The following is a 60,948-nucleotide window of genomic DNA, read 5'->3' on the forward strand; positions in this document are numbered from 1 at the left end:
GATAGATCACATTTTTATGAACCTAATAAATTTTGTTTCACTATTTTTGGACACCTATAGAATTTACTATACTTTTTCAAAGATCAGCTCAAAACTAAATTAGAAAAACATTTGCTAATTCGCTGGAAAAAGGAAAACCGATACTCGTGCGGCCCATCTACGTAGCCCACACGCATGCAGCGCACATGCACGAGCGGCCCATAGGCGCGGCCCACGTGCGCAAATAGCCCACGACAGGGGAAGCCCGCGTGCGTCGGCATCTTCGCGAAAACACCCTTGAGCTACCGATGATTCAACCTGAGGTTCGCAACACTATTCCTATAAACTACTCCTATACAAATAAGCCCTTCCCCTTTCTCTCCTTTACAACAGCCTGGTCATCCAGCCACCCCCGCGCGCACCAGCGTGGCGACAATGGCATTGGACGGCCACGCCGGACAGCTGGGACACACGCTGGCTCCACTAATGGCAACCCCCATCTACAACCCTAGCGCCTACACTAGCCTAGGTTACAGGAGCAGCGGAGCTCACAGAAGTGGTGACCACGGCTGTGCGGCCATGCACAATAGTGGCGGGGCCATGCCAGTCACCCTAAGCCACCGCAGGGTGAACTAGCTAGTGAGTGAGCATTACCGGGCTACCGTGAGCCTAGCTACGGTGATCGTTGGTGAAGAGAGTGGCGGAGAGGAGCTGGTTACGTGCAGCCGAGCCATGCAGTGGCACACCATGGCAGCACGGTCGAGTCAGCAGTGGGGTGGAGCTAGTAGCGACTAAGCCGAGGCACGCATGATGAAGAGGAAGGCAAGGCACACCTATAGGCATGGGCAATTAGGCTCAGGTGGAGAGATGGGAGGTCTGCTATCGGTCATGGCCATGGCCTTAACAGCATACCGGTGGGAAGATGCCAAATTGGCGCCTGGCCAAGCCGTCATCAAGATAGTGAGGGGTCAGACGATGAGGAGACATGAGGGTGGATGTTTGGACAAGCTGAATTGAATAGAGGTGACCTATCTCTAGTGCACTCATGGGCGCAAAGCGATGGCGGCAGCAGAGAGAAATAGAGGGGGAAAGAGGAAAAGAGAGAGACGTCGCGGCAATGGGCTTGGCTCGTCTACACCTTGGAGGGACATGAGCGGTGGGGCCAAGAGGCCCACACACCAGCACTAGCCAATCAGCATGCATGCCTAACTGGCGTGGCCCGTGCGGACGTAGTGCCATTAATGGCATAGCAACGGCGGTGTGCCCACATGCTCATGGCAGGATGAAACGCACATGGCCGGCAATAGCACAGAGGTGCAGTAGATTAGCATGGACATGATGATGATGTAGCGTGAAATAGGGCAGCGCAATAGAGCGAACACGTGTGGCCCTAGTGGCACCAGCAGCGGCGCCTGCTACAGTGTGCAGCGCACGATGGGACTACGACAGCAGCAGTGTGACAATGAGGTGGGGCAACTGTGTGCCAGGGCTACCGACCATAGTGGCGAGCTGAACACGTCTAGGCACACGTATGCATAGCCAGCGCATCGACGGCATGGCTCAGGGGTGCGGTGACTGCGCCTAAGCGAGGAAACTGACCGAGTGCATGCCATGCATGCTTTTTAAAGCGCCCAAAACAACTAATCGGTTAGCCAAACACCCAAACCATCTTCACCATACCTTAGAGGGTACATTAGGCCACTATAACAACCCATAACACTACCCTACTTCTCAACCAGATTGCTATACAAAATTTACCAAACATCGCAATGTCTGACTCACCAAAAGCTCATGAAATCTTCTAAGTGTTGAATGCCTTTCTATTTCTAGTTGCATTTCCAAACCCTTTGAAATATAAGCTAGCAACATTATTTATCAACACCAAGTATTTCATTGTCATCTACAAAGTTTGTACTTTCAACTTTATTTAAATGTTGCATATATGTTCTATATTATTTTTGTTCCATAAAAATTGGTTTACAACCCTACTTGATAATTACGCGAATCATGGAATAACTTTTCCGATAAACATATCATTGATCCTTCTACGTTACGACACTTCATCTACTCATTTCACCACATGCATTAACACACAAATATGATGCTCATGGCATGTTTCAGTAAATGATTTACAGTGTAACACCAACTGTGTTACAAATCTACCCCCTTAAATAAAATCTCGCCCTGAGATTTCATGTGTATAGTGTGGGAAAAGAGATAAGAAATACATTTCAATCTAAACAACTACCTCAGTGAACTACAAAGAAGGTGGGGATAATGCTTCAAGATATAACTTTCTTGCTCCTATATTGCTTCATCCTCCGAGTGATTTTTTCACTGAACTTTGTAAAACTTCACCACACTATTTCTAGTCACTCTTTCTTTTTCGTCCAATATCTTGACAGGATGCTCAATATAAGACAAGTCAGGCTGGAGGGGAGGTCCTTCAATTTCCATAGCTTCATCAAGGACCACAAACATTTCTTTATCTAGGAAACATGGAAGATATTATGCACTACTGACAAAATATCTAGGAGTTGGAGATGATAAGCAACAGGACCACATCGCTCCAAAACCTTATAAGGCCCAACGTAACGAGGAACTAACTTCCCACAGACACTAAATCGATGCACCCCTCTCATTGGAGACACCTTGAGGTACACATGATCCCCAACTGCAAACTACAAAGTCCTTCTTCGCTTGTCAGCATAAGTTTTTTGTCAGCTCTGAGCTGCCTTCAAATGACTCTGAATAATACTGACTTGCTCTTGAGCTTCTTTGATAAAATTAGGCCTAAAATATCCATGGTCTCTCACTTCAACCTAGTTAAGTGGTGTCCTACATTTCTTTCCATACAGAGCTTCAAAGGGTGCCATACGAATGCTTTCTTGATAGCTATTGTTGTAAGAAAACTCAGCTAAGTTCAAGTATTCATCCCACTTCTCAGGAAAAGAAATGGCACAAGCACTCAACATATCCTTAAGTACCTGATTTACCCTCTCTATCTAACCGTCAGTTTGTGGATGATAAGCTGAACTTCTAAGGAGACTAGTACCCAGATATTCCTAGAGTTGCTCCCAAAAACAAGAGACAAAGACTGACCCTCTATCAGAGATGGTAGTAAGAGGAACTCCATGTAGGGTCACAATCCGGTCAAAATACAACTTGGCATACTTCTTGGCTAAATATCTGGTATCTACCAGGAGAAAATGAGAGGACTTAGTGAGATGGTCCACAATGACCCAAATAGAGTCATAGCCCTTGGTCGCGAGGGGTAAACCCACAACAAAGTCCATGGAAATATCCTCCCATTTCTAAACAGGGATAGGCAAGGGCTGCAAAAATCCCGGTATACCTTAACTCTACCACAAGTATCGCACTCCGTGACATACTTGGTGATATCCTGCTTCATATTAGACCACCAATACAAGTGGTGCAAATCATGGTATATCTTGTTACTTCCTGGATGGATGGACAACTTGGAGTTGTGGGCTTCATCCAAAATTTTTCTTCTAAGCTCCCCACTTAATGGAACAACCAATATGTTCTTGAACCTCACTACACCTTGATCATCAATACTAAAATGAGGACCACGCCCTTCAGCAATTAACTTCTTGATGTGAGGAATTTCTGAAGTGTCTTGCCTTTGCTCTATAATAATTTGCTCAAGTAAATCCGAGACTAGAGCAATGTGAGCTAGCACCTCAGCATGGTTGAGAGACAAAGGTGCTTCTTCAACCTGATAAAACTTCTGACTCAAAGCATCAGCTACCACATTAGCTTTCCAAGAATGGTATTGAACCTCTAAATTATAATCCTTGATTAACTCCAACCATCTCCATTGCCTCATGTTCAACTCGGACTGAGTGAAAATATATTTGAGGCTCTTGTGATCCGTAAAAATGTATACATTATTTCCCAACAAATAATGGCTCCAAATTTTTAGAGCATGCACCACAGCAGCCAACTATAAATGATGGGTGGGATAATTCACCTCATGCTTTTCAGCTAACGTGAAGCATAAGCTATCACACGCCCATCCTACACAAGCACACATCCCAACCCCACCTTTGAGGCATCACAATATACATCAAAGGGTCTATCAATATCCAGTTGAGCAAGAATAGGAGCTGTGGTAGGAAATTTCTTCAGGGCTTAGAAAGCTTCTTCACAAGCCGAACTCCATACAAACTTGATATCTTTCTGGAGTAGCTTGGTCATCGGCTTAGCTATTTTGGAGAAGTTAGGAATGAAATGCTGATAATAACCAGCAAGACCAAGGAACTGACGAATCTGATGCACTGACTTGGGAGATTTCCAATTTAACACATCCTGCACCTTGCTTGGGTCTACAAAGATACCTTCAAGTGTCAGAACATGTCCCAAAAACTGCACTAGATCTAACCAAAACTCACACTTGCTGAATTTGGCATGCAACTTGTGTTCCCTTAATCAAGTCAGTACTATCCAAAGATGTCGTACATGCTCTTCTTGGTTCTTGGAGTATATCAAAATATCATCAATGAATACCACTACAAACTTGTCCAACTCTAGCATAAAGACTGAATTCATGAGATACATGAAGAATGTAGGAGCATTGGTGAGACCAAAGGACATGACTAGGTACTCATACAGCCCATACCTAGTAGAGAAGGCTATCTTTGGTATATCTTGAGGCTAGATCTTGATTTGATGGTACCCCAAACAAAGATCAATCTTTGAAAACACCTTGGCACCAGCCAACTGATCAAACAAAGTATCAATATGAGGTAAAGGATACTTATTCTTAATGGTACCGCATTGAGAGGATAGTAATCCACGCACATCCGCAAGGTACCATCCTTCTTCATAAAAATAGCTGGACAACCCCATGGTGAAGAACTAGGATGGATAAATCCCTTCTCCAATAACTCCTCTAACTACTTCTTCATTTCTGCTAGTTCTTTAGGAGCCATGCAGTAAGGATGCCAAGAAATAGAAGCAGTGCTCGGTTCAAACTCAATGGAAAACTCTAGATCCCTATCTGGTGGCAACCCAGGTAGATCATCAGGAAAGGCATTTGGGAACTCACAGACCATAGGAATAGAGGCAAGATCAGGAGAAGCTTCAACATGAGCAGCAACTGGTAAGGCTGGATCTGAGGACATAAGAAGAGACATCTATCCACGGAAGAAGGAAGCCATAACTCAACAACTCTTGGCTTAAGATCCAAGACTACCCTATATACTCGCAACCAATTCATGCCTAGAATTGCTTCTATGCCTTGCCTAGGCAGCACCATGAACTGAAGGCGGTAAGTGTGAGTGGCTAGCACTAATCCAACTATGTATGTTCGAGTATTAACGCACAACTACGCACCTAGAGTACTGATTCTATAGGCAATAGGTATAGCCATAAGAGATATATTGTGCCTCTCTACAAACCCCATGCTCATGAATAAATGTGATGCACTAGAATCAAACAACACATATGCTGGGTGGGAATCAATGGTAAACATACCAGCCATCACCGGTTCATTCTACAAGATCTCCTCAGCCTTAGTGAAGTTGACTTGCCCAGAGCAGCTTACAAGCACCTTCTTCTTGATAATCATCCGCTTGAATAGACAGAAGTTGGCTTAAGGCTAGGAAGATTGCACAGGCTGGTTCTATGGATACTCCCGAGCATAGTAGCCTTCCTTGCCACACTTGAAACAAGCACCAGGCTTGTTCACCTACCCCTGATGAGGCAGAACCTACTATCCCTAAAGCTGTTGTTGCACCTGCTAAGTAGGTGCACGGTACTAAGTGGGAGGTGCTAGGTGGGTCTGCTAAGGTTGGTGGAACAACTACCCACCCGAAGACTGATAGGGCACCCACCTAACAACCTATACCTTCTGAGCCTAAGGGTGACTAGAAGACCTAGTAATCACCCGCTTGCACTTTCACTCAGCTTGAGAGTCACGCTGAAGTCCCTCCATGGCAATAGCAGCATTTATCATAGCACCAAAAGTCTGGTAGTTCCCTGTGTATAGCTCCTTTTATAGACTACAAGAGAGGCTATGATAGAAACGATCCCTCTTCTTCTCATCAGTATCAACATGGGTCCTAGCATACTGTGATAGATGGTTGAACTTGTCTATGTAATCCATCACAAACATGCTCCCTAGCTTCAGGCCCAAAAACTATGTCAACTTCATGTTCAACACACCAGCAGGAATGTACTACTCTTTGAAAGTAGCGGCAAACTCCCACCAAGTCACACGGTGATCCACCGACTACATGGCATTGAACGTGTCCCACCATGCACTGGCAGAACCCAACAGCTGCTGCGCTGCAAAGCGCACCTTCTGCTCCTTAGTTACACTGAGTAGCAGAAACTTCTGCTCCAAAATACGAAGCCAATGCTCTGCATCCAGACGCTCAACAGTCGGCGTGAATGTGGGTGGGTGCGTCTTCAAGAAATCCTAGTAAGAACAGGGTCCCTCGGGACTGTGGGCACCACCCCCGTTCCCGCCATTGCCCCTGTGGCCTCTAGGATGAAGCCACCAATGGCCTAGGCAAGCATCTCAAGGCACGAGCTGACTCGCACCAAGCAGCCAGCATCTCCACCATCATCTCAGCATGGGTCATCAGAGGTGGCGGTGGTGGAGGATGAGGAGCAAGAAGTGGGCCTCATGGCTCTCCCCATTTGTGTTGCCAATACCCTCACCACGACCGTTATCACCCGGGTCTACCCTAGCACTGGTACTCCCATGACCAGACCTCAGGTTCATCTATAAATAGATAGGAACCAACCATTAGGGACAACCCTCTAGATTAGGAACAAGAGATTGGAGAAATTATAAGACTTTAATTAAAGCATTCTTTTAGGTTATCCTATCAATTCACTAATCCAAATTATACGTGTAGGGGGAGCAAGATTCTCTTTTCAAGATGCATGCATCGACCTACCTATTCACTCAAGCCGGAATATAGCGGCATTCGCAAAAAAAAATCAGCACATCGCACACTCACTTTTCGTACACTAAATGATTTTTACGCATCGTAAGCTATTGTACCTGCAAAAACTTGATTAGATAAAAATAGTACTGCTATCCTAGATAGACCATATTACTAGGGCTTATACTTATTTACATAATTTTATCGCATCCTACTTTTAGCAAAACTTTTGTTGGTCAAATTTTAGGTTTTGAAAGGAGTTATGAAACTCGTAGGCTCATTATTGGCTCTGATACCACCTGTGGCTGAACCGCCCGAAATAGCACACTTTCGGAGGTGCTCGTCTTTTGCTAGACACTAAGCACCCCGAAAGTAGGCTACTTCGAGTAGTTCCATCGAGCACACCCCAAGGGAGAACTCGAATAATCCACATTTTTCCTTCAGGATCCAATAATGTGAATGAGTTTACAATACTTTGTCCATTTCCTACAACTAGAGTTCTTAGAAATACATTATTACAATACTAAGTTCAGAGTGCGGAACTTAAATAGCAGAATTAAAATAAACATCTAGAGATAAGATACAAGGATCCATCTGTGCCCACCAGAAGAATCCTCCACTCAAAAGCCATCCTTAAGCTGCACCTACAACAGGGGTAAATAAACCCTGAGTACACAATATACTTGCAAGACTTACCTGACTAGTGGGAATAGTTTCCTGACTCCAAGGAATATGATAGGCTTTATAGTTTGCTGGGTTTCCTTTTTGCAGAAAGCATTACTAATAGTAAATCCTTATGTATGTTTATTATTAGCAGTCATGATTAGTTCATTATCTAACCATTCTTTGTAAGCACCTGATCTACTCTCAAGCAAGAGTTGAGCAAACAGATCCATTTCACCATCTTTCATCTTCCAGTTCTTACTGCGGTGCTAGACTGTAGACAAGCCGTACTGGATTACCGATAATTTGTGAATCAATGTGCCCAGCTAGGTACCCCAAAACACATGCCCCACTTGTACCCCAGACACAAGCAGTACCAACCCACCACTCTCCTATCAAGGGGTCCAAGTCCCCATCCAAACTTGGACTCCAAGCCCCCACACCTGAGTCCTAGACTCACAGTGGTTCTTAGACCCCCACCATCCCTGCCTCCAATCAGTTAGTCTAGAAAGAGCTAGAACCCATGACAAGAGAGCAACGAGCCTTCCCTGCTCCCATAAACAAGTATGTGCTTAGGATAATAAGTCTATGACTTGCCTAGAACCCAATGCAATGGCCGGTCCTTAACCGGCATGGACAGGGAACATAGTGTAACCAAGCTATGCCCTATTGGTCGTGGGACATAGCCTCTTACACCCACCAATACCCATACCATATCCATGCCTAGTCTCCATTTCCTTTCACCATTTTATCATGAGAGTGATAATAATAATCACCTATTATGAGAAACGATAGGTTACTCACACTACCGAAAACCCTAAGCATGGCAGCTACTCGACCTAAGCTAGTAGGACTCATATGTAAGTATATCTATGCATGTAGTTTCAATATAACTCTTGTAACATAAATGCACATCGTATATATATTTTTAGTGATTATTCAAAATAAGGGTTATGCACCTAGACTTGCCTTGGGTAGGTGGGGAGTCATCTCTGTTAGTCAGTGGTGGCTACAGGACCTCCTCCTACACAAGAATCTCTTTCTCATACTCTTCAATCACCTCCTCGTACTCCTACTCGCCCACGGTCACGAACTCCACCAACTCTTTGTCTACATGCATGTAATGATGATGCAACACTCAATATTAAGGCAACAGGGGTTCTAAAAATAAGAATACATCTACTAAGCCACTAAGCTAGCTCTAATGACTAAGATATTGAGCTAATCATCATTCCCATCAAACCAGCAGGGTTTCGCCTACAAGTGCTACTTAGCAACTAAAATATTTTCTTAATCTTATTAACGATTTCCTATATACTACAACAAGGAGAACTTAGCTACCATATTTCTCAACATATTTTAAGGCTACAAAAATTACAGTGAATACATAATAATACATTGAACCTACTATAAAAATTTCATGGTCAAAGCTATTACCAATTTGCCACAAAAATTCCTACAAATATTAATCTAAATAATGCTAAACTTTCCTAAATAAATTAATGGACCTAACATACTCATAGATAAATGTAAACTAACTATATCAACAGATAGATCACATTTTTATGAACCTAACAAATTTTATTTCACTATTTTTGGACACCTACAGAATTTACTATAATTTTCCAAAGATCAGCTCAAAACTAAATTAAAAAACGTTTGCTAATTCGTTGGAAAAAGGAAAACTGATCCTCGTGCGGCCCATCCGTGTGACCCACACACACGTAGTGCATGTGCATGAGCAGCCGATAGGTGTGTCCCATGCGCGCAAATGGCCCACGATGGGGGAAGCCCACGCGCATCGGCGTCTTTGCAAAAACACCCTTGAGCTACCGGTGATTCAACCCGAGGTCCGCAACACTATTCCTATAGACTACTCCTTTGCAAATAAGCCCTTCCCCTTTCTCTCCTTTACAATGGCCCGGTCCTCCGGCCACCCCACATGCACCGGGGCGACGACGATGGCATTGGATGGCCATGCTGGCCAGCTAGGACCCGTGCTGGCTCTACTAACGGGTCAACCCCTGTCTACAACCCTAGAGCCTACACTTGCCTAGGTTATAGGAGCGGCAAAGCTTTTCAGAAGTGGTGACCATGGTACGCGGCCATGTGCGACAGCGATGTGGCCATGCCGGCTGCCCTAAGCCACCACGGGGTGAACTAGCTAGTGAGTGAGCATTACCTAGCTACCATAAGCCTAGCTACGGTGATCATTGGCGAAGAGAGTGGCAGAGAGGAGCTAGCCACATGCAGCCAAGCCGTGCGGCAACACACCATGGCAGCACGGTCAAGTTAGTGGCATGGTGGAGCTAGTAGTGACTAAGCCGAGGCACGCATGACGAAGAGGAAGGCAAGGCACACTTATAGGCTTGGGCAATTGGGCTTGAGTGGAGAGATGGGGGGTCTACCCTCGGTCATGGCCATGGCCTTAACGGCATACCAGTGGGAAGGCGCCAAATTGGTGCTTGGCCAGGACGTCATCAAGATGGTTAGGGGGCGGATGACGAGGAGACATGAGGATGAAGGTGCGGACGAGCCAAATTTAATAGAGGTGACCTATCTCTGGTGCACTCGTGGGCGCTAGGCGCAAGGCGATGGTGGCAGCAGAGAGAAATAGAGGAGGAAAGAGGAAAAGAGAGAGATAGCATGACAGTGGGCTCGGCTCATCCATGCCTTGGCGAGATGTGAGCGGTGGGGTCGGGAGGCCCACACATCGGCACTAGTCGATGGGTGTTCATGGCAACATGCTCACGGCAGGACAACACGCGCATGACCAGTGATAGTGCAGCAGTGTGGCAGATCAGCATGAACACGATGATGATGCAGCACAGAATAGGGCAGTGTAGTATAGCGAACGCATGTGGCCCAGTGGCACCGACAGCGACGCCAATGACACTGCACAGCGCGCGATGGGACTATGGCGGTGGCAGCGTGGTAGTGAGGTGGGGCAACTATGCGCTAGGGCTACCAACCACAATGGCCAGCTGAGCATGGCCAGGCGCATGCGCGGGCGATCGGCGCATCGATGTCATGGCTCAGGGGCACGGTGATTGCGCCTACGCGAGGAAACCGACCGAGTGCGTGCCATGCACGCTTTTTAAAGCACTCAAAAAAACTAATCGGTTGTCCAAACACCCAAACCATCTTCACCATCCCTTAGAGGGTACATTAGGCCACTAAAACAACTTGTAACACTACCCTACTTCTTAACTAGGTTATCGTATAAAATTTACCAAACATCGCAATGTCTAGCTCACCAAAACTTCATGAAATCTTCTAAGTGTTGAATGACTTTCTATTTCTAGTTGCATTTCCAAACCCTTAGAAATATAAGCTAGCAACATTATTTATCAACACCAAGTATTTCATTGTCATCTACAAAGTTTGTACTTTCAACTTTATTTAAGTTTTGCATATATGTTCTATATTATTTTTGTTCAATAAAAATTTATTTACAACCCTACTTGATAATTACGTGAATCATGGAATAACTTTTCTGATTAACATTCTATTGATCCTTCTACATTATGACACTTCATCTACTCATTTCACCACATGCATTAACACACAAATACGATGCTCATGGCATGTTTCAGTAAATGATTTACAGTGTAACACCGAGGGTGTTACACTATTGGGCCTGCTATCAACATGGGCAATGAAAACTTTGGGCTAAGGACTGGCCTCATCATGATAGTGTAGGCAAACCCATTCTGTGGTTTGCCAAGCGAGGACGCAAACGCACATCTCCAACACTTCCTTGAGCTATGCGACACCATCGTCTTCAAGGACATCGCACCGGAGAGCATTAGGCTCCGCTTGTTTCCCTTCTCCCAAGTGTTGAAGACAAAACAATTGTTCTACAAGGATAAGGAAGTTGTCAACATGTGGGAAAAGTGTTCCATGGCATTCCTCGCAAAATTCTTCCCCATGGGTAAAACCAATGCCCTACAGGGAAGAATTTCAAACTTACAGCAGAATGCAATGGAGTCCATCCCTGAGACATGGGAGAGGCTGCAAGAATACATCCTTTCCTGCCCACACCATGATATGGAGAATTGGCTCGTGCTCTAAAACTTCTATAATGGGTTAACCCCTATGTCAAGAGGGCACATCGATGCCGCTGCTAGAGGAGCTTTTCTCTCACTTACCATTAATGGAGCCATGGCTCTCATGAGAAGATGGTGTCAAATCAAGGGTGGAGCGACGAGAGGCTCCAAAATAAGCAACAAAAAGGCATGCATACCGTGAAGGAGACAGATATGCTTGCCACAAAAATAGATCTCTAGATGAAAAGACTTGACGAGCGTTGCCACAAAAAGGAGGCTATGTATGGCACCGTCCAGACCATCGACTCACATATGACATGTGAGGTCTGTGGAGAAAGTGGACACTCGGGGAATGACTGCCCCGAGACCCATGAGGATGCTGCCTACATCAATAACGGGTTCTGTCCACAAGGAGATAACAACAATTAGTCATGCTTCCAAGGAGATAATAATAATTATAATTCAAATTTCAATTAGAATTATAATTCAAACCAGCCCTCATTGAAAGAATTGGTCTTAGGACAAGCAAAAATTAATGAAAATCTTACCAAAAACTTGATGTTTAATGAAAAAATGCTAGAAAATATAAATACTAAAATTGAAAGTTTATCCTCCTCTGTGAAAAATAAACTTAGTATTAATAAAATGATAGAAACACAAATCGCTCAAATAACTGCTGCTAGTCCTGTCAATAACACGGGAAAAATCCCAGGGCAACACAAGAATTCCTCCGAGTTTGTTCATGCAGCTATAGATCAATGAAGGAGGAGAAGTCTTGCCCGATGGACTAAAAATGTTGAGCCATTGTCGAAGGTAAATCGGCAGTTATCTTAAAAATCTAAAAAATTCAAATAAAATATTTCCAAATTTTAAAATTTAAAATTTTACTTCAAAATAAATTATTTAGAAAAATAAAATAAAAATCATTTTCTAAATAATTAGAATTTTATATTATCATTTCTCATTTTTAAAATATTTATGAAAACATTAAAATGTAATAAAACTTTTGTGGAAAATAAAAAATGGAGCAAATTCATGTTTGAAAAATGCCAAACCCCAATGGCTAGCTCCCACGTAGCCATTGGGAGCAAACCGCCAAAGGGGGCAACAACGGGCCCACTGCAGGTGCGGGCGCACCAGTGGTGCGGCCGCACCCTGCTGGCTGCCGTGCATGCCGCCACTCCTCCAATGGCTCCTAGCCTTTGCCTCCTGTCCCCCAGGTCAGTTTGGTGCCCTCTATAAATAGAGAGGCCAGGGTTGAGCCCTCACTGACCCCACTCTCTACTCATTTCACTCCCTCACTCCCTTTTGCTCTCTCACTCTTGCAACATTTTTTGACAAAACCATTAGTACAAGGGCACTCTACATAATTTTCACAAGCTCTAGTCCACCAAACAAGGCACGTGGGTTGCTCAATTTATTGTTGCTAACCTTAACCCGCACTCAAGTTTTTGCTTGTTGTTTGTGTTGTTTTGCTACCATGGGCATGTTCGAGAAGAGGATTGTCGGTGCACTCAAAAAGATCACGAGGTCAAGCTCAAGTCACTCCCGTGGAAGCTCAAGCACGCACTTCACCAAGCTCGAAGAGAGCCTGATGCATGAAGACAAGGAAGTTTTGCCAACGGAGGAAGAACAGGAGCAAGAGCAGCCAGTGGAAGTGTAGGATGATGCTTCCTACCTCGGCTTGGAAGGAGATGAATTCATCCACATCAAGGACCACGAATTTGTCCACACGCCGACAAATGACCTAGACCTCCTCGAAAAGATAGGTTTGGATGTTGAATTCTCCAACATTTGGAAATCCATTTGATGGGAGGACATTTCTCCTGTTTGGGAGGAAGGTTCTCGCCTCCTGACTATCCAATTTTTATGCTCCTTGCAAGAAGTTGAGAATGGGATTACTTTTCGATTATTTGAAGAAGAATATTTTCTTACATGGAAAGATCTTAGTTCTCACTTAGCCTTTCAAAGAAAATGCTCAATTGACTTAGATCATTCTCTCAAAGGTTTTAATCGTCTTGAATTTTGGAGAGAAATTTCTGGTCAAAACGTAGTTCACAAATTTCAACCTCGAAATTGGAACATTCAACATCCTACTTTGAGGCTCATGCATCATTGGATTGCCATAACTTTGTTTCCTAGACAAGACATAAGATTTGTTCACAATGTTGAATTACAATTGCTCTATGCCATGATTAAAAAGATTAAAAATGCTCCCGTGAAAGATATGTTCAAACATTGGTTAGCCTTATTCAAGGCTTCTACATATATCTTGTGCACATCTCTTATTACACGTATTGCCACTAGTATTGTTGCGTTGGATGGTCAAGATATAGTTTACATTACTACTCCATGCATTATTATTAATGAGCATTACTTGTTGCTAGGACATCATTTGAAATATAATGAAATATGAAACCTTGTATTTTTTCTTCCCTGGATATACGAACAAAATCCTGTTACCTATCCTAGGGTTTCATTTGTATAAGTTTCAGGAGCTAACCTTTTCTCTTGAACCACAAGAGGAAGCACGCGGGAGTTTTGTGTCTGGCAGGTTAACAAGGAGCAAAGCTAGGAACGAGGCAGGTAGTTCACAGCAAACACAATTGTCACCCTCCTCAACTATGCCATAGGTGTACCATGCGGAGTGGTTCCCAGCTGGACAAGTGCCAGGGTTCACACTTGGGTCCATCTAGGCTGGGAACACACCCTGCAACCACACGAGGCTAGAGGGTCGGGATGGCCGGAGGCAGATGACATGGAGTGAGCAAGGCAATGGCGTCCCGCCCACTCCTCTGACTTCGAGGGGTTACCACCACCAGTCCAGCCACGATAGTCTGTTTTGGACCATCATGAGTGGGGTACAATCAACACCCAACTAGGAGGATTAGAGATCCGCATAAGTGAGATAGAAAATACTCTCAATACTCACGTGCAGGGTACAGTCCAATGGCAGCAACAATAGATGGCGCAAAAGAACACGTTGCTGAAGCAACAACACGATCAGTAGATGGCCTATTGGCGGTCAATGGGATACAATCCTAGACCATAGGCTTTGAGCTAGCCTTGGGGAGGAGCCTCGCAGAGGTAACTTGTATCTTTTATTTTTTGGATTTTATTTTCTTGCATTTATTTATTTATTAGCATTTAAAAAAAATCTAAAAATTTAAAAGACTAAAAAATAAAATATGATAAAAGCAACAAAAATATTCATTCCACTCCACATATGTGTATTAAGAATGTTTAGTTTCTCCTTTGTTGAAATGATGAATAGTAGCTCTGTTTTATAATTCATCTGAGCCTAGGCTATAACTTAGTATTCTCCAAGATTTATGTTTGTTGGCTAAAATGTCTTATCCTAAAAACTTGAAACTTGTGGGTTGCAAAGGCATGATCCTTTTCTAAGTTATTGTGAGTTATGATATGGTACAAATAGAATATGCTATGATTTTGTTCTAAGAGAAACTTGACATCCAGAGTTTTTAATTTTAAAAATGCTAAAATAAAAAGTTCCTCAATGGTTATCAATTCCTACCAAGGCCATATGACAATATGCAATGAATACAAACCTTAGTCATAGGCTGCTTGTTATTGCATTGAGCTTTATCAAATTGTTGTGACCCTTGTTGAGATTCTTGTCATGCACCCATGATCAAGATTCACGTACACCCACAAATACAATGCTGACTCTTACAATGAAAGTTACGCAAAAACATACTTTTTCATCCACCAAATAAATACTCCCTTCACATGTCATGAATCTCTCTCTCAAAAATTTTCATGTGCCAAAAGGAAGTATGGGCTATGCTAAAAAAAGAAAAAGAGAAAAATATCCATGCTAAAAAGCATGAGAGAAAAAAATGCATGCTAAAGAGCATGAGAAAAAGAAAAGAAAGAAAAAAATAGCCCATACTTTCAAAATAAAAGGCACACATCAAAAAGAGAGAGTCATGATCAAAAGAGTACAAAAATATTTAGAATTAGGAAGATGCGAAAAAAATTTCACACACTTGCACTTCTTGATCAAAGTGTATGACCTCCATCTTCTTGGATCTGGTTTTTGACTTAGCAAAATATGTGATGCAAGTTTGCCTCATTTTCATACCTACCTAAAACTCCACCAAAAAGCCTTTAGAGGTAGGATGAAAAAGAAGACAAAAATATTAGATGCCTTGGTGAGGTTTATACACCTTGAGCGATCGAGTGAATCATTTGAGGAACTCAGGCCATGGTAGTGGCTTTATACCTCGCTGACAATCATCGGTGGAATCTGTTTGTAGCCTATTATGTTCAAGGGAATGGTAGTGGCTTTATACCTCACTAACAATCATCGGTACCAACTGATGCTAGAGGGCATGCCTTCGTTGAATGATAATTTGTGCTTGAGTTTGTTAAGCAACTACAATATCCTGATAGCTACCGCCTAATGTTAACTAACATTCAGTAGTTCCAAAAGATTCTCAGTTTCATGCTCCTTGAAAACCTGTATTGTTAAAACCCAACAAGAGTTAGTAATAAAATTCATAAATTGTCAAACAGAATAAAGGGTGGATAAAAATGTTGTCTTATTTAAATTGCGGAAGAATACATTGTTATGCCACTTGTGAATTGTAATCAGCATAGTAGCAACTCCTGATCAACAACCAATGACTTAGCTGTTTGCTCAAGACGAGCAGAGGTTAATGTTAGATTATTTAGCTTCAACAATGCCTAGCAACGTGATCGTGTAGATAGATTCAGATGGTAGCACACGGGACACAAGGGTTTATACTGGTTCAGGGAATGGTAGCACGCTAAACCCTACTCTAGTGGTGTGGCTATTCTTCTTGTATTTGTATGCTTGGTTACAGGGGATGTTGCTCCTAGCTACGAGGTAGATTGGAACGGCGTATGGTGTCGTGGTGGACATGATGATCGCAGAGTCCTTACCCCTCCTTATATTGGCAGAGGGGTAGGGTTACAGCAAGGGTGATTGGCGCTACAGATTGGATTCCTAGTTTGTTACAATAGATCAATTCTATCCTACCATAGCTAAGATGGTGGCAGATATGCTTGATATGTCGTGATCTCCAAGTTGGTGGTTCCGCCTAGTCCTCACGGGCTTCTCCTTTGATCATCCTCGATGGGCCAGATATATGGTCGGTGAGAGTACTCTGGGCCCATATCTCTGATAGTAGCCCCCACAGGATTTAATGACGGGCTCATAGAGCTATACCATCCTTCGAGCATCACAAGTCCCTATAAGGTTCAAGTACCATAGGTCCCGATGAATATTTCTTGGGTACCGAGATGCTTGAATAAAGTCAGGAGGTCCCGAGTATCAGGACGACTATGTGCGCTGCACTGACTGGCAGTAATGCCTTCCTAAGTTTTGGGATTCCTTCGGGTGAACGCATCATCTGTGTGTCATTGAATCCTATAAAAGATAAGGATAGTGGTGCCTGGGAACTCAAACCCTTCAGTCTCCCATGCTCTTGCTTTGTGGAACCCTCTTGATGCCTAAGTGCATTTTTAATGCCAACCACCCACTCCATCACCATCCTCAGGGTGCTTATTTAAGCGGGGGGTAGGGAGGCTGGTGAGTCTCACCCCTTCTTTCTTCCCCAAATCCCCTAGCCTTAGACTGAGTGTGAGAGTGGTGATTCTGCTAGTGCGCCATGGTCCATGGCGTTCTTCAGCGGTTGCGCCATCGCTGGGAGAAGGCTTTTAAGATCAGGTTCCATGGTGGCCTGGCGATGTCCGTTCTCCTTAGGTGTTAGAGGAAGGTCTTTGAAGATGGGGAAGAATAATACCATTAGTGGCCCAAGTCGTCGAGGACATGGTGACTGAGCTCACTGATGGTCGGCGCGTGGTAGATCTCTAGGTCAGAATATTTGTAGGGAATCCTAGAGGGCAAAGGGCGTCCCGCTGCTGCCAAGAAAATTTTTGCCCCATAGATCTCCACCTGGGTGGTCTCGTGTATCGATTTAGAGGCTTGAGGCCATCAAATCGATGTCGTTCGCTCCTCCCTGACGCTGCAGAAGATGGTGCAGGCCATCCTCCTCTCGAGTCTCCTCCTCCTCTTGGATGCTAGAGGAAGCTACGTGAGGCAGAACTCCCCGAGGAGTCTTCTAGGTGTCATCCATACTCATGAAGGCTCGGAGGCGAGGTGAAGGTCATCGTGCATCTTCGTCCAACTTCTCTGCTTCATGAGGTGTCCATCTCTTGAGTGCGATAGTAGATCCTTCACTCACAAGGCTATCATAACCGTAGCAGTTTCTAATAGATTTGGGTTATTGTAAACCTGTTGATGTAAAATGTAGTAGAGTTTAATCAAAAAAGAATGACTTTTATTGATTTTGGACACTGCTACCTATGTCCCAATTTAATCGGGTAATTTGACGAATTTTGTTCAGTCGAACCAGCTTTGCATTTTTATGGGCCCCCTTCCCGACCCGATGGGTAGTTAGTACAACTATGGGTTATGTAGGTGATCCGAACTAAAAATTTACTCTGACCAAGTGTGGTCGTTCATGGCTCTAGAAGCCAGTGATCCCGAATGCTCAAGGATCACTTGGGCAAATAGTGAACACATGTAAACCTCTAGAGTTGTGGCGAATGCTATTCTATCGAGTTAATAATGGGTAGAACAGGTGATCATCCACTATCTAAAAGTAAAAGGACAAAGCCTGACCAGCTGGGGCATGTCATGAAACTCTTTTCCCAGATTCCAGGAGCTCGTACTTTGGTTGCAGCCAAGGGCTGACCAGTTTTCTGGTTTCCCACAAAGAGGCACACATCCGCTGAAACAAGGTACTTTGAGCCTGTTTGAACATTCGAGAGATTTACATAGCCTCGAGGCCAGAGGTTTTAGGATCGGCTGGTGACCCTCCCGAACATCCCCTTCACTCTAGAGATGGTAGGGTTTAGCTTTCACAGTTCTAGGCTAAAGCCACCGACTACACTTGTCGCTTTGGTGGACTACACTGGGCTATGGTGGGGCCCAAATGCTGGTCCACCCAATTTCACAAGCAATTTTGGGCCTTTGTCCTAGGGTACATAAGGGTTTTGACTAGAATTAGCCACCCTAATAGGTTAGCTGAGGGTGGAGACGGTCCGTCTCTTTGCGGCCACCAACAAAAGTAGTAGTACTCACTACTTGCTTACCATGACCTAGCAGACATTGTCACATCTAGATTATGCTTCTGGTAGTCATAGTGATGGCACCGAGAAAGACCCTGGCCAAGAAAACCAAAAACCATTAGTTTAGTAGGTGAAGAAGATATGAGATCGAAGAGCAAGCGGGGATGGAGTCCTGTCCCTAGTTCTCCGTGGGAAGTGTCGATGGCGATAGAGGAGGACATCAAGAATCTTGTGGTTGGGGGATTCCTAGGGTCAAGGGAACTTTCGGGTTACCGGTGTCCCTCAGCCAGGACATGCCCACCCTTGATTCTGGCGAGATCGGAGTCTTTGTCGACTTCTTTCACCATGGATTTGGGGTGCCCAACCACTAGTTCATCCAAGATCTCCTCTGATACCATGACACGTGGGTGCATCACCTGACCCTGAACGGGATCATGCTTCTAGCGATGTTCATTTCCTATTACGAGGACTTCGTAGGGGTCGAACCCCACTAGGCATTGTTCTATCGCTGCTTCGATGTTCTTCCTCAGTCAAACCGAAAGGTCACCGGCAACCTTTTGATCAAGGCAGCAGATAAATCTCCATTCTTTCACATCAATCTCCCTTCCAACGTCCCAAATTGGGCGAAGAAGTGGTTTTATGTTTACGATTGCTCGGCTCTGGCCTTTTTCCACAAGCTTCCACCCCCTCTGCTAATGGCAAAGAAAGATGAAGTCCCCGAGTCTGAGCTGGAAGAAGCAGACAAACTCAAGTGTGACCTATAGGATTATCACCAGAGGAGAGGGGTTACTGGTTAGGCTTGCCTGGTAGCTTTTTTTGGAGGTGGGTCTAGCCCTTGAGGGAATGTGCATCCCTGATGTGCGACACTCCTAACGCTGACTGCGCTTTAGTTGCTTGTTGTTACCGACAAGGTGTTGGGTCAAAAATCATAGCTCATAGGCAAAGACCGTGTTGGTATTTATTAACGCACACAGATAAATCTGCAAGTGCACAGATACCGATGTAGCTTTCACCCAGGAGTATTCTAGGGTATCGTATTTATCCATAGGGAAGCAATTGTAAAAGAAGTTGATAGCTAACCATCATGTATCTACTAACTTAGTATACCAACTAAACTAAAGTGGGGTAAGTGACATACAATAAAATAAGGTGACACATAAGAAATTCTACTCTAGAAAGGATAAAGTGAAAGCATAGCTAAATGGGGAGGACAACAAGTGAGGGAGTTTCCTAAGTTCTTATCTATATTCTAGAGCAGACTAGATGGGATAACTAGGAATGGGTAAGACATAGCTATCACACAATAACACTTTGGAGCATAGTACCTTTCCAACCCTCAAAAGAAGTGAGAAATAGTGGTCGAGGGAAGGCTGCCAAAAAGCTCTATGAAAACACCAATCCAAACATGGTGGATTGCAAAGGCCTTACAGAGCTGTCACCTCTAGGGCTACCACAACTATCCATGGGATTGGGCATAAACTTAGGTAAACACTAGCCTAGACACCATGTACATGCTAACGATTACTACTCTAGTCACGTACGATAACTTAAGCACTCGATGCGAGCGGAGATCCCATACTAAGGTGTGATACAACTATACAAACCATACTTAGCTAAACAACATGACATGAACTAGATAAACAATAAAGAAGATACTAATATATTGCATAGAAAGTAATATATTGAAATAAGGAAAGTACTACAAGAGAGATACAAAGCTATACTATTCTCCTGAAGATCGCTCTAGACTCTAGGAAGAGCTCCTCTTCACTCTAACTCACACTAAAGCTCACACTAAGACTACATCTTGAGAGTAGAGATAGTTTCTCTTGTGGTGTGTGTTACAAGTGAGGGGTGAGGGTCCTATTTAGAGCCTAAGGTGGAGTAGGGGCTACTCCAGCGCCATGTCAGTGATCCTTGTGATGTCCTCTCCTTGCCCTTGGATCAAACCGCTACTGAAACTGACTTAACCAACGCTTGGGATGGCTTCCACTTGTGCTTCTTTGCATGATATCCAAAGGAGAGGCGGTGGAGCCAAAGTGGGGCTCTGGGTAGCACCCTTGTAGGGCTGGTTGGCCCCCTATGATAGTTGGGGCCTCCCCCTTTCTTCTAGAAGCTTGGCCCACATGTGATGAGTGGGTTTGGGTGGCTAAAGATGTTTGTCATGTTGGTTATATTTCCATGACACGTCAATGATCCATGAGATGCTCCATTCGAGCCCTTGATGTTGAACCGACATTGAACCAACGCTTCTCAATGCTCTAGGCCACCTTCCCATGGATTAGTGATGTGGCAGGGCACTAGGTGGGGCTGGGTGGTGCCACCATGGCACCGGGCGGTGCCCCTTATGGGCCCTGCCTCTCCTGGACACATGGATGGCTTCTAGAAGGCTTGGTTTTGCTCCTCTTTGACTATTTTGTCCTTGCAAGCACAATTCTCCAAATACATGTGGAACCAAGTAAAATCTAAACATAAAATGTTGCTTCTTGCTTGATTTTATACATTTTATGACCAAGTGTTGATGTCAAAAGAGGGTGTTAAGAGCCATCAACCGACCATCTAGTGGAGCCCCCAAGCTTAAAGCCGAGAGGCGACGAGAACTCGGTAAGGTGTAAGTTGCTTGTTTGATCAGTTGATGACCCGTCCCGATTCCCTCGTGTAACTTGCTCTATTTTGTAGGATCATCGGAAGTATAGCTCTAGAGCCCCTTTGAACAAGGTTTGAGAGCAGACGACCGATGGTGCGGAGATGTCTACCAATAATGGTGAGATGTCTGCACTTCGAGAGGAGTTGAGTGCCATTGTCCCTACTCCTCGCCTGAGTCGTGCCTATCACAACGCGTCAGGTTTAGGCGTGTAGGGGAGGAGGCGTAGAGCTACAATAGAGTTTGGAAGCACCAATGAGGGTGATCGAGCCCCGAAGAGGAAGAAGAAGAGGCAACACTGAGCACAAGCATCAGTGGTGCCAGGTGCATTGGTTATATTTGGCTAGCTGTGGCCTCGGTGTATGTCGATTTTGCTTATCGTGAGATGTTCGTAGTGCCGAGGGCTCTGGGGTCACCCAAGCTTGCTGATGATAAGCCATCAGCCGGGACGGTCTCACTCGTCAGCAACTTTGGCCCGAAGGTAGACTATGTCCCCTTTAAGCAAAGTTCTGGAACCTCACGTAGGCGAGTGAAGAAGCCTGCATTGTTGGATGTTCCTAGTGATGAGAACATGTAAGTTCAATTCCTTCACCTTATTGTTTTGATCGAGCGATGAGCTCCTGATGCTTGTTTTTAGGCACAACTCCCAATCAAAGATCTCGTTGATCGAGGAGTTGCCTGAGGCGATTGATTTAGTCGGTGCTAATGAAATCATAAGTCTAGAAGTTTGCCCAAACGAGAGTGAGGATTTGAGCATTTTAGAGATGATTTGGGTTGCTGATACCCTTACTGACATCGCGACTGGTATCAACACAAGCGCACCGCCTTTAGAAGATACTCGGGAAGATGTTTCTCCGGTTATCCAGGCGGGGCCTGTGCAGGGTGAACCTACTTGGGCTCTCAGTGTGGATGCCCGAGGGAAAGAGCCTATCATTGAGCCAGTCCATGGGCTTCACCCATCAGGGTTGTCCCTAGAGGTTCTTCTAGAGGAGGGCCTCAAGAGGGTGTTGCTATGGGTCAACTCTCCTCCATAGGTGGACGATGTTCGCCTGGTCCCTCTCGGATGTTAGATCAACCAAGGAGGGTGAGGTCCATCGTTGCAAGCTTTCAACGCTGAAGGCAGGAGCTTGTTCAATGATGTCGAGAAGCAATGTCATCTTCTCTCTAGCTTCAGAGAGCTAGACGAGATGGCGAAGCATGCGGATAGTCTATCTGCTGTGCTATAAGCCCTTACTGATGTTATCAAGACCAAGAGCCTCTCGGCTGTGGATTCCCTTAGCGCTACCCTAGAGGTATGATCCATGTTGGGAGCTCCAGCCCCTGAGCATTCGCCTGGTTGTCGCACTAGGGGAACGTTGCCCTTGAGCTACACTCAGGGCCACACAATGGACCTGATGGGTCTAGCCCCTGAGTCTTTGGTTGATTCATTTTGAATGAAGTTAAGACTTATGTTGTCTCAAGCTTGTAGTATCTTCAAAAGAGTTCTTCGGCCAAGTTCACGTTCATCTGAGAGAGGTTCTCTCAGCTAGGCGATGAAGCAAAGGCACGGATAGCTAAGCTGGAGAAGGAGGTCATGGCCCTAAAGCGTCATCAGGATGAGACCCAAGGTAGGGTTTCCGCTAAGACCTTTCTCCTTTAGCAGAAGTGGGTGCTTGCTCAAGAGGAGACAGAGAAGCTTCGGAAGTAGATCCAAGGTGTGTGTTATTTCTAGCAATGAATCATGTTATGATTGTATGTGGGTTTTTGACTGACACTTCTGTTAACAGCAGAGTCAGCTAAGGTGAGGCGCCTTAAGAACAAGCTTACTGAGTGTAAGTTTGATTACACAAACCTAGATGTTGTGGCTACTGAGGCTGAGCTGCTGCACGCAGGGATCCTTTCAGCCATGGAAGCGAAGTACATGTATCAAGTGACGTCCCTTGAAGACGAGCTCCGGAGTGTAGTCGCAGCGGGCCATGCTACCTACCAGGTGGCCTATGCTCTACTGGGTGGGCTTGCCTCTTCGTTAGAGGTGGCTTCCTAGCTGAGGGGGATCCCAAGGCACCTAAAGGAAGTTGCCTAGTATGGCATATCCACCAGGGCACACATGGCGCTAGTGTCCATCGGGACAATCTACACTGACCTGAACATCGGCTTCATTAGGGGCAAACCGGTTGAAATGGATCCCTTGCTGTATAGTTGGATTCAACAACAGGCCATAGAGCACTCCGAGGCCATAATTCATGATGTAGATCTCTCCGTGATAGTATAGGGCAGTGTGCCTAACTCATCAGAAGATTCAGGCGGCGCTTGGGGCTGTATTGTAATGTGCTACACCTAACTTTTCATACTCTATCTTTTGTTGTCTTTAGTAGTTGATGCTGGTTAAGCTTTAGACTAACTACCTAGGGATTATTTGACCAAAATGAAATACTTTGATCAAGTCCACGCAAGGTCTTGTTAAGTCACTTATACCATTTCAAGGCCTATGAGACATTGATCGATTCGAGAGAAAGCATGAGTGGGCGGCATGCATGGTTATCATTGTAGCCCCTAAGCACGTTGATAAGTTAGTATAACATGTGAACATGCTAAATAGGAACATGACAGCTACAAAGCTTATCCCACGAGCCACTTAGAGAGGTTCTTCATAAGGTACTCAAGAGATCACAATTTATTCATGTAACAAATAAATGCTCTTTGCAAGATGTAAATGATAACTGAAATTTAGGAAAATAAAAAGGCTGACATAACCATGGGTCATCGACTGCCTTCTCAAGGTCCAATAGCGAGGGCCATAGGGGGTCAAAGCTGGCAGCGGGGTCAAGGACGATGGGTCGATGATGGTGATAGGCTGTTGCCTCAGAATCATCGATAAGAGCTTCTTTCCTGGCCTCGAGCAGGCGAGACTTAGAGCCCTTGAGTCCAGGTTGTTAGCCTCCTCATACTCGATAGCGTCTCTCTCTCATTGATAGGCGCTCTGCAAGTTTTCCAACACCGTGATTATGTCGCACGGTCCTGGCATCTTCAGCTTGAGGTAGGCGTAGTTCAAGACTGCCATGAACTTGGCGTAACATGGCTTCCCAGATATGGCGTTGTATGGTCCCTGGAAGTCAACGACTTCGAAGGAGAGTGTCTCCTTTCAGTAGTGTACCGCATCATTGAATGTCACATAGAGGTCTATCATGCTCAGGGGCATGACGTGTTGCCTAGGAATGATGCCGTGGAAGGGGGACTGCGATGCGTGCAGCTTCCTTATGTCCATGTTTAGTTTGTCGAAGGCATCCTTGTAAAGGATGTTGATGTCGTTGACTCCTTCCAAGAGGATCTTCATCACCCTCACATTCTCAATGACTATAGTCACCACCAGAGGGAATCAGCCCACCTCAACCACATGGTCTGGATGATTAGTTTGATCATAGGTAATTGGCTATTCTGACTAGCGTAGGTATAGCGGGGTAGCTGGTGCGGTCACGTAGATCTATATGTGGGTTAGCTTTTGTAGCCTTCGATCTTGGTAGGCCTAAGGGCCATCAAAGATGAGCATGGAGTGCCTAGCAGCTACATCAAGATCTTAGTCATCATCATGGTCTTTGGAGTACCCATCTCGTTCTGTCCGCTTTTCAGCTTCTAGGATGACACGCTTATGATAAATGAGGCAATCCTTGGCGAGGTGGGTTATGATGAAGCCATGATTCTAACATGGGTTGTACATGATCCTTCTGAACATGTCTCAATAGGCCTGCCTCTTGTGAGGGATCAAGTCCGTTCTTAGGATGGTGTACTCGAGTTTGATCGGCGGTGGAACCTGCTTCCTAGGAGTTGTTGAGTGCTAGGCAATGCCATGAGTATCGTGTTCCTACTTTCACGCGTTGATCAACAGACGCGCATCTTTTCCATTCCTTGATCGACCATAGATCAAGTTGGGGGGGCAATATGCTCCATGTCCTCCCATTGGTTGGCCCTTGGTTCCTAGAAGGAGTTGCCGGCAATCGCGCAGGGTAGGCCTGTGGCATACCTCGAGAGTCTCCCTATTGAACCGCAACTTTTGAGTTATTGGGTGCGTCATCTGCTCAACTCTAGCGGTCGACTGAAGCAACCTGACAGTCTCATAGGGACGGTCAACTAGGTTCTAGCCACCCATTGGGTGAGTGTTCAAGGGATAGATCTCCTAAGTATTAAGAGACTTGTCGAGCTGTTGACGGAGGTGGTTGTTTTCTGCTTGGACATCGTCATTCTGGCGAAGAAGGCAGAGGCGTGCTTCATTGCTAGTCTCGTATGTGGCCTTAGGGATGGTAACATCTCCTAACGAAGGAGTAGCGCTATCAAGCATGAGCTTCTCGAGTGCTTCCCGAGGTGGCTTGGGACCTTATAGATTCATGTAACAGTCGGGTTGCTCTATGGACTTAGTGCCTTTCTCTTTGGGCAACTCCTCCTCTAGATTAGGATTTTCGAGGAGGAATTGATTGTACTCTTCGAGATCAATGTCAAGCTTAGGCCCCTCATCCTCTGCCTGTTCCCAATCTTCTGGCAAATCAGCCATGTTTTCATTGCCATTGGCGATCATCCTGACAAACTGGGTAACCAGATTGTTGAAGCGCTCAGGGCAATGGGAACCGTATATAGAGTGATTCTCAATGCGAGGTATGGCGGGTTCTGCCAGGGCTTATCAAAGCTAGCTTGAGTAGGTTGATGTCGCTTTCCTTAATCCAACCGGAAAGCTAGAAAGGAAGTGATCAGGAGGCAACAGTAGATCCGATCGGGGGCTCTAGTTTGGATCTTCCTAGAGTCGGAGGGTGGCCTCAAGATTGCTCTCTTGGTCAAGCTTTGTGAAGACATCGCGTCTGTAGTGGTTCAGGTGTTGGGCAAGAGTGCGGGGCCCAACATCCACAGCTTCCTCCAATACGGCAAAGAATTCACAGATCAGGGGAGGTTGTTTCTGCTCCTCCATAGATGATTTGGGTCCTTGCAGATGGAAGTCCCCAAACTAGTTAGCGATGAAGTATAGGCTGCCAAAGGTGATCTTCTCGCCTGGATGCATCTTCTCCACAGCGACATCGATATTGATGATGATTCCCATCTGAAACACAATATTAATTTGAACACGAAAGGCCCCTACCTGGCACACCAACTATCAAATTATTTAACTTCGACAATGCATAGCAATGTGATCATGTAGATAGATCCAGATGGTAGCACACAAGACACAATGGTTTATACTAGTTTGGGGCATGTTAGCATGCCAAACCCTACTTCAGTGGTGTGGCTATTCTTCTTGTATTCGTATGCTCAGTTACAGGGGTTGTTGATCCTAGCTATGAGGTAGATTGGAATGGCGTATGGTGCCATGGTGGACGTGACGATCATAGAGTCCTTACCCCTCCTTAAATAGGCCGAGGGGTAGGGTTATAGTGAGGGCGATCGATGCTACAGATTGGATTCCTAGTTTGTTACAACACATCAATTCTATCCTACCATAGCTAGGATGGTGGTAGATAACCTCGATACGTCGTGATCTCTGTTGATATTTCCTAGCGTCGCTACCAGGTTTTGTAATCCACAGCAACGACGCCAGAAATGCTTGTTGACATTTCTTAGCATCGCTACCAGGTTTTGTAATCCCCAGCAATGGTGCCAAAAATGCTTATTGATATTTCTTATGCTCAAGTAGATAATTATGCAAGCGCACAGAATATCATTGTAGCATTTCACCAGGGAGTATTCCAGGTATCATTATTTATATTTTATCATAGGGAAGCAAGGGTTAAAGATAGTGATAGTTAAACATCATGTATCTACTAACTAATATACTGACTAGATTAAAGTGGGGGTAAGTGATATACACTAAAATGGGTGACACACATTGGTCCAATCATGGAAAGGTAAATTGGAAACATAACTAAATAGTAGGATAATAATAAAGAGAACACTAGAATCCTAAATTACTTCTATTCAAGCACTACTCTAGCTAGTGACTATGGCCATAATGACAAACCAAGATAGTGCAAGGTAGGATGCAATAGCACTTGAGGCGTACCTGCCCCAAACTCACCTAGAGGGTTGATTGGGCACAAAGCACCACGAGCCCTATGATTTAACAACTAGACATATCATGGGGGAATAGATAGGATGGATAGGGCTATCAGTACCTACCAACTACCCTGATCTATCCAGAGGCCTAGCCACATTGCAAGGTGCCCCATAGTATAAGCACAACACTTACACTATTTGATACTACCCTAGCCTCACGTTAAGACTAAAGCATCAACTAGTGACAAACAACTCATGCTATTGAGAGCCCACTTAGGATAGGAATATAAGCATAACTAAAGCATAACTAGAGCACAAGACTAATACTTAAAGTAAAAGACTTGAAATAATACTTGCATAGAAAGTAACACACTAAAATAAATAAAAGTACTTACAAAAGAAAGATAGAGCTATACCAGACTCCTGAAGACTGCTCTAGAGCTCCCACCAAGACTAGCACTACTACTAGAGCTACATCTCTTATGAGTGAAGGTGCCAGTTACAAGTGAGGGAGAGGGGTTCTATTTATAGCCTAAGGTGGAGAAGGGGCTACTCCATCGCCACATCAACGATCCACGTGATGTTCTCTCCTTGCCCATGGATCAAACCACCAATGAACTACCTTAAACTGACGCATAGGATTGCTCCAAAGTGTGTTTCCTTGCATGTGTCTGAAGGAGAGGCGGTGGAGTGGAAGTGGGGCGTCGGGCGTCGTAGGTAGGGCATTGGCTGACCCTTGATTTCTCTGCCTTTCGATCGTAGGGCCTTGGTTGGCTCCCAAAGGTGGTTGTGAAGGCAGCACATGTGAAGATTTGGTCGGTAAGGCGGTTCCAAGGTCGGTTGGAGGGCTCCAAGTCCATGATAGTGGACCCATGGATCCAAGACCACTCCATTGTGACCATTGATGCAAACCGACTTAAATCAACACTTGGGACAGCTTGTGGAGCAGCTCCCACGGATCAGTGACATGGACAGTGCCAAGGTGGCACATGGGGGGCTAGGCGATGCCCTAGTGGGGCCAGCCGATGGGCCCAAGTGGCCCCAAGGCTTTCTGCCACATCCACTTGTCTCCATGTGTCCATATTTGTCACCTTTTTGCTTATTTTTTGCTCAAATTTCCTACATACAAATAAATCTCCATGTACAAGTGGAAATAGATGAATTATAAACATAAATCACTACCTATGTTGTTGTTTACACCCATTTTTTGTGCAATGTTTATGGTCAAAATAGGCATTTAGTGACCGTCAACAAGCTCCCCCACACTAAACCTTTGTTCGTCCCGAGCAAAGCGGGAAAACAAAGATTTAAGTGTATCTTGATATGAAACAAGACTTCAAAAGATATGATGCTAACATAAAAGATATACCAAGTCATACCTCGTACCTTGTGGATTTTGATGTGTCTACCATGTCACCTTGAGCGGTTGAAAAGTGGAATAGCTTTGACACTAAGTCATCACTATCCCCTATTTAGCGTACTTGAAGTTTTTATAACTTTTGCAATTGAAAACTTAGCTCATACTTCTCCTCAAATGGTACTCTCAAGTCACTCAATGGTGTATGTATCCTCACCAAGGCAATGATATTTGCCTTCCTTCCTACTTCTAATAGGCTTATGTAGAGTTTGGGTAGGATAAAAGTAAAGCACACTTGCATTGCATATATTGCTAAGTCAAACAATGGATCCATGGAGAAAAATATTATACACTCGGATCAAGGAGTGCATGTGTGTGGAAATAAGATAATGATTATGATTACTCCATAGCAATGATTCTTTCTCCATCCTTTATATGAGAACAGGGCTAGTTTTTTTTCTCGACTATGGACTAAAATGTGTCCTCACATTTTTTTTCATAGACCTTCATGTGTCCACATTTTTTTTATTTTTTTTCTCGATACTATAGCCCATGCCTCATTTATGATGCTGATGGAGAAAAATCATGCTAGCAAACATGGAGTATTTATTTGGTGGAAATGTAAAGGCATGTTTTTGCTTACTTCTAGTGTAGAAGCATAGCATATATTTTGTGGAGTGTATGTGACCTTGATCTTAAGAGCATGATAAAATTCTCAACATATGTCAACAAAATTTGACAAAGCTCAATACAAACACAAGCAGTATGATGAGTACAGGCCCGATCTTCCGAGAGGTAGCCGGTAAGTTCGATTTGTGGAGATCTCGACGTTGGCGATCCGGCTTCAAATCAGACACGATTCGAACCCTGCAACCATTACACCACCGCTCCGTTGGTTATCAACCAAGCACAACTTGATTGACCTCGCCAAGAAGGCTTTTCCTGCAAGCGAATCGAAGCGCACAAGCAAGAAGGTAAAACACGCAATCTGAAATTGCAAATATGAATGACGCGAATATCAATAGAGGGTTCAAGAACTCGGTTCCAAAGGACTAATCGACACAGTGGAGGAGATCAAGAACGGGGGCCCTGGATCACTGTAAAAGGATTTGTCACCACAGTTACAATGAACGATTCAGTTTCTCGATGGAAAACTAAACTCTAAACAAAACCCAATTGTGTAGCGGCGGCGGCGGCTGTGTTTATAGTCTAAGACTTGACCTAGGGTTGGGGACGGCCAGGGGTTGGGCGCCCACAACTTGGGCTTAAGGCCCGACACGATACATGGCCAAGTTGGCCCAAATAGGTGACGCAGCACCTTGCCATGGTCACACAGAATGATCCACGGACCTTCTGGAGCTGGGACCAGATCCAAAACGACGGCATCGTCGTCCCCTTTCCAACGCATCCAAGAACGGCCCGTTTCGATGTCGTATGAGGAAGTTATGACCGAAACAGTGACGACGTGTCTACTGAATCCGAGGACGACGTGGCAGCTGAGTTGGAAACGAATTGCAACTTGGGGAAGACCATGGCGTCGGTGTGTCCAGCGTGGCGATGTCCTCATCATCCTCCCCTTCTCAAATTGGAGTCGTCCTCGACTCCATCTTGGCGATGTCCTCATTATCCCCTCCTTGTAGAATTGGAGTCGTCCTCGACTCCATCCCATCATCAGCGAACTCCTGCAAAAGGTTAGTGACAGCAGGCAATGCACCAAACATAAAAGGTTGACAAAACATAGTATAACATGGTGCATCAGGATTATCACATAACTCAGCAGTAGCAGGAGTTGTAGCAAGAAAAGCACCTCCTTTTAACTTAATCCCATTATGTTTAGCAATGTCTGTTGGAGGTTTATTTTTTATCTCATTAGCATGTTTAATAATGTCCGTAGGAGACAAAGGCAGCAATGTAATTTTCTTGTCCTTATTTATGATAGTGTATGTATTAGTTCTACCATGGTGTAAAGCATCATTATCAAATTCCCATGGGCGACCTAATAAAATGGAACAAGCTTGCATAGGGACAACATCAAAATTAGCAGTATCATGATAAGAACCTGTGAAAAAGCTAATGCGTGCTGATTTAGTTACCTTAGTCTTACCACTATTATTGAACCATTGAAGTTTATATGGATACGAATGTTGTCGTGTGGTCAAGCCAAGCTTGTCAACCAAATCTGAACTCACCAAGTTGTTGTAACTCCCGCTATCAATGATAGTGAGAACACGACAACCCTGCACAATGAGATACATGTGGAACAAATTGTGGCGTTGGATCTTCATCTCTTCTTCATGACCCACACGTGTACTCAACACACGCTGCACAAGAAGGCTAGGGTAGTCCGCGGCAGCAGCCACAGAGTCAATAGTGATGGCCTCCTTGTCATGATCGCCCTCGGTGGGATCTGCATCAATGTTAGCAGCAAGGGCTAAATCATCATCAACATCACTAGCACTTACATATCCATCCTCGGTAGCAATAAAAGCGCGACGACTGGGGCATTCCTTCATGACATGTCCCATGCCTTTGCATCGGTGGCAAATGATTTTAGAGCTGGACGAGGAGGAGCTAGTAGAAGCACCCGGAGTGCCACCTTTCTTCAGCTGTGGAAACTGCACATTAGACAATTTACTTACCCCGGAAGAAAATGGAGGTGTAGATGGCTGTGGTGCAACAGGAAGCTTGGGCGTCTCCGGCTCGGAACGCTGCTGAAAATTCCTCCCATTGTTAGACCTGAGAGGCTGGTGTTGTTTGCGTCCCTGTACTTCTCGTTCGGCCTTAATAGCAAGATGATACAATTGGGAAAAATTGCGCCATTCTTTGTAATCAAGTATGTTCTGTATATCATGGTTTAAACCACCAAAAAAATCTAGCACTAGCATCATCATCATCTTCATTTATACCACAACGTGCTAAACCAATAAGCAATTCTTGATAGTATGCTTCTACTCCTTTATCACCTTGTTTTAAAGTTTGTAGTTTCAAACGTAAATCACGTTGGTAATAAGGAGGAACAAAACGAGATTTCATACGTTGCTTTAAAACATTCCAAGTTTGAGGCACAGCAGCAGCATTATTGGCATTGCAAAGATCACTCCACCAGAACAAAGCAAAATTAGTAAACTCACTGGTAGCAAGTCTAACTCTATGCTCAGCAGGAACATTATGAGAATCAAATTTTTGTTGAACAGCAAGCTCCCAATCTAAATATGCCTCTGGATCAACATTACCAGCAAAAGGTGGTAGACTAAATTTAATTTTAGCAAAAGGATCATTATTACCATGATTATTACCTGCCATACCGCGACGATTGAAGTTGAGGCAGCGACGGGCACCACCGTCAGCATACGCATCTTCATCACCAGCATCTTCATCATCAGCACAATAAGGTGGAGGGCGTTGCTCAAGCTGTTCAATGCGGGTGACCAGATTGTTCACGTTGCGCATCAGCTCGGTCATAAGATTGCGTTGTTCAGTCATGAACGTTGCAAGCTCGCCCTTGGACACGCACTCATTGAAGTCCGTCGGAGTTCCTGCCATGGTTAGAAGATAGAAAAAGACAACACCAAAGTATTATCCCTATCAACTAAAAGGAAACAAGTGGTGGTGGTGAAAGTGGAATGCAAAATCACAAGCGGCTTACCACCGTCTTGCCTGTATTCTTACCAACGCCAAACAGGAGCTAAACCAAAGTGGCGAAGCAATATGTTGTTGAGCGTGGGTAACAGTTGCAAGATGAACCTGTGCTGATAGAAGAATATGTGGAGCTATGGGTAGGCACACAATATGACAGCAAGGATTAGCAATTAACGAGTGCAGAGTAGCGATTGTTCAATCTGGATCCAAAGTACAAATCACAGGTGCTGGCTAAGACGTGTCGAGACGTAGCGCAACAAGGTGAAAACAAAGGACGATCGAAAGAACTCACAGAACAAGCAAATAACCCGGATTTCTCCTTTTTCCTAAATTTTTCCCGGATTTTCCCAAAAGGCACTAGTAGGAAACAAACTTTTTTTTTACTAATTTTTTTTATACTTTTCTCTGAACAAGGATCACAAAAGATGCAACCACAAAAATTGGCACCTACAACTGACGTGGGATGTGGTCTACAGAAATTCAGCACGTTCTCTGAAAAGCGTGCAAAAACTTTGACAATTTTTTTTTCTATATTTTCCCGAATTTTTTTGGCAATTCTGATGAAACCAAACAGGGCGAAGCCAAGTTTGGGTCGGGTCCAAATGGTGTCAAGAAGCTGCACAAAAAATTTCAGATTTTTCTAATAAACGAGCGAAAAGTTATGCCTATTTTACCGAAGGTATCTCAAGGTATGTTTTCTGGGAGGCACAACATGGCGGCGGCAGTTAGGGCAAAGCGTCTCTAAACTCTAACACCAATCACAGCAGCAGGTATTCGCCTGATGATGTAAGGAGGGCTGCGATGCAGGCAAAATAAGAGCGGCTGGCAACCTATCTAGGGTTTGCGCGGCGGCGAGAAGTTACACAAGGCGGCTAGCGGGGCAAGTCGAGTAATGTGGTGGCTTCGACTTGTTGTTTGGGAACGGTGGATGGGATAGCGGCGGAAAACAAAATCACAGCAACGGGCGATTGAACTACGACCACGAACACAATCCTAAACCAGCAACAAGACTCGACCACGGACACAAACTCAACAACACGAATCTGAAACGAAATTGCAAAGGCACAAAGGGCGATAGGACAGCGGAAATTGAAATATTTTTGGGCTTTTTGTGGACTCTAGGTAATGAACAAATATGAATCTAAGGCAAACGAGATTATACCTCGCGGTAAACCTGAAATATCTGATACCAATTGATGAGTACAGGCCCGATCTTCCGAGAGGTAGCCGGTAAGTTCGATTTGTGGAGATCTCGACGTTGGCGATCCGGCTTCAAATCAGACACGATTCGAACCCTGCAACCGTTACACCACCGCTCCGTTGGTTATCAACCAAGCACAACTTGATTGACCTCGCCAAGAAGGCTTTTCCTGCAAGCGAATCGAAGCGCACAAGCAAGAAGGTAAAACACGCAATCTGAAATTGCAAATATGAATGACGCGAATATCAATAGAGGGTTCAAGAACTCGGTTCCAAAGGACTAATCGACACAGTGGAGGAGATCAAGAACGGGGGCCCTGGATCACTGTAAAAGGATTTGTCACCACAGTTACAATGAACGATTCAGTTTCTCGATGGAAAACTAAACTCTAAACAAAACCCAATTGTGTAGCGGCGGCGGCGGCTGTGTTTATAGTCTAAGACTCGACCTAGGGTTGGGGACGGCCAGGGGTTGGGCGCCCACAACTTGGGCTTAAGGCCCGACATGATACATGGCCAAGTTGGCCCAAATAGGTGACGCGGCACCTTGCCAGTGGTCACACAGAATGATCCACGGACCTTCTGGAGCTGGGACCAGATCCAAAACGACGGCATCGTCGTCCCCTTTCCAACGCATCCAAGAACGGCCCGTTTCGATATCGTATGAGGAAGTTATGACCGAAACAGTGATGACGTGTCTGCTGAATCCGAGGACGACGTGGCAGCTGAGTTGGAAACGAATTGCAACTTGGGGAAGACCATGGCGTCGGTGTGTCCAGCGTGGCGATGTCCTCATCACAGTATATGTGGAAGGTTTTCAACATGTAACATGATATTTGGCTTTGGTAGGAAATATCACCATTGAGGAGAAGTGAGGCTATTAATTGTGATGTTTTATCAAAACAAGAAATCTCCAAGAGCTTATATAGGAAGATAGGATTTCTTTAGTCTCTACCATATCTCACTTCACAACAACTTAGTTGACATGTTTTCCTAATATAGATGTGTCAACAAGTAATAAGTATACGAACTAGGAATAAAGTTTATGTTGACCAATCTTTATAAAGTCATATTCATAGTTTGGCATGATTCACATTTTAAGTTTGATTTTAGTATATAGCATTTTTCAACACATCAAACATATAGGAACAAAGCAAGAGTGGGTAGAGGGAGTGCAAACCAACGTGCCAAAGTGGCAGAGGCCTGAGAGGTGGTAGAGAAGAATCGATAGCCTCCCCCACACTAGGGCTTTTATGTCACTTGACAATAAAAGCCTAGTGTTGATGCTGGGGCATCCCTTAGAGTGTACTCCAATGTTGAATGTCAATTTGCTCAAGTTGTTGCCACCTTGTTGTTTTGACCCTCCATCCTTTTTGTGTTCAACCTGAAAGGTTTAGCAACAAATACCCAAAGGATACAAGTTCTACAAGATGCTTTTATTCTCACTTTACAAAGTTACTTCATTTTTTTAGGTGAGAACAAAGAGAAGAGACTAAACATTTTTTTAGAGTTCTTGGACATGTTCTCTCCTCATTCTTTTTAATCTTAAAACAATTAGTGAACAAAGATCCCAAAAAGAGTTTGTCCCAGAAGCATGTTTTCCCCTCATTGCTTTTTTAGAAAGGCTTTATTCAAGGAGTGGTTACAAGCTTATTATGCAAAGAGATAATGCAAGTAAGATAATGCAAGTAAGTCTTTATTTATTGTTTATTTTTATTTTAACCTAAGACAAGACTATTCTAATTTATTATGCATGAAATAAAAGGAAATGTAAAAAGTGAAAATTAAATACAGGATACACATTGATTTACCTGTCAGCGAGGACTTGTTTTGTCGAGTCAATTGATGACTTCCCCATTGAATTTAGTTTGAATTTCTTATTTCCGCCACACCATCTTGCTTCTTATTGAGTTCTATTTCCCACAAAGGTTAGTGGACAACATATACCCGAACGAATTCTCGAAGAAACAAGGGTGGCTATGACGACAAGTTGGCACTCCTATTTTGTTAGCATGGATAGTTTTTCCCATGTTCTTAGCTATTGTTTATTGTCCACCAAGTTCTTGCAAAAACTTTCACAAATAAAGCACAACATGACAAAAGAGAGATTAAAGTATTTACAACACACCCTTCAAAGATGAGAGGTGGCTCTTTTTCATGATGTGCAAAATTTTGTTGAAGCCTTTATCTCCATATTTGAATATATCTCAACAACTTACTCATTCATATTTACAATTTTACATGCGACCACTATCTACAAGAGTAGTTTTAGTTCAATAACTAAACCAGACTCCATGTCTAACTTAATTAAGGAAGGCTATTTAACCTAAGCACCATGCTTAATTTAAAAAGCCTATGGAAATATGATCAGTTCATCCAAACCTTAAACTAGGCACCAAGCTTAATTTAAAGGCTATAGATGTATGATCAACACTTCCAAACTAAAACATACTAGCATAAATGGAAGGAAGCATGAAAGCATATTAAGATTGATTCAAGTAGGGATGAGAATATTAATGGTGAACCAATTAAACAAGCATGCTATAGAAAGGAAAGCTAACTAAATGAATGCTATGATTTTGAAACAAGAAATCTAACTAAATGAATGCTTAAGCATAAATGTCTAGGCCTTAGCTTTTTCCCGTAGCGTGAACCATCAGCCGATATCATACCGAATATCATATTTAGCAAACATATGAATCTGTTGGTCCCTTTTAACTTACGTCTACTATGAAGCTAGAATAAGAACCCGAATAGATAGATAACAAAGGAAATTTGTCATCTACCTAGACTAGGAACAGTACTCAACTACAGTTCAGAGACTAGGAGCTACCCAAAGAAAGCACTAAGCATTTGCGATTCAAGCAAACATGGAATGGTGAGAATAAAATGAAAAGATAGGTTCTCACATAACTTGATTGATTTCGCTATCACCCAAAACTTGAGATGAAGTTGTGAGTGATGCAACGCCTTTGTTCCATCACATATGATGATTTCTTCTTTTGACAGTGACCTTTTCTCCATTTGCACATTGTTAGAAATGTATATATATACATACTTATGAGATGGCAAGGTGAAGGTGTTGATGATCCATGAATGACCAGACGCCCTAGGCTCTTGATGGTTTTCTTGTAGAAATAAGCCAGAAGGTCTAATGGTTGATTTTGCCCTGTTTATTCCACACTCAATAGGACAAGAATAATCCCACAAAAGCTAGTGGTAAACTAGATTAGCAGACATCAAGGTAACTATCAAAATCTTTATGCCAATTGCTTCCCCGGCAATGATGTCAGAAATGCTTGTTGACATCTCTTAGCGTCGCTACTAGGTTTTGTAATCCCCAGCAACCGCGCTAGAAATGCTTGTTGACATTTCTTAGTGTCGCTACCAGGTTTTGTAATCCGCGACAACGGCTCTAGAAATGCTTATTTATATTTCTTATGCTCCAGTAGATAATTCCGCAAGCGCATAGAATATCATTGTAGCATTTCACCCGGGAGTATTCCAGGTATCGTTATTTATATTTTACCATAGGGAAGCAAGGGTTAAAGATAGTGATAGTTAAACATCATGTATCTACTAACTAACATAACGACTAGATTAAAGTGGGAGTAAGTGATATACACTAAAATGGGTGACACACATTGATCCAATCATGGAATGGTAAATTGGAAACATAACTAAATAGCACGACAATAATAAAAAGAACACTAGAATCCTAAATTACTTCTATTCAAGCACTACTCTAGCTAGTGATTGTGGTTATACTAACAAACCAAGATAGTGCAAGGTAGGATGCAATAGCACTTGAGGCGTACCTGCCCCAAACTCACCCAGAGGGTTGATTGGGCACAAAGCACCATTAGCCCTATGATTTAACAACTAGACCTATCATGGGGGAATACATAGGATGGACAGGGCTATCACCACCTGCCAACTACCCCGATCTATCCGGAGGCCTAGCCACATTGCAAGGTACCCCACAGTATAAGCACCACGCTTACACAATTTCATACTACCCTAGCCTCATGTTAAGACTAAAGCATCAACTAGTGATGAACAACCATGCTAGTGAGAGCCCACTTATCATAGGAATCTAAGCATAACTAGTGCACAAGACTAATACTTAAAGTAGAAGACTTGAAATAATACTTGCATAGAAAGTAACACACTAAAATAAATAAAGTACTTACAAAAAAAAGATAGAGCTATACCAGACTCCTAAAGACTGCTCTAGAGCTCCCACCAAGACTAGCACTACTACTAGAGCTACATCTTGAGAGAGTAGAGAGAGCTACATCTCTTATGAGTGAAGGTGCCAATTACAAGTGAGGGAGAGGGGTTCTATTTATATAGCCTAAGGTCGAGTAGGGGCTACTCCATCCTTTTTGAGGGTCACTAACATCAATTATACACCATCAACATAACCTGCATTTATATTTAATTCCATCACCAAATAGAGGTATAGGGGTTTAAACTAATGAATTCCATGAGCTTTGGTAAATATTTGTATGTAGGAGGATTTATCCAGAAAACAGCTCTCGGGACCACTGCCATACACTCCAAACAAGCAAACCAACGACAAGTGATTCAACCCGTGAAAACTGCGAAAGACAACTCTAGAGGGTTCCAGAAGACACCATGCCAAAGCTTGGGCCAAACGGCCATGAAAGTGGGCCAGCCGGCCTAGCCCATTCATTGGTCAGCCTGTCATAGAGCTGGCTCGCCCTCGGCCACCTCGTACTCTTTCCTATGATCTACACCATTGATTTTAAGGCGGTGGTCGAGGGAGTTAACGCGGATCAATGATGTGGCGATTCCTTGCCCCCTACTCTACCTCGATTCCTTGCCCCCTAACCACCTTGGCCTATATATAGCAGCCTGTCGAGGACCAATACTAGGGTACCCGAAGAGGAGGGGCTAATGGTCATCAACATTAATTCATCCAAGCAGTCAAGAGCGTGACTATGGCTCTAATCGGCCCCTAGGTGCACGGGCTCCGCCTCAACCAACCTCTAGGGAGCCTCTAGGGGCGGGCTCTACCTCGCCCGACCCCAAGGTCGTGAGCTCTGCCTCGCCTAACCTTTGGGGTGGGCTCCACCTCGCCTAACCCTGAGGTCGTGGGCTCCGCCTAGCCCGACCCTAAGACCATGGTCCCCGCCTCGCCTGACCTCTAGGGGGCAGGCTCCACCTCACCCAACCCTAAGGTCGTGGGCTCTGCCTCGACCGACCTTTAGGGGCAGGCTCGGCCTTGCTCGACCCCTCGGGTGTAGGCTCTGTCTCACCTGATGGGGTCCCATACCGCTGCCAACCACTCGAGGTCCAGGCGTATGGGCCTATATCAAAGCTCTAACACCAGGGAAGAGACCGGCACACCCCGATGTAACCCATGGCCATGATAGGCCATACCTAAGGATTCACATTAAGAACAGCGTCGGGCATACCGATGTTATTCTGCCTAACCCTCGATGAACACTAACAGGCGCATTAGTTCACCACGACGTCCGCTAGGATGAAGTGGAGCGCCATGATCGGTAGATGACGCCTGCGCATGGAGATAGTGATGGACAGGGCCACGACATGGCACCGTCCTTGTTTGTATCTATAGGGTCGGCGGGACTCGCACGAAGGAGAAGGACCCAGTGATCCTAAAGGCCTTTAGCTCTCTCTCATTCTTCTCTTTCCCTCCACTGTAACCTATGCTTTCTCTTGGCCTATAAAAGGGAAAGCAGGGCAAGCCATGAAGGGGATTGATCGATCAGACCAAACGAACCCATCGAATCAAACCGCAGACCGATCGGATTAACCCATCAAGGACTGATCAAGCCGAACCACGAGATAGCAAACACATGAGCACACGATTGACCAGCAACCAAGCTCTCAACACCCATTCACTCATTTCACTAGAGACTTGGGACCTGTCCCTCTCTTGCCCATTTGTAACCCCTACTACAAACTTTCAGTGCTAGTAACATGAGCAATAGTAACAAACTAGACGTAGGGACATTCTGCCTAAACTAGTATAAACCTCATGTCCTCTAAGCACACCATCCGAGCCAGACGCGCAATACTATAAATTTACTCGTTGGTGGTAATTCGAAACACCGATAGTTGGCACGCTAGGTAGGGGCCTTTTGGGCATCTCGACATCCACACCAGGCCTCGTATGGCTAGTCACAACGTCAGCTGGGTCCCGGACGTGCATGCGCGCTTCGGGGACCTAGACTTTGTCGTCACGACGGAGGGAGAGTTGGAACAGGATCCAACCACCATCCAACCTCTCCACTTCACCAGTCTCGATGCGATCGCCGAGGCGCTTGAGGAGCTGCAGCTGCACGCACCGGAGGCCCACACCCTCAGGAGCGACTAGCTCCTCGGCTTTGACTACGGGAGGTTAGAGCGCCAGCACGGCGCCTTCCTAGGACCCCGACCATCCTAGGATGACCTATGCCACCTCACCTTCTCATTCGCCAATGTCATGGCATAGCTTGCCGGAGGCGAGTCGCTCTCTCCGGAATACCTCATCTAGAGCGCCCCGATGGCACTCCCGCTCGGTCTGTGCAATGCCACAAAGACCGTTGGCCACCTTGTTGCACAACGCACTCCTCCATTCCCTAAGAACGACGAGTTTGTGGGGATGGCCGAATATGTCACGGAGTCTTTCCATGACCTCCTCATAGAAGAATTGGAGTCGTGCTCCAGCTCTGACTCTAGCAGGGGGAGCCATCACCCCTCTCGGGAGTGTTTCGTGACAGATACCCCCAAGGGACACGTCGAAAGCATCCACGAGGGAGAGGCTACCCCAACAAACGACCTCGATGACAAGGTTGAGGGGGATGCAGGGGCCCAACCTCGCCTGCGGATAGAGCAGCTGAAGGCCCGGCACCAAGAGCTCAAGGAAGCGTGACTCTAGCTCGAGCAGGAACACGTGGAGCTCGATTGAGACATCAAGCACCATGGAGACGGTTGGCGCGCGTGTCATGGCCTATGACAAGAACCGGATGATCATCAAGGACGATGAAGCCCTCCCACACTTCACCCGGGCGAGCCAGAACATCGTCGCTGTGGTGGCCTTGCTCTGGGGGCTTCTGGGGCTGCGACGCTCGAGGACCGTTAGGCCCACCATGAGATTCGCATGCTACTCGAGTGTGCGGCAGCGCAGTAGGCCAATAGATCGATGTCCCGATGACGCAAGCTCGATGCCAGCCAGCGAACGCCCTCAGAGCGACCCAACAAGAACGTGTCAGTCCACCAGGCGCCGTAAGGCAGCGAGCTGCGCACCATGGTCTCGCTGCAATAGTGTCTCAGCCACCACCGTGACGCACGCGACACCCTCGATGTCCACAGGCATGCTCACGGTGATGCGAGGGAGGGGGGTAGCCATGGCTACCACCTTGTCATGGTGGACGCTACAACAGCGGTGAGGATAGAAGCCCGAGCCCCCACTTGCTAGGACCTTAGGCCTTCGGCCGACACATCCTCAACGTCGTCATCCCACCATGGTACCGACCACCAACTAATATCCTAAAATACTCTAGGTTAACGAACCCCAGACTATGGCTTGAGAATTAGCGGCTTGCTTGCCAATCTAGTGGAACGGATAATAACAATTTCATTATCCACAACCTTCCATTGTTTCTGGCCAATTTGGCACGGACATGGTTGGAACACCTTCTGCCCAACAGAATCCAAAGTTGGGTAGACCTGAAAGAGATCTTCATGGGAAACTTTCAGGGCACATACAAGCATCCTCGGAACCCATGGGATCTCAAAAACTACTAACAGAAGGCCAGGGAAACCCTTCGTGGGTACATCCGGTGCTTCTCCCGGTAGTGCAATGAGCTGCCTAATGTCGTCGACACCGACATCATAGGAGCTTTCCTATCTGGGACCACCTATGAGTCCTTGGTCCATAAGCTAGGACATAAGGGCCCACAAACCACCAAGGAGCTCCTCGACGTCATCACTAGCCATGCCTTGGGCGAGGAGGTTCGACTGCCTCAAGGGCAAGGTGAAGTGGGACAAGGACGCCGGCGAAGGCACCTCCAACCATCCTAGCAAGAAGAAGAGCAAGTAGCGACGTGAGGGCTCGCTCATGGCCACCGCCGACCGCAAGGGGGTCGGAAGCCCGCATAGGGTACCCTGAACCACTTTGAGAAGCTACTCGAAGGGCCATGCCTAAACCATGCCTTCCCTGTCAAGTATCTATATAAGGACTGTGGCCTCATGAAGTGGTTCTTGTCCAGATGGTCCAACAAGGGGGAGCACAGGGGGGACCCCAACCCGGCCATAGACGATGCCGAAGAGAAGGACGGTGGCTTTCCAACACTAGATGTCTGCCTCATGATCTTCGGAGGGTCAGTGGCCTATGACTCCAAGCACCGCCAGAAGCTTGCACGCCGTGAGGTCTATACGGTCGAGCTAGCCGCGCCTTCCTCCGATGGTCGGAGTCTGCCATAACCTTTGATCGGACCAACCACCTAGAAAGCATCCCGCAATCGGGATGATATCTGATCGTGGTCGACCCGATCATCGGCACGAAGTGGCTCACCAAGGTACTGATGGATGGAGGCAGTGGCCTCAACATCATGTATGCTAAGACGCTCGACGCCATGGGCATCAACCAAGTGTGCATCATGCCTGAAAAGCAGGCCATGACACTCGGGCAGATCAATCTAACCGTCACCTTTGGGGATCTATCCAATTATAGTACAGAGACCCTCACCTTCAAGGTGGTCACGTTCCATGGAACCTACCACACCATCTAGGGATGTCCATGCTATGCAAAGTTCATGGCCGTCCCCAACTACACCTATCTGAAGTTGAAGATGTTGGGACCTTGTGGGGTCATTACCATTGGCACCTCCTTCAAGCGCGCCTACGAGTGCGAGGTCGAGTGCTGTGAACACACTGCAGCAAGCGTCGCCTTCAAAGAGCTCGCAGCCATCAGGAAGGAGGTCACCAAAGAAGCACCTAACCCCAAGCGGTCGACTAGGTCTTTTGAGCCTGTAGAGGGCGCCAATGAGGTCCTCATAGACCCTAGTGGCTCCAAGGGCAAAGCGGTGCGCATTGGCACCACGCTTTCCTCAAAATAGGAAACCACGCTCGTCAACTTCCTTCATGCCAACAGAGACATCTTTACATGGAAATCCTTAGACATGCCAAGCATTCCAAGAGAAGTCACCAAGCACGCCTTGAAGATCAGGCCAGGCTTCAAGCCAGTGAAGCAACGCCTACGTCGCTTCGACAAGGGGAAGCACAGGGCCATCGGCAAGGAGATTGCGAAGCTTTTGGCAGCCGGGTTCATCAAGGAAGTATACCACCCCAAGTGGTTAGCCAATCCTGTTCTTGTATGAAAGAATAGTGGGAAATGGAGAATATGTGTTGACTACATGGGTCTCAACAAAGCATGTCCAAAGGATCCATTTCCTTTGCCATGCATTGACCAAGTAGTCGACTCGACCTTAGGGTGCGAAACTCTTTGCTTCCTTGATGCGTACTCTAGGTACCATTAGATCATGATGAAAGAGTCTAACCAGCTCATGATATCTTTCATCACCCCATTTGGATCATTCGGCTATGTCACGATGCCGTTTGGTCTAAAGAACGATGGGCTACGTACCAGCGCTGTATGCTCAAGTGTTTCGGGGACCTCATTGGGCGAACCATTGAGGCCTACATAGACGACATCATGGTCAAGTCCAAATGGGCTGACCAGGTCATAGCTGACCTAGAGCAGACCATCGCGAAACTATGAGTAAATGGCATTAAGCACAACCCCGAGAAGTACATTTTTGGGGTCCCAAGGGGTATGCTACTGGGTATTATCGTGTCCGAGCGTGGCATCGAAGCCAACCTTGAGAAGATCTCAGCCATCATGAGGATGGGCCTGATTTAGAACGTAAAAGGGGTACAACGAGTTGTAGGGTGCCTCACCGCGCTCAGCCGCTTCATCTCACGCCTCGGCGAATGAGGTTTCCCCTTCTATTGGCTCCTAAAGAAGGCCGACCATTTTGAATGGATGCCCAAGACCTAGGAGGCACTTGACGGGGTCAAGCAGCTTCTAACAAAGGCCCCAAGAGCTGGTGACGATAGGTGTCTTTGCTAGCGATCAGTACAAGCCCTCGGTCCGCTACGATGAGCCAGAACAAGCCAGTGATGGGCCACCCGCCCAGGGCTCGAGGGCTGACCAGCCGACGGCTCCATCCTATGCCAAAGTCATGGAGCTTGAGGAGGGTCCAATGATAGAGCCCGACCCTCTGGCCGACTAGAGGACGCCTTACCTCAACTACCTCCTCCATGAGGCGCTGCTGAAGGGCAAGATGGAGGCTCATCGGCTCGAGCGTCGTGCCAAGTCCTTTGTCCTTATTGAGGGCGAGCTCTACAGGTGAAGCCACACTGGGATATAAAACCATAGTGTCACATACTCCTCAATTGGTGAGCAACTCCTACCAAAGCCAAATTTGACATCTTGCAAAGTCTCAAGCCTTCCACATAAGTTGCTTGTTATTGTATTGAGTTTGGTCAAGTCTTGTTGACCCTTGTTGAGAGATTTATCATGCTCCCAAGATCAATATCACGTGCACCCACATATACATGTTGCTCCTACGCTACGCAAAAACAAGCTTCCATCCACCAAAAACTCTGCTCCTACACTGGGGGTAAACATAAAAAAATGTTTGTTAGGCAAATACTCCATGTTCTAAAAAGATAATGATCTCTCTCTAAATATGTGGTTTTGAAGAAGAGACATGGGCTATGCAAAAAACTAAAAAATATATATGGACACATGAAGGTCCAAATATATATATAAAAATATGGACACATGAAGGTCCAAGTACAAAAGAAAAAAAAAGATGATAAGCACATGAAGGCTCATGTATCGAAAAGAGAAGGAAGAAAGATATCCATGTTTCAAAAATAATAAGTTATAGAGAGAGATCATATTCACAAAAAGAGTATAGTTTTAGTTTACCCTTTTTCACACACATGCACATTTTCATCTAAGAGTATGGCACTTCTCTCCTTGATCCTCGATTTGACTTTACAACATATGTAATACAGGTATGCCATATTGTTTATCCCTACCTAAATCTCTACATAAACCTTTTTAGAAGTAGGAGAAAACAAAAGAAGGCAAAACATTGCTATGCCTTGGTAAGGATTTATACACCATTGAGTGATTTGAGAGTGCCACTTGAGGAGTATAAAGTGAACTATGTTTTTTCTTGAGAAAAACTTCAAAAACTCCAAGTTGCTAATATGTGAAATTGGAAAGATGACTTTGTTTCAAGAACTGTTTTGCTTTTCAACAACCCAAGAAAACATGTTAGCTAACGCCACAAATCCCACTTGTGTAAAGAATGTGTTGAAATAGCTTTCATGTAAGCCATATATCTTAGAATGCTATGCTCATGATTACTTTTATCTCTAACTTTGCTCGAGGACGAGCAAAGGGGTAAGTGTGGGGGAGCTTGTTGGTGCTCCTTAATGATCAAATCTGATCGCCAATTAAGGCACAAAAAGAGGAGAAATTGGCAATCTTAAACACATATGCATTTACTATTGACCTAGTTCCACATGTATTTAGAGATTATTGTTTTGTAGGACACAAGTACAAATATATGGAAGAATACACCAAAAGGAGCTTTCCAATGCTGATTTGTGCAAAGGAATAATTAGAGAAGCCCATCAACTTAAATTTATCTGGGCAAAATACCCACCAAGGAGTAGCCCAGGAACCATCACCGACCCACCATGCGAAGGCGGTGGCGAGAGGGCCAGGTCAGGGGGTGGCCGACCCCCCATCGGCGCCTCTCTGCCGCCCCTTCGAATGATGGTGGCATGAGGGCATGTAGAAGGCAGTGAAGCATGTACTTCATGCCAAATATAGACGCACACACCGCTTTACTCCCTATATAAATAGAAGGGCAACACCCCCCTCTCAACACAACACCACAAGGAAGAAGAGCACACCTCACTTGAGTTAGAGCAACACTCCAAAGGGCTTTGGCCCTAGATAGCTAGTAGAGTAGTAAGGGAGAGATGTGAGGAAGAGCTCGGGGAAGCGCCGAACTTGTCGGTGTCTCCCCAGCTTGTACCTCGACGAGCATCTTTACTTCAATGGGTTCTCCAGCTAAGTGAGTATTCATGGTTCTTTTGGTTATAAAGTCTTTTGATTAGTTAAGCTTTACTCTTACTTATTTGTGGGTTTGTCGTTCATCCTTGCGGCGAATACTCTAGTAGAAGGGCCATGATAAAGATATATAACCCTTGCTAGCACGCTAGAGTAGTAGTCGATAGCATAGACGTGATGTCTAGGCTAGAAGCTACCTTCGTTTGCCTCATTTCCCACGGATGAGGGGTATGCGGCAAGTGGTAACAGCCCTGTTCGTCCCTCGTAATCCTCCACATCCGGGTTCGACGTATAGCTATAGGCCGGTATCGCTTGGCAGACCAGATGTAAGCCGGTGCCCAAAGTAAACAAGTAGAAGCAGAATTTATCTATCCTTAGACCCTAGAACCTTAGGAATCCACCTCAACCTCTACCTACTCTACCTTTGTGTTGTCCTTGAATGAAATAGCTAGAAGAGTACCTCCGTTCCCTATGGAAAACACGATACCCTAAATAGTTCTGGGTGAAGTGCTACAACGGTACTTACTGGCACTTGCGGATTATTTCTGTTTGCGTTAAGAAATACCAACACATACATATTTCAAATTTGCAACAGATCTTAAACGGAAATGTGAACCCCTTGATGAAGAGATACTTCATGATACTATGCAACAGGATTCTACTTCCCAGCAGCAGCAGCAGCAGCAACATTGGTTCACTCGACATCAGGAGGACTATGGATCATGAATTGTTCAGTGTTGTTGACTAGTCCCAGGTTGTATTCAATGATCTGTAGCTTGCTGTTCGCGCATGGCACGACCAGGATAAAACTCAACTCACTCAAACCATATATGGATGCGCCATTTTCCTAATTGTAATTCTCCTCGTCCCTATGAGTATTTAATTAAGCTAGCTCAATGTGTGCTGATGTTATTTTTGTGAGGTCTTAATGACTTGTCAATTTTTAGTGATGATATTTTCCTTGTTCCAATATGCTTGCTTCACCTATTCACCTACCTCACTATCATTTCACATTCCACTAACTAATCTGTCCTTTCACTTCGTGTTTTTGATTCCCCATAGTTCATCTTGTACTCAGTATCATTTATCCTAACTCATTACTTTGATTTCTTTCTCCTATTACCTTATTAAACTGCTAAGGCCTTTATTTGAGATTTACCGCATTAATTAATAACTCTTACCTATTTATACACCTACTTTTTATGAACAGCTTTACTATCTCGACAACATTGACCACCCCCTCTCCCCGGTGGACCGGACTTCCATTCCACGCATCACATTTTATGATAATGCTCTCATAGAGCACTTTACAGCTACTGATACAATTATAACTAGTGAGGGTGCACAGACTTTTGGTTTCCAACCTGTGAGACAGCTATCTCCTTTGTTATATTCTAACTTATTCCTTTCAACCATATTATAAGGGTCATGTTTTTGTCACTTTGACTTTATTTCATACAGTTCAAGAGCTGGAATACAACCTGCAATGATATTGCAGATGTCAGTGGTGTCCACTTGCAACACACAAACGTTGATAGGCCAGGAATGCCCCACTTTGACATCCCACACCTCCAGTTTTTGTTGTCTCAGCTCAGAGATGGTCTTACTAGCCTGCGTAAAGAGAGATTTGCCTAGTTTGATGATACGCTCCCGCAGAACACAAGGTCCATTGAGCATTCTATTGGAAACATTGTGAGAGCCCACACTAAGCTAGCTGAACACTGCCGTCCAATCTTACATGAACTCGTTGCATCATTATCTAGGCACAACAACAATCTAGTTCACACTTCCAGCACAATGCAAACACTCAGCGATCATGATACCCATGATTCTATCCACCGTACCCCGCCATCATCGTCCGGTCACCTTGTTCTATTTCATAAATAAGTCATCTCACCCTGTCTACTTGTTAAGGATCAAATATAGTGACAAAAGTTTACCACTTATGCCTAGGTCATGAGATTCACCCTCATTGTAGCTTTATTCCTGTTCGTACTTTACTTCCGAGCCAGATGCCTGACCATGCAACCAATTGCACCACTCTAGGTATACTCTACTCCTGCTATTGCATGTTTGCTTCTCCTTTCTGTGATATTTGTATTTGTTTTGCTATGTTTTCTCATAACAATCATGCCTTGTACATTTGTAGGTCCTAGCTCACTTACCCCCACACCACCCACTGGCCCATTTGGCTCACCTGTTCACAGTGTAGTTTCATCCCATCACATTTCTGAGCATTTACTTGTTCATAGTGTAGTTTCTGGTTCGCCCATCATAGTTTGTTTTCCTCTTGTTATCGTTTTCTCTTCCATTGTTCGAATGACTTGACATTTGATTCTTTTTAACAGGAATTCCTTCAAGGGGTACAACAGATTCCTATCAGGGCCCTAATGAAAGGTCCTAAATGGCTACAGGGGGTGAATAGCCTAATAAAACTTCAACAAAAACACTAGAGCAACTAATTAGTCAATTAGAAAGAGAAATTTTTTGCTCTAGCACTACACAAACGTTGCAAGCCACATATTCCAATAATTCTAGTAGATTATAATCTCTAGGCACACACAAAGGCTATGTCACTACTCTTACTCTAGTTGAGCTAACTAACAACAAGCTAGAAGCTAACCAAGCTACTCAACTAACTAGCAAGAGAGCTACACTACTCAAACTACCTCTACTACAAGTAAGTAAAGAAGTAATGCGAGAGAGGTAGAGAGTGGTATACCGATCGTGGCAAGAGAGATGATCAATCAATCAAATGAATACAAAGAGAATTCCAATACACAATTGACACAAGATTTTTCTCCCGAGGTTCATGTGCTTGCTGCATGCTAGTCCCCGTTGTGTCGACCATTCACTTGGTGGTTCGCAAGCTAATTGGCACCACGCCAAGCCCTAAACTAGAGCACCACAAGAACCTACCCACAAGTGAGGGTAAATCAATGATACGAGCAATTTACTAGAGTTACCTTTTGGCTCTTCGCCGGGGAAGCCACAAGATCCCTCACAAATCACCGAGAGATGGCCATGAACAATCACCAACTCATGCCAATGCTCCTCTGCTGCTCCAAGCCGTCTAAGTGGTAGCAACCACCAAGAAACCGCAGCTCAAATGATCCACAAGTGCCAGTAGATTCAATCACTCAAGCAAATGCACTTTGGATCACTCCCAACTCACTTGAATGCACAATCAAGCAAGAGATTGAATAAGAGAGGTTTGACTTAGCTCACTAGCAAGTATGGATGATCAAAATGTCCAAGAGAGTGAGCTAGAGCCGGCCAACAAGTATTTATAGAGCCCCTAAAGGAATAGAGCCATTATACCCCTTCATTTAGCTCACTGCGCGTCGACCGAATAGGCCTGCGTAATGACTAGACGCACCGGTACCTAGCGTCCGATCACTGGATGGCCACCACGCGTCCCTTGCATTTAACCTCGGCTGTCGATCTCCAATGGTCATCTCACGTACTCGCACACACTTAAGTTAGGACTAGACTCGCCTCTCGGGTGACCGGACTCGCCAGACCACGCGTCCAATCACGATCCTGAGAGGTCCAGAACGCGAAGTTTCTGATCGGACGCATTCTGTCAGCGATGACCGGACTCACCTAGAGTCCGGTCACCCCTCTGCGCTCTATGCCGGCTGAGGAATAGTGCCAAGGGACCATCAAGTCGTGCCCCTGTGCATGAGTCTAATCGCCGCTCGCTGTTGTGCCTCCTCTGTACACCATGACTAGACTTGTCAGCCAACGTTCGGTCGCTCGCTTGCGCCGAGTCTAGTCTAGCCACCACAGTCGATCGAGACCGAGGGTTAGGCACCAGACTCGTGCCCTCAGGGTCCGGTCCCACCGAAACCCAGAGTCTGGTCAACCTTCTCTTCACATTTTCAACTCCAATTACTTCACCTTTGTGCATGTGTGCCAACTCCAAGTATTTGAACACAAGTGTACATGAGTTAGCAACATTCTAAGCCAATTGCCAAGGGTCTTAAGTTAGCACAGTAGGTCCTAATGCATATGCATGATCAACAACACCTAGTGGCACTTGATAATCGCTTTAACCATGATTTTTTCCTCTTAATAGTATGGCTATCTATCCTAAATACACTCACACCCTCTATGGTGTCTTGAGTGCCAAAACAAAAACATATTTGATACATTTTCCTTGATCATCCTTGATTTTTGTTTCTCCTTCTTCTTTTTCAAGTTGGATCTTGATCACCATCATCACATGCATATCCATCTTCATCTCCATGGAATTCATCTTACTCCACCACTTGATCTTGGACCATCCTATCTTGTCTACACACTTAGATCAAGGATTAGTCCAATAGGTTTTATCAAATAGCCAAAACCAAACTATGACTTTTACCTAATTTATTTGGCACCTCATCAGGCACGATCGTCTATAGTTCCAATTCAGTTCTTATACCTTCAAACTGAAACCATAAATTTCATTGCCAATTCACTTCTTCATTCTCCCAGCTGAACCTACTCTTCACTCACAAACTTCAGTTCAAACCCTGATTATGGCCCCATTAGCAATCGCCACCATGGAAGACGGCAGCCCAAACACTTCTTCAGAGGGTTTACCATGCGTTTCTTTTTTGGCTTCATATTTTTTTCTATATTTTATTTCTAGAATTTTTCATCCAACTGCACTTTCAGCATGTGGGTTAAAAGTTCTTTATTTTTTGCGGCAATGGACCCATCAAGCCATCGACAATCCTTTGCTACGAAGACAAGTACATATGTCATATGTGATGATCATAAGGGCACATCCACGAGTCCTAAACTAATTCCACTTGGTCATGATAGTTCATCTAAGGTTCTCTCACAACTTATACCACCCTTCTTTTTTAACAAGTATCCTATTATTTTTTATTTCTAATATGCATTTACTAAGCTCTATTACTAGTTTTCTTAGTTTGCTTGTTCTTTCAGGATCAGTTGGTGGAAAAGGTGTCAAACATAGTTAATCGTGTAAGTACACCTAGCAGTTCACTCAATGTCACTCGTTTGCTATACATTCTAGTGTTTTTTAAATAAAAAATGTATGTTGTTACATAAAATTAGAATTGTTCCGAGCAACTTGTCCAAATCAACTGAAAAGGAGTTCCTAATAACTCGTAGTTACTATGTAGTTCTTTTCACGGACATGGCATAATTTCAATATCAGGCCCTCGTTTTATTTCAAACCTGTATAGTAGTATTTCGTTGCCTCCCCCCATTCCCATTGTGAGCATAACTCTCCTTATGGTCCATATGCTCCCAAACTGACTCAAGAAGGCACTAACACAACAATCGGATAAGGCACCACTTCTGTATTCAAGTGGCAGATTCTAGATGATGTGCCTATGTTCAAGTTTCCTGGAAAGAGATTAACGAAGAAGCCATTCAAGTTTTGTTCATCCTTCAAGCCTGGCATTATGTCTCATCCTCCACCCAATCTAGACATTTCATTGAGTATGCATGCCTTCCTGTGTGGAGATGACACTTCATTGAAAAGGTTCCTTCTGATTCCATTTGAAGACATCATACTCTTCCTTCCATTTTTCAGAATGCTTATTGAATTCCATTCAGGAAAACTTTGACGCACTTTGGGACACAATCATTGACTGGCCAAGATATTGCACTTTCCTTTGGCGTTGGGAAGTTCATAGACTTTGTGTTCATGTGTGGATTTGTGAAATGCAAAGCTGAAGATGACTTGCTTGTTCGTCCCGAATGTGGATACCGAATATTCCTACATCCTCTTGTCTCGGTACATCCCTACATTTTCAAACTAATCACTTCACTTTTCTTTTCTTCTTATAACATTGATAACATTCCAATCATACTGTACAGGACATTCTTAAGTCAGAGTCCTTCAATTTTGACAAATCTCAGCCTTAGTGCAGCCAGGACATTGTAGTAGACGTTATCAAGCGATGCCTCCCCACGATTGACTTAAAAAAGGTAAAGATGGCATGCGTATCATGTGCACATTTTTTTCTTCCTAGTTTTCATACCAATAGTTTACCGCTAAAATCTTATTTCTTTCATATACACATCTCGCAGATATTCCTTCCGGTCTTACATCTTCGTCATTGGTCTGTATATTGTATCAATCTTGGCTAAGTTCGTGTCAATGTTCTACACTCAATGAATTATAGTTCTAACAATGAGGCCACATGGGATACACACCATTCACCAATGGGCCAAATACTCATGCAACGCCTTAGTGTTGCACTATCTTTAGCTGCACCCCACACATTCCCCTAATTTGCAAATTGGAGACGTGTACCCATTTGGGTTTCATTTCAAAAGGATATAAATGACTCTGACATATTCTCCATGAAGTTTATTGAGTTCTATGAAGGTGAGGGTCATGGTTCTCTATAGACTACTATAGATCCGATATGAATCCTTTTTGCTTGTTAATATATCCCTCATTTTATTTTCCTTGTTTCTAACCTTTTTTCCTTCGAGGATCGGTCAAGAGAGTTGAGGGCAAAGATGCTACAATATCTAGCCTTCCATACTGCAAACAAAGTCCATGCTCCCCCTGAGCTTCTTCAGTTCCGTATTGGAGAGTTCCATCCTTCCTTCCATCCTATGTTTTATTAGTGGAAGGCAGCCCGATTCCTGAAGGCAGTCAAGGTCCTTTATTGGGCTGATCCTCATTATGTTACTATCCTAGGGAGTTTTGACGTAGGCTAAGTAAGCCATGTTTTAATCTTGTATTTACAGATTCATGAGTTCTCTTTGTTGGTTGATGGCACAGTCGAGCTGTCCTACTTATTGTCATGTTGAGCAAAGTTTCATATTTCTTGCTTGTAAAAATAGCTAGGTTCCAAGTACATTGTGATTTGGATTGTATGAAATGTGAAAATTGCTACAAAAATAGCCTTTGCATTTTGCTCCGATAGCTTAACCTTTCTTAATGATTTATCTTTATGCATGGATGGAGAAACTGTTTTATTTCTTGCTGAGTGTCAAAGTCCCATATGATGCTGCTGGTTTCATCTTTTCGAACCATGCTGGTCTATGTTTCATTTCTTTTGGTAATTCCAAATCCTGCAAGTATTAAACAGATTTAAGCTTACAACACCCAATTTACCATGTTCCTCGTCAAAGATAAATTAAATGTGTTAAATTGCACCATACAAAATATATTATTCAAGTACACACGCACCTTTCCATCTTTGTATGAATCCATCATTTCCTTACACCGATCCAAGCACCATACTTCTTTTCCTTTGTTTCCTTGGGTTCCTGTTGCCATGTTTTCCTCTTTTATAAATTGGATCCGTACGCTACCTAACGGGCAACAAGGTATCTGATATCACAGATTTAAGCTTACAACACCCAATTTACCATGTTCCTCATCAAAGATAAATTAAACGTGTTAAATTGCACCATACAAAAATATATTATTCAAGTACACACGCACGTTTCCATCTTTGTATGAATCCATCATTTCCCCTAGTTAAGTGGTGTCCTACATTTCTTTCCATACAGAGCTTCAAAGGGTGCCATACGAATGCTTTCTTGATAGCTATTGTTGTAAGAAAACTCAGCTAAGTTCAAGTATTCATCCCACTTCTCAGGAAAAGAAATGGCACAAGCACTCAACATATCCTTAAGTACCTGATTTACCCTCTCTATCTAACCGTCAGTTTGTGGATGATAAGCTGAACTTCTAAGGAGACTAGTACCCAGATATTCCTAGAGTTGCTCCCAAAAACAAGAGACAAAGACTGACCCTCTATCAGAGATGGTAGTAAGAGGAACTCCATGTAGGGTCACAATCCGGTCAAAATACAACTTGGCATACTTCTTGGCTAAATATCTGGTATCTACCAGGAGAAAATGAGAGGACTTAGTGAGATGGTCCACAATGACCCAAATAGAGTCATAGCCCTTGGTCGCGAGGGGTAAACCCACAACAAAGTCCATGGAAATATCCTCCCATTTCTAAACAGGATAGGCAAGGGCTGCAAAAATCCCGGTATACCTTAACTCTACCACAAGTATCGCACTCCGTGACATACTTGGTGATATCCTGCTTCATATTAGACCACCAATACAAGTGGTGCAAATCTATGGTATATCTTGGTTACTTCCTGGATGGATGGACAACTTGGAGTTGTGGGCTTCATCCAAAATTTTTCTTCTAAGCTCCCCACTTAATGGAACAACCAATATGTTCTTGAAACCTCACTACAACCTTGATCAATCAATACTAAAATGAGCGACCACGCCCTTCAGCAATTAACTTCTTGATGTGAGGAATTTCTTGAAGTGTCTTGCCTTTGCTCTATAATAATTGGCTCAAGTAACAGATCCGAGCTAGCGCAATGTGAGCTATGCACCTCAGCATGGTTGAGAGACAAAGGTGCTTCTTCACCCTGATAAAACTTCTGACTCAAAGCATCAGCTACCACATTAGCTTTCCAAGAATGGTATTGAACCTCTAAATTATAATCCTTGATTAACTCCAACCATCTCCATTGCCTCATGTTCAACTCGGACTGAGTGAAAATATATTTGAGGCTCTTGTGATCCGTAAAAATGTATACATTATTTCCCAACAAATAATGGCTCCCAAATTTTTAGAGCATGCACCACAGCAGCCAACTATAAATGATGGGTGGGATAATTCACCTCATGCTTTTCAGCTACCGTGAAGCATAAGCTATCACACGCCCTCCTACACAAGCACACATCCCAACCCCACCTTGAGGCATCACAATATACATCAAAGGGTCTATCAATATCAATTGATGCAAGAATAGGAGCCTGTGGTAGGAAATTCTCTTCAGGCTTAGAAAGCTTCTTTCACAAGCCGAACTCCATACAAACTTGATATCTTTCTGGAGTAGCTTGGTCATCGGCTTAGCTATTTTGGAGAAGTTAGGAATGAAATGCTGATAATAACCAGCAAGACCAAGGAACTGGACGAATCTGATGCACTGACTTGGGAGATTTCCAATTTAACACATCTGCACCCTGGCTTGGGTCTACAAATGATACCTTCAAGTTGTCAGAACAGGTCCCCAAAAAACTGCACTAGATCTAACCAAAACTCACACTTGCTGAATTTGGGGCATGCAACTTGTGTTCCCTTAATCAAGTCAGTACTATCCAAAGATGTCGTACATGCTCTTCTTGGTTCTTGGAAGTATATCAAAATATCATCATGAATACCACTACAAACTTGTCCAACTCTAGCATAAGACTGAATTCATGAGATACATGAAGAATGTAGAGCAATTGGTGAGACCAAAGGACATGACTAGGTACTCATAACAGCCCATACCGTAGTAGAGAAGGGCTATCTTTGGTATATCTTGAGGCTAGATCTTGATTTGATGGTACCACCAAACAAAGATCAATCTTTGAAAAACACCTTGGCACCAGCCAACGGATCAAACAAAGTATCATATGAGGTAAAGGGATACTTATTCTTAATGGTACAGCATTGAGAGGATAGTAATCCACGCACATGAGCCGCAAGGTACCATCCTTCTTCATAAAAATAGCTGGGACAACCCCTGGTGAAGACTAGGATGGATAAATCCCTTCTCCAATAACTCCTCTAACTACTTCTTCATTTCTGCTAGTTCTTTAGGAGCCATGCAGTAAAGATGCCAAGAATAAGAAGCAGTGCTCGGTTCAAACGTCAATGGAAAACTCTAGATCCCTATCTGGTGGCAAACCCTGTAGATCATCAGGAAAGGCATTTGGGAACATCACAGACCATAGGGAAATAGAGGCAAGATCAGGAGAAGCTTCAACATGAGCAGCAACTGGTAAGGCTGGATCTGAGGACATAGAGAAGAGACATCTATCCACGGAAGAAGGAAGCCATAACTCAACAACTCTTGGCTTAAGGATCCAAGACTACCCTATATACTCGCAACCAATTCATGCCTAGAATTGCTTCATATGCCTTGCCTAGGCAGCACCATGAACTGAAGGCGGTAAGTGTGAGTGGCTAGCACTATAATCCAACTATGGTATGTTCGAGTATTAACGCACAACTACGCACCTAGAGTACTGATTCTATAGGCAATAGGTATAAGCCATAAGAGATATATTGTGCCTCTCTACAAACCCCATGCTCATGAATAAATGTGATGCACTAGAATCAAACAACACATATGCTGGGTGGGAATCAATGGTAAACATACCAGCCATCACCGGTTCATTCTACAGATCTCCTCAGCCTTAGTGAAGTTGACTGCCCAGAGCAGCTTACAAGCACCTTCTTCTTGATAATCATCCGCTTGAATAGACAGAAGTTGGCTTAAGGCTAGGAAGATTGCACAGGCTGGTTCTATGGATACTCCCGAGCATAGTAGCCTTCCTTGCCACACTTGAAACAATCACCAGGCTTGTTCACCTACCCCTGATGAGGCAGAACCTACTATCCCTAAAGCTGTTGTTGCACCTGCTAAGTAGGTGCACGGGTACTAAGTGGGAGGTGCTAGGTGGGTTCTGCTAAGGTTGGTGGAACAACTACCCACCCGAAGACTGATAGGGCACCCACCTAACACCTATACCTTCTGAGCCTAAGGGTGACTAGAAGACCTAGTAATCACCCGCTTGCACTTTCACTCAGCTTGAGAGTCACGCTGAAGTCCCTCCATGGCAATAGCAGCATTTATCATAGCACCAAAAGTCTGGTAGTTCCCTGTGTATAGCTCCTTTTATAGACTACAAGAGAGGCTATGATAGAAACGATCCCTCTTCTTCTCATCAGTATCAACATGGGTCCCTAGCATACTGTGATAGATGGTTGAACTTGTCTATGTAATCCATCACAAACATGCTCCCTAGCTTCAGGCCCAAAAACTATGTCAACTTCATGTTCAACACACCAGCAGGAATGTACTACTCTTTGAAAGTAGCGGCAAACTCCCACCAAGTCACACGGTGATCCACCGACTACATGGCATTGAACGTGTCCCCACCATGCACTGGCAGACACCCAACAGCTGCTGCGCTGCAAAGCGCACCTTCTGCTCCTTAGTTACACTGAGTAGCAGAAACTTCTGCTCCAAAATACGAAGCCAATGCTCTGCATCCAGACGCTCAACAGTCGGCGTGAATGTGGGTGGGTGCGTCTTCAAGAAATCCTAGTAAGAACAGGGTCCCTCGGGACTGTGGGCACCACCACCCCGTTCCCGCCATTGCCCCTGTGGCCTCTAGGATGAAGCCACCAATGGCCTAGGCAAGCATCTCAAGGCACGAGCTGACTCGCACCAAGCAGCCAGCATCTCCACCATCATCTCAGCATGGGTCATCAGAGGTGGCGGTGGTGGAGGATGAGGAGCAAGAAGTGGGCCTCATGGCTCTCCCCATTTGTGTTGCCAATACCCTCACCACGACCGTTATCACCCGGGTCTACCCTAGCACTGGTAACTCCCATGACCAGACCTCAGGTCATCTATAAATAGATAGGAACCAACCATTAGGGACAACCCTCTAGATTAGGAACAAGAGATTGGAGAAATTATAAGACTTTAATTAAAGCATTCTTTTAGGTTATCCTATCAATTCACTAATCCAAATTATACGTGTAGGGGGAGCAAGATTCTCTTTTCAAGATGCATGCATCGACCTACCTATTCACTCAAGCCGGAATATAGCGGCATTCGCAAAAAAAAAATCAGCACATCGCACACTCACTTTTCGTACACTAAATGATTTTTACGCATCGTAAGCTATTGTACCTGCAAAAACTTGATTAGATAAAAATAGTACTGCTATCCTAGATAGACCATATTACTAGGGCTTATACTTATTTACATAATTTTATCGCATCCTACTTTTAGCAAAACTTTTGTTGGTCAAATTTTAGGTTTTGAAAGGAGTTATGAAACTCGTAGGCTCATTATTGGCTCTGATACCAACCTGTGGCTGAACCGCCCGAAATAGCACACTTTCGGAGGTGCTCGTCTTTTGCTAGACACTAAGCACCCCGAAAGTAGGCTACTTCGAGTAGTTCCATCGAGCACACCCCAAGGGAGAACTCGAATAATCCACATTTTTCCTTCAGGATCCAATAATGTGAATGAGTTTACAATACTTTGTCCATTTCCTACAACTAGAGTTCTTAGAAATACATTATTACAATACTAAGTTCAGAAGTGCGGAACTTAAATAGCAGAATTAAAATAAACATCTAGAGATAAGATACAAGGATCCATCTGTGCCCACCAGAAGAATCCTCCACTCAAAAGCCATCCTTAAGCTGCACCTACAACAGGGGTAAATAAACCCTGAGTACACAATATACTTGCAAGACTTACCTGACTAGTGGGAATAGTTTCCTGACTCCAAGGAATATGATAGGCTTTATAGTTTGCTGGGTTTCCTTTTTGCAGGAAAGCATTACTAATAGTAAATCCTTATGTATGTTTATTATTAGCAGTCATGATTAGTTCATTATCTAACCATTCTTTGTAAGCACCTGATCTACTCTCAAGCAAGAGTTGAGCAAACAGATCCATTTCACCATCTTTCATCTTCCAGTTCTTACTGCGGTGCTAGACTGTAGACAAGCCGTACTGGATTACCGATAATTTGTGAATCAATGTGCCCAGCTAGGTACCCCAAAACACATGCCCCACTTGTACCCCAGACACAAGCAGTACCAACCCACCCACTCTCCTATCAAGGGGTCCAAGTCCCCATCCAAACTTGGACTCCAAGCCCCCACACCTGAGTCCTAGACTCACAGTGGTTCTTAGACCCCCACCATCCCTGCCTCCAATCAGTTAGTCTAGAAAGAGCTAGAACCCATGACAAGAGAGCAACGAGCCTTCCCTGCTCCCATAAACAAGTATGTGCTTAGGATAATAAGTCTATGACTTGCCTAGAACCCAATGCAATGGCCGGTCCTTAACCGGCATGGACAGGGAACATAGTGTAACCAAGCTATGCCCTATTGGTCGTGGGACATAGCCTCTTACACCCACCAATACCCATACCATATCCATGCCTAGTCTCCATTTCCTTTCACCATTTTATCATGAGAGTGATAATAATAATCACCTATTATGAGAAACGATAGGTTACTCACACTACCGAAAACCCTAAGCATGGCAGCTACTCGACCTAAGCTAGTAGGACTCATATGTAAGTATATCTATGCATGTAGTTTCAATATAACTCTTGTAACATAAATGCACATCGTATATATATTTTTAGTGATTATTCAAAATAAGGGTTATGCACCTAGACTTGCCTTGGGTAGGTGGGGAGTCATCTCTGTTAGTCAGTGGTGGCTACAGGACCTCCTCCTACACAAGAATCTCTTTCTCATACTCTTCAATCACCTCCTCGTACTCCTACTCGCCCACGGTCACGAACTCCACCAACTCTTTGTCTACATGCATGTAATGATGATGCAAACACTCAATATTAAGGCAACAGGGGTTCTAAAAATAAGAATACATCTACTAAGCCACTAAGCTAGCTCTAATGACTAAGATATTGAGCTAATCATCATTCCCATCAAACCAGCAGGGTTTTCGCCTACAAGTGCTACTTAGCAACTAAAATATTTTCTTAATCTTATTAACGATTTCCTATATACTACAACAAGGAGAACTTAGCTACCATATTTCTCAACATATTTTAAGGCTACAAAAATTACAGTGAATACATAATAATACATTGAACCTACTATAAAATTTCATGGTCAAAGCTATTACCAATTTGCCACAAAAATTCCTACAAATATTAATCTAAATAATGCTAAACTTTCCTAAATAAATTAATGGACCTAACATACTCATAGGATAAATGTAAACTAACTATATCAACAGATAGATCACATTTTTATGAACCTAACAAATTTTATTTCACTATTTTTGGACACCTACAGAATTTACTATAATTTTCCAAAGATCAGCTCAAAACTAAATAAAAAACGTTTGCTAATTCGTTGGAAAAAGGAAAACTGATCCTCGTGCGGCCCATCCGTGTGACCCCCACACACGTAGTGGCATGTGCAATGAGCAGCCGATAGGTGTGTCCCATGCGCGCAAATGGCCCACGATGGGGGAAGCCCTACGCGCATCGGCGTCTTTGCAAAAACACCCTTGAGCTACCGGTGATTCAACCCGAGGTCCGCAACACTATTCCATAGACTACTCCTTTGCAAATAAGCCTTCCCCTTTCTCTCCCTTTACAATGGCCCGGTCCTCCGGCCACCCCACATGCAACCGGGGCGACGACGATTGGCATTGGATGGCCATGCTGGCCAGCTAGGACCCGTGCTTGGCTCTACTAACGGGTCAACCCCTGTCTACAACCCTAGGAGCCTACACTTGCCTAGGTTATAGGAGCGGCAAAGCTTTTCAGAAGTGGTGACCATGGTACGCGGCCATGTGACGACAGCGATGTGGCCATGCCGGCTGCCCTAAGCCACCACGGGGTGAACTAGCTAGTGAGTGAGCATTACCTAGCTACCCATAAGCCTAGCTACGGTGATCATTGGCGAAGAAGAGAGTGGCAGAGAGGAGCTAGCCACATGCAGCCAAGCCGTGCGGCAACACACCATGGCAGCACGGTCAAAGTTAGTGGCATGGTGGAAGCTAGTAGTGGACTAAGCCGAGGCACGCATGACGAAGAGGAAGGCAAGGCACACATTATAGGCTTGGCAATTGGGCTTGAGTGGAGAGAGGGGGGTCTACCCTCGGTCATGGCCATGGCCTTAACGGCTCATACCAGTGGGAAGGCGCCAAATTGGTGCTGGCCAGGACGTCATCAAGATGGTTGGGTGGCGGATGACGAGGAGACATGAGGATGAGGTAGCGGACGGCCAAATTAATAGAGGTGACTATCTCTGGTGCACTCGTGGGCCGTAGGCGCAGGCGATGGTGGCAGCAGAGAGAAATAGAGGAGGAAAGAGGAAAGAGAGATAGATAGCATGACAGTGGGCTCGGCTCATCCATGCCTTGGCGAAGATGTGAGCGGTGGGGTCGGGAGGCCCACACATCGGCACTAGTCGATGGGTGTTCATGGCAACATGCTCACGGCAGGACAACACGCGCATGACCAGTGATAGTGCAGCAGTGTGGCAGATCAGCATGAACACGATGATGATGCAGCACAGAATAGGGCAGTGTAGTATAGCGAACGCATGTGGCCCAGTGGCACCGACAGCGACGCCAATGACACTGCACAGCGCGCGATGGGACTATGGCGGTGGCAGCGTGGTAGTGAGGTGGGGC

The 60,948-nt window shown here is 44.6% G+C and overlaps 1 protein-coding gene, 1 non-coding gene and 1 pseudogene across 2 annotated transcripts; 1 reads left to right on the forward strand and 2 right to left on the reverse strand.

Annotated features, from left to right (window-relative positions):
* Positions 1-11,508: 11,508 nt before the first annotated feature.
* LOC136495026 (small nucleolar RNA R71) lies at positions 11,509-11,614 on the reverse strand. Its single transcript, XR_010768820.1, has one exon. It is a non-coding gene; the product is annotated as a small nucleolar RNA R71 (small nucleolar RNA).
* A 12,707-nt stretch (positions 11,615-24,321) lies between these two features.
* LOC136491736 (uncharacterized) lies at positions 24,322-24,690 on the reverse strand. Its single transcript, XM_066487989.1, has 2 exons — positions 24,511-24,690; positions 24,322-24,462 (listed from the first exon to the last, which is right to left on the reverse strand). Exons 1-2 carry the CDS (start codon positions 24,688-24,690, stop codon positions 24,322-24,324), a joined length of 321 nt encoding a protein of 106 aa, XP_066344086.1.
* A 17,684-nt stretch (positions 24,691-42,374) lies between these two features.
* On the forward strand, positions 42,375-52,324 carry LOC136491737 (uncharacterized; annotated as a pseudogene).
* The last annotated feature ends 8,624 nt before the right edge of the window (positions 52,325-60,948 follow it).

The sequence above is a fragment of the Miscanthus floridulus genome, chromosome 11 (assembly GCF_019320115.1).
Source record: "Miscanthus floridulus cultivar M001 chromosome 11, ASM1932011v1, whole genome shotgun sequence".
NCBI classification, from domain to species: domain Eukaryota; kingdom Viridiplantae; phylum Streptophyta; class Magnoliopsida; order Poales; family Poaceae; genus Miscanthus; species Miscanthus floridulus.

Bases quoted from the DNA above. Each gene is read 5' to 3' on its own strand.
- LOC136491736 (XM_066487989.1), bottom strand. From the start codon at position 24,690: ATGAAGATCCTCTTGGAAGGAGTCAACGACATCAACATCCTTTACAAG. The intron at 24,463-24,510 runs GTACACTACTGA...GTTGACTTCCAG, and splicing joins ATGTGACATTCAATGATGCG to GGACCATACAACGCCATATC.